General features: G+C 34.0%; 10 protein-coding genes and 1 pseudogene across 23 annotated transcripts; 6 read left to right on the top strand and 5 right to left on the bottom strand.

Annotated features, from left to right (window-relative positions):
- Positions 1–3445: 3445 nt before the first annotated feature.
- LOC18041462 lies at positions 3446–7076 on the bottom strand (annotated as a pseudogene).
- A 5222-nt stretch (positions 7077–12298) lies between these two features.
- Positions 12299–14304, top strand: LOC18042235 (purine permease 1). The gene is made up of 2 exons (XM_006433835.2): positions 12299–13221; positions 13864–14304. The coding sequence occupies exons 1-2, from the start codon at positions 12451–12453 to the stop codon at positions 14206–14208; spliced, it is 1116 nt and encodes a 371-aa protein (XP_006433898.1). The 5' UTR covers positions 12299–12450; the 3' UTR covers positions 14209–14304.
- Positions 14305–22082: 7778 nt separating this feature from the next.
- Positions 22083–30182, bottom strand: LOC18042234 (chaperone protein dnaJ 1, mitochondrial). Of its 11 annotated transcripts, none has more exons than XM_024183051.1 (19): positions 29839–30179; positions 29645–29750; positions 29463–29552; positions 29268–29359; positions 28956–29039; positions 28729–28767; positions 28342–28479; positions 28206–28247; positions 28023–28110; positions 27786–27850; positions 27575–27637; positions 27403–27475; positions 26302–26393; positions 25921–25992; positions 25624–25680; positions 24885–24936; positions 24737–24806; positions 24170–24259; positions 22083–22501 (listed from the first exon to the last, which is right to left on the bottom strand). In XM_024183051.1, the coding sequence occupies exons 1-19, from the start codon at positions 29863–29865 to the stop codon at positions 22402–22404; spliced, it is 1440 nt and encodes a 479-aa protein (XP_024038819.1). In that variant the 5' UTR covers positions 29866–30179; the 3' UTR covers positions 22083–22401. The 11 variants fall into 11 exon arrangements, 10 of the variants coding, with proteins under 10 accessions (XP_024038819.1, XP_006433896.1, XP_024038825.1 ...); XM_006433833.2 differs by having other exon boundaries at positions 24885–24933; XM_024183057.1 differs by having other exon boundaries at positions 30105–30179.
- Positions 30183–30307: 125 nt separating this feature from the next.
- On the top strand, positions 30308–32322 carry LOC18042233 (pentatricopeptide repeat-containing protein At5g27460). The gene is made up of 3 exons (XM_024183050.1): positions 30308–30426; positions 30497–30767; positions 30947–32322. The coding sequence occupies exons 1-3, from the start codon at positions 30392–30394 to the stop codon at positions 32180–32182; spliced, it is 1542 nt and encodes a 513-aa protein (XP_024038818.1). The 5' UTR covers positions 30308–30391; the 3' UTR covers positions 32183–32322.
- A 104-nt stretch (positions 32323–32426) lies between these two features.
- LOC18041028 (glutathione transferase GST 23) lies at positions 32427–33623 on the bottom strand. The gene is made up of 2 exons (XM_006433831.2): positions 33147–33623; positions 32427–32950 (listed from the first exon to the last, which is right to left on the bottom strand). Exons 1-2 carry the CDS (start codon positions 33459–33461, stop codon positions 32597–32599), a joined length of 669 nt encoding a protein of 222 aa, XP_006433894.1. The 5' UTR covers positions 33462–33623; the 3' UTR covers positions 32427–32596.
- A 1223-nt stretch (positions 33624–34846) lies between these two features.
- Positions 34847–39348, bottom strand: LOC18041027 (phosphoribosylaminoimidazole-succinocarboxamide synthase, chloroplastic). 4 transcript variants are annotated; one of them, XM_006433829.2, is made up of 12 exons: positions 38805–39348; positions 38587–38688; positions 38288–38417; positions 37392–37484; positions 37225–37313; positions 37001–37081; positions 36583–36672; positions 36378–36467; positions 36099–36149; positions 35964–36010; positions 35351–35424; positions 34847–35234 (listed from the first exon to the last, which is right to left on the bottom strand). In XM_006433829.2, exons 1-12 carry the CDS (start codon positions 39165–39167, stop codon positions 35221–35223), a joined length of 1224 nt encoding a protein of 407 aa, XP_006433892.1. In that variant the 5' UTR covers positions 39168–39348; the 3' UTR covers positions 34847–35220. The 4 variants fall into 4 exon arrangements, 3 of the variants coding, with proteins under 3 accessions (XP_006433892.1, XP_006433891.1, XP_024040663.1); XM_006433828.2 differs by having other exon boundaries at positions 35367–35424; XR_002905572.1 differs by having other exon boundaries at positions 35194–35234; positions 35367–35573.
- Positions 39349–44571: 5223 nt separating this feature from the next.
- On the top strand, positions 44572–48361 carry LOC18043178 (serine/threonine-protein kinase PEPKR2). The gene is made up of 4 exons (XM_006433827.2): positions 44572–44944; positions 45268–46162; positions 46996–47292; positions 47685–48361. Exons 2-4 carry the CDS (start codon positions 45415–45417, stop codon positions 48047–48049), a joined length of 1410 nt encoding a protein of 469 aa, XP_006433890.1. The 5' UTR covers positions 44572–44944; positions 45268–45414; the 3' UTR covers positions 48050–48361.
- Positions 48362–48932: 571 nt separating this feature from the next.
- On the top strand, positions 48933–50672 carry LOC18041026. The gene is made up of 2 exons (XM_024184813.1): positions 48933–50057; positions 50186–50672. Exons 1-2 carry the CDS (start codon positions 48993–48995, stop codon positions 50573–50575), a joined length of 1455 nt encoding a protein of 484 aa, XP_024040581.1. The 5' UTR covers positions 48933–48992; the 3' UTR covers positions 50576–50672.
- Positions 50556–53320, bottom strand: LOC18042903 (bet1-like protein At4g14600). The gene is made up of 4 exons (XM_006433826.2): positions 53079–53320; positions 52851–52974; positions 51779–51835; positions 50556–51076 (listed from the first exon to the last, which is right to left on the bottom strand). The coding sequence occupies exons 1-4, from the start codon at positions 53147–53149 to the stop codon at positions 50915–50917; spliced, it is 414 nt and encodes a 137-aa protein (XP_006433889.1). The 5' UTR covers positions 53150–53320; the 3' UTR covers positions 50556–50914.
- Positions 53321–54713: 1393 nt separating this feature from the next.
- LOC18042039 (pyridoxine/pyridoxamine 5'-phosphate oxidase 1, chloroplastic) lies at positions 54714–60506 on the top strand. Its single transcript, XM_006433823.2, has 13 exons — positions 54714–54902; positions 54978–55016; positions 55125–55292; positions 55373–55478; positions 56248–56414; positions 56552–56794; positions 56980–57068; positions 57619–57669; positions 57768–57858; positions 58586–58690; positions 58780–58850; positions 59652–59747; positions 60083–60506. The coding sequence occupies exons 1-13, from the start codon at positions 54792–54794 to the stop codon at positions 60147–60149; spliced, it is 1404 nt and encodes a 467-aa protein (XP_006433886.1). The 5' UTR covers positions 54714–54791; the 3' UTR covers positions 60150–60506.
- A 4458-nt stretch (positions 60507–64964) lies between these two features.
- On the top strand, positions 64965–67251 carry LOC18040683 (dihydrofolate reductase). Its single transcript, XM_006433821.2, has 6 exons — positions 64965–65347; positions 65451–65549; positions 65622–65663; positions 65775–65904; positions 66783–66884; positions 66988–67251. The coding sequence occupies exons 1-6, from the start codon at positions 65126–65128 to the stop codon at positions 67062–67064; spliced, it is 672 nt and encodes a 223-aa protein (XP_006433884.1). The 5' UTR covers positions 64965–65125; the 3' UTR covers positions 67065–67251.
- The last annotated feature ends 1243 nt before the right edge of the window (positions 67252–68494 follow it).

Genomic DNA, 68494 nt, shown 5'->3' with positions numbered 1-68494 from the left:
TTTGTACAAAATAAATTTGTACAATAGTTTGTGGTTGTATCATTACTTTAAAAATTAACATCAATCATAATTCATTATATTAGTTAGATTAAATATCTCTTGGATCACATGATTTATTTTTATTATTTTGTATTTCCATTCAATCAATGAGTTAATTACAAATTAGTTTGTACAAAATAAATTTGTACAATAGTTTGTGGTTGTATCATTACTTTAAAAATTAACATCAATCATAATTCATAAACTATTTACTATCTATGTGATGTTTAGCTCGATTTATACATATCACATCATGAGAAAATGAAGGAAATTTGTCTTTAAAAAATCTCTCATTAAATAATTGTGCAGACCATAAGTGTTTAGTTTTTAAAGAATTAATTTTTAGATTTTAATCCATCATTATTGGATCCTTAATCCAATGTTGAGTTTAAATGTGAATAATTATGTGTTGCAATCTGTCAATACAAGGTTAAGCCCAATTAAAAGTGATTTATTAAGGTTTTCAGTAATATAAACTTTAATGTATCTGATAGGGTGTGGACCTTTAATATGTAAAGAATTAAGGGTAATTTCTATTTCTATGATTAGCCGAAATAAAAATATCTAAAGATAATAGAAAAAGTTATCTATATAAGTAGTCATGGTCCTCAGATCATACATATCATTTTATTCTTTTTGATATTCCATCAAAAAAAGAACACAGAGAAACTTAAAGAATTCTATAGAAAAATGTTTTGATTTGGAAGGCCAACTACACGACTTCAGGGGCAATTACGCATTATGCATTCAAATACGCTTTTGCATATTTTGTTATTAATTCTTGGTAATATAACATGAATATTCCTGAATTATAAGTGATGATTTTCACCAAAGGATTTCTTGTTCTAACATCAATATTTTTCTTCTTGTGGTTTCCATCTTGAAATTAAGTTTTAATTAACTTAAATAATTATTAAATAATAATATATAAATTATATTATATTGCATTACAGTATTGTGAAAGCATATTAGCTAAATTGGTTTAATTGATTAAATTAAAAATAAGCTTTTAGATTTAATATGAAGGTAGGACAAATACAAATATAATAAAAAGTAATCTTATTCGTTCAGGATACCCGTTCAAATCGAATACCCACATATAAAATTAACATCCCTAATTATCAAAAATCTATTAAAATTTATAATTATGTTGGTGTTATGATTCGTGCAATGTATCTTTTAATATTCTATATATCTCATGCCTATTTTATACACACACACACCCGTTTTATTTTATTTTATTTTTTTACATTTAGATAGATTCACCAAATGTTGAATACAAAGTGGAAGCCACTCAAAGTTTGAAGCATTTTCCATGCAAGAAAAATTGGCAATCGGCGGAGGTCACGCTTTTCAACTTTGTTTTTATTAAAAAAAAAAGAAAAAAAGATTACACAGTGTATTGAAGCTTTTTATTTAAAAAAAAAAAAGCATGAGATTTTATACTGAATTGGATTATAACATGGATAGTTCAATAATGTGACACGTTTTTTTTTTTTATAAAAAAAAATTGTAACATAGATGTATAAGATAATGATATTAAGAAAGTACGAAATCTCTCTTTATATGCTAGCTGAAGTCCAAATTTTACGAAAATTGATTAGAATATATTTATCCTCTCAATTGTTCGGCAACCAGGACAAGATATATACCTGTCCCCGCAGTATACTCCCACGTTTGAACACTCGTAATCAAGACAGCTGCACTGCCCAATCAAATAAAAATCAGATTCCCGTTGAAGTGATGATCATGCCGAAATTGATCGATCAGGCAAAAAAATTCCGTATTGTTATTCAATCTAGAATCAATATCTTTCACCATCCCCCGACACGTTTGAAACGGCACTTCTCTTTTGTAACTGTTAGCATTACTCGAATGATAATCTCACAAAAAAGATCTAATGAGATGTATAAATATGTCAATTTGAAAGAACGAAAGGTGATTAAATTATTTTTGTTTTTTGTTTTTTTTTTGTAAAAATAATAATTTAAACCCATGGAGAAACAAAACTAAAGTTGTTGTGCTGCGTTCTGGCATTGTTTCTCAAACAATTAAAAAGTTTGGCAGATTGATTTAAAGACATTAATTAGAAGTTAAAATAAACTTGAGAATGCATGTGGTAATAAATGCATTGGAAGTCAATTAAGAGTTGGTTCTATATGTCTTATTCGAAGTCCAGTCTAAGAATAAAATCCCTAGACATATAATTTTTACTTCTTGAAAAATAATAACTATTTGTATTTTTTTTTTTAATATTCGAAGGGTGTCTACTCTACTTACATTTTGAAAAAGAGAAGACTGTTTTTATTTAATAATTAAAGAATAAAATAAACTCCTACATATGTTGCGGGGACTCAAACCGTTGCGCTCACAGTTGTAAGTACAGAATCCTGGCCACTATACCAAGGCCCAGTTAGTTTATTCGTACACTTATTTATTTTAATTTCATAAACAAAAAAAAAAATGCCAAACGCACAGAGCGAATTGCTTAGCAAACTAGATCTAAATTATCTCAACTTATAAAATCGCTAGAATTTTGCCTATTGCATGCGATTGAAAATACCTTGCTCGCGAAAGCCAAGACGTCTTTAAAAACATAAAAACAAAAACGATCATGACTGCGACATCGATGGAAACCGTGGGACCCATTATTAAATATAAACACATGGCACGATCAGATTGCGAGAACACGATTTCAGTGTTGGTCATACTTACCCCTTTAAATGTTGGCAATCTCTATCTTACATGCATATAAGATAAAAGGACCTTTTAATGTTTATTGTGGAGATTCGATTAAAGCTGCTCCAGCAGTTTTAGGTGAATGAGGTTTCTTTCTGATAAAGCTATCGCTGTGTTGGCATAGATTTATGATAGAATACGAATTTTAAGTACATAGTGATAAATATTATAAAATTTATTATAACTTTAATTGTGTATAGTTAAGAGAGAATACTCTACCTTACGTGGGATACAGATTTTTCGTCCGCTATAACACATTGCCATGTGTCTAAGAAGAGATGAAGTCATCAATTTGGTTGTACGATAACATTCTTTCTGTCGGTTTTACCGTTTTATTATACACTGCCATTTCACCTGAACCAAACAAGACTTAAAATTTAAAAACGTCGGAATGTTTCTAGAACATTTTATGCATGTCGACCAAAATAATATTCCTTCCTTTAAATCATTTATTTATAATTAGGGCATTTTTATACCGTTTCCATAATCTTATTTATTGTCATTATTTTTTTTTCTTACCTTTTTTCTTTTTACTTAATTAATTTTAGTATCATTACGGCAGTACTATTGATTATTGAAACAGCGAAAATGGATAAAATTAAATATGGCTGCATAGTCTTGAACAAATTTAAGAATAAAATTAGAGAAAGTAAATCAGTCTCCCGGAGATAACTTTTGCAAATTAATTGAATAATAATCTTGGTATGGGCCTGCCTGGCAGGCTAATGAAATGGAATTTGAGTATTCGTTCTGAACAAGCATAGTTCTTTCAAAACTCGGGAAATCATGATGACCTCTCGCTTATGACAAAATTAAGATTATCAATCGGATGCAACCTCATCCAATATGTGAAGCCGAGCCTTCTGAGCCTGTGAATGTGTTTTTGAAACACAAGAAATTTTAACATCCTTCGCGCTTCAAAAGTTCATGAATATGTTCAAAGAGTAGTTCTGTAAATTACCTCTTTCTGCCATTCGCACTTTATGGTGATCACACACAGTATTACAGTTTGAACAACAGTTCCGCTGATCATTCCTGTCCAGATACCCTGCATAAACCATAAACCAGGGGAAACAAAAGCACAAAAATACGATTAATTGCCAGACTCAACATCCGGAAAAGCACATCTTACATTCTAAAGACAAATACCAATATGGTAGGTTTGAGAACTCTAATAGTGTAAAAAACTTTCATCATTCTCAAACTATGTAGAAAATCCTATTGTGCCCTTATGACAAAGCAATCATTCATACCCTTATATCAAAATGGAGCAGCCATCCCAAGAAAACCCCAAGAGGCACTCCAACTATGTAGTAGCTGCCAATGTTTACAAATGCCACCAATGCTTGCCATCCACATCCAACTGCAACACCTGGAAAAACAAGACACAATCATCGAACCATATCAGAAGAACAACATTTGACACTGCAAAGAACAAAGTCATTTTGAGCTTCTAACCTGTGAGAACTGGTTGAATGCAGTTGAGAAGAATGGTGAGTGCAAGCAAAATTGCTAATTCATTAACCATTGTAATAACAGCAGAGCTTGAGGTAAAGATCATAGCAAGCTTCTCAGGGGTGGCTATTATAATTGACAGAAAGCAAAGTCCAACCAATAGGGAGTTCAGCACTGACACAATGGCTGCAAATTTGGCGCCATTTGCATTGCCAGCACCAAGTTCATTTGCTACACGAACTCTGTATAAAGATGTATTATCACATGGTAAGAAAGAGAGCACAGGAAAAGCTAGATGAGGCTAGTTACTTCAGAGGCATATTTAAGAGTAACAGTCTCAGTTTTGCTCTTGGGATCCTATTCCCTGATAATCTAATCAAAATTCACAAGTCAAAAGTTTATAGTAACAGAATTTGAATGGATGAGTGAATAGGGGGAAAAAAAAACTCCAACAACCAGAAAATGGTCGACCAAAGACAAGATATTCAAGTCAGTCAACTGGTCAGAAAAGTATCCTGCCACAAAAGTTACAAAACGTAGAAAATTGCAAACAAATGTTGGATTTGATTAGATAAAAGTATACCCATGTTCATTGGAATGGAACAGCTGTAGGTCTAATCCAAACCCAATTGTTGGTAGGCGAAGGTTCATACCTTATCATTTTGACAACCGTATTAAAGTTATGTCCATATTCTAAACCATATATGAGGTTCTAATCCATCACCAGAGGTTGATGATATGATATAAATAATGGGAAAATCACCTAATAAGAGGAGTAAATTTCTTTACATTTCCTAAATATTTTTGAAACAGTAACCGTAAACAAAGCCTGTAGAAAAGAATTGCACTATCAACACTCCCAAAAACAAATAAAATAAATAAATACAAAACTAAATATATGAGATTGAGAGATGGAAACAATGTTTAACATGATTCAATTCAAGCCAACTAAAGTTACTTCCTAGTCACCTAGAAGTATACGATACTCAATTTTTGCTGAATTGTCGGCTGAATAGACTATATTCCTTATCTAATAAAAATTCTATGTCATGAGATAACGAGATATTACACTGTTTAATACGCCCTATTTGGAAAAGCTACTTAATACTATTTGTTAGGAATGTAGTGGACGATTAGGAATGATAACCATGGGGATGTAGTGGACAATTAAGAATGATAACCATGGGGCCAACATTGGGGACCCTGATGCTTTATATTATAGAACCTAGCTCAGTACCATCTCTTGGTTCAAATAGTAATCTTTCTTCTGTATTCGCAGTTGATTATTACAATTAATTCTGGATTTAAGAGAGGGAAGGCAAGGGAAAATAATGAATAAAAACATACCCGGTGGCAGCCAAAAATCCAAGAGGAATCATGGATTCCCAGCCAAATACAGTTACACTGAAGATTAATTTTTAAAAAAAAGTGAAAATTCAATGGAACTGAAATGTGTACAAACAAACAAATAAATGTAGGTTGCAGTAACAAAGTCAGGGATCAGGAGCCTACCAGATGGAAAGGGCATCAACAGCAACCTCAGTGTTATGCATATAGCCAGACACTATTATCAATGCCCTGTAGTAAATGTTCTCCAACCTAAACAGTCGTCACAAAACACAAACTCAGTTGCTCAATTCCTCTATCTAATAAATCTAAAAATTCGGTAAATCAACAAATCAAGAGAGAGCAAACCATACAAGAGCATAACCCCGGAAGCCACAGAGAGTTTAAAGAATTCCCAAAGTCCAACAAAGGTCTGAGCAGAGAAACCGGTCCATGTGAGAGGACACCCGCCGCAAACAGTGTACAAGAAAAGACCCAAAACCGAGAGCCACCATGAAAAATCAAGAGTAATAGCAGTCCCAACAAGTCCAACTCTCAGCTTATAAACAAAAACCCAACTCACGATCACATGAACCAGAAGAGCACAACCAGAGACCCAAGCAATGACTGCAGTCTTTAACTGGCTCTGCAAGAACCTTTGCAAAGTGAATTGAAATGGTAAACACAAGTGAAATGGTATCAGCCATACAGCAAAAATACCAGTCTGCTCTGCCACTGATGTTGGCTGTCCAATGAGCTTCAATAAAGGAGATGCAAAACAAACATGGGTATCAACAGAAATGAACATATGAACAAAACAATCCACGATCTTTGCATGTAAATGCCTAGCATGTGGTACTGCTTTGCCCCGTAGGCTTGGCCACATAATGTTTCTAGCGCACTAGCCATGCCTAACTAAAAGAAGGGAAACAAAAAAAAAGAATTAGGACATGGTAGAGGGCAGTAAATTAAGTGAAATAAAATAGTTTTTCAGAGTTTAGATTAGGGTTACCAAGAAGCCAAAGCTGATGGAAATAATGACAGTGGTGGCAATGGAGATGGCAGCAAGATTGAGGTCACCGAGATGGCCAGCGAATGCCTGAGTAACGACAGTCATAGAGAACATAGCAGGGCGACTGAAGATGGAGGGACCTGCAATTTGCCATAATTTCTTTGATTCTTTCCATGTTTTACTAACCAGTGAATCATCGTTTGATATTTCTTGGAGGTGAGGTGGTGTTTCGTTTTCATAAATGCTTGAGAGTAAGAGAGGGTTCTCTTCTTCTCCGATGCCCATAACTCGCTTATGGCTGATATGATGTAAAGATCGGGGGAAATCAATTTTTTGTTGTTGCTATTTCTAGGACGTCGACATCAACTCAACTGATCACTGATTCACTGCATTGTTGTGCCTATTGTAATTTTATACATAATAGTTAATAAAGATTCTCCGCCGCCGCTGACCCCTGAATTGTGGGGCTGGCGTCACAAATCACAAAACACTGCCCGCGTAAGAAGAGGGAGTGATCACTGAAAAGAATAATGAAACTTTTTTTAACTTTCTCAATTTATTTCATTAGCCTCACTTTAAGTTACTATTTTTGATCAATTTACAGAAGTAACAACAAAAACAATACTAGTCGTGTGTATTGTAGTAATTTTCATTTCTAAACGACGTGCTGTTAGTATCTATATTTTTTTGGCGGTTTCTTTTTTTTTTTTAAAAAAAAAAAAATTATTATTATTTCTTCACAGATTCTGACGTTCCTAATTGGGCAAATCCAATTTAACGGCCGCCTTCACTCGCACTACAGGTGAAAATGGGACAGATCTCTACAGAGTGGTTATTTTCGTAATTATGCTGAATCCTGAATCTGTTAATTTTTTTTTTTATTTAATTTCTCATCAGTTGGATACAAATATTATGGATATTTATCATGGAGGATTGGATAAGTCTACTTCCCGACACAATTCTTTATTGCAATTATCCAGTCCATTAAGTAACAAAATAAGGAAGAAAATGTTTTTATTTGAAAATATGAGAAAAATTGACATCATTACTTTGATAAGAGTTGACTTGCGTTGGACTAAATTCGGGCAGTTCAAAAGAGATATAAATTCAGGCCTCGTATCACCTCCAATTGAATCAAAGAAAATGGACAGCAAGCAACCCAATTCAAAATGAGGGACAACGAAAATTCGAATTTAAAGCAAAAAATATGGCTTTCTTGACCCATTATTTCAATAATTGGGCCGGACCTATTAGGATTCGCTCACATCGGATTGTATGCAAGCAGTCGAATAGGCATGTAAGCGCCCTCTGAAATCCTCAAAAACCTTCATAAACGGTATTTTCGGATATGCACTTTAATTTATGTAATAATAATGCTGTCGTTTTGCTATTCGGTGCACGTGTCACGCTTTAATTACATGTAATCAAATTGGAAATCTAGTCCGCAGGACGGTTGCCTTTTTTGCAATGATCCAACGACTCTGATTTGTTAACTCTACTCCAACTTGGCCTGTACTCCAATAATAATAATATTTGGGAGTCCTTATGTTACATTTAATGTAACATACACAATCCACAAGAACCACACAAATTGTGAGACCCACATAATTATGTGGTTCTTGTGGGTTGTGTATATTACATTAAATATAACATAACAAAATCCATAATATTTTGCTCCGCAACACTTGACCCCGAAACTCCGACAAATCTTGGAGAATAAATAAATAAATAAATAATAATAATGGAGTTTTGTTGTGAAAGTCCCGTAACGTAGGAGACTTGGGGGGTGAGAGAGATACCTTGGATAGAACTTAGAAGAAATTCAAATTGGATTTGGGGAAAGAAAATGACTGTAAGTTATATAAAATGTAATTTAATATTTGTCTTACTATAAAATTCATATGGTACTAATTTTTTTTTTTTCAGTTACATATATTTACAAAATAGAAATATGAGAAAACGTAAATATATTATTCCACTCAATTATATTTAATTAAAAGAGAATTTGAGTTTATAAAAACTTAAATTATTGCTGTCACAAATATGAAAATAAACGGCAATGACAACACTCTCTCCTCCATAAAATGTAAAGATGTTACGGCCTGCAAATTTAAAATAGGGCAATAATCAAAGAGTCAGAGATCCTGTCGCAACTAGATATATTGCGGACGACATCTCTTTTAACCCAAAATCATCAACTACGACTTCAAGTCCAAGTGCCAAACACAACAAACGTTAGCCAGCCAAGAACGGAAGTTCGGCGAAAAAATAAATGACTTGGTCGCGCTTGGGACCGACACCTATACCGGCATATATACTTACTGGTATAAAGAGGAGTCAACAAATAAGCAAATTTGCCACTACTAGCTTTATCAAAGCTGCTAACTGCCACTTGCTATACGCATTGAGTATTGACTACCTCGATTTTGATGCCACATTTACAGCTCTAGCAGGCGCTCCTAGAGCAAGTAATATATATTGCCACGTCACATCAATGTTTCTTCGATCAGCGAGGTTTTAATTTGAGTTCATTCCCGTGTTTGTTTAAAAGTTGATGTTTCGGGTCACATCTGCTCCCGCGTGAAATGACGTACGAATCTAACGAAGATGATTGAATTTCTTTCTAGCCAGAACCGCAGAAATTTGCTTTCAATATTCAAATCAAATAAAATCCAATCTTATCCAAGGCTTTTTTGTGCAGACGGTGAAGGAATGGGGGACGTTACATGCAGAGACCGAGAGATCAGCATCTGTAATAACTAATCATTTCAAAGTGATATTGTTGTTGGCATCATATTAAAAAAAGATGCGGGTATTTTTCTTTAAGATGGCTTTTATCTGGAGTCACTAGTTTGCTTTTTTAAAGTTTATATGATCGATTTCTAATGCGACTGTGACTCTCAACCGGCCTCCATATGTATAGTGCCTGCGACAGGTTGACCCGCCAATTATTAACGTGGTCATGGTTTGAGAATTTTGGTATTTATAGCTTTTCATTTCCGCACGCCTCTTTGTATTTTCACAATCCAAAACGATATAATAATTAATTATTTCAAAGTGCTATTGACCGGCATTGTCTTAAAAAATTCTCTCAAAAGTTATGGTGTGAATCAAAAGTAGAGGAGTGCTAAACATCTAGAGGCTGAGAGAAACGGCAACTTCTGCTGCCGTTTTGCCTCTCTCCTCCTCTCAGCCATAAACTACTTTTTTTATTATTTAAAAAAAAAAAGGCTTGATGGGATAAAAAGTTAAAAACATCTCTCTCTCTCTCTCTCTCTCTCTCTCAGTTCGCGTGACATCATCACTCTGCTAGTGCTCTGTCCTTCTCTCGACTAGTGCTCTCTCTCTCAGTGTGAGTGGATCTAGAGAGATCGCGATCCTCCCTCACTCATGACTACTGCACAACTCAAACTTGTCCCACCTCACTCACTTCTTTACTCATTCTCGACTTTATCCTCCTCTCCGAACTGTCGCTACCCCCCACCGGTTCTTCCCTCTCTCCGGCTGCCAAATACAGAAGATGCTTAGTGAAAGAAAATGACTTTTTTTTTTTTGTGTGTGCATTCTTGGATTAATTTCGTAAATTTTGGTGGTAATTATTTCATGATAAAGATGAATTTTTGGTTTGGAATATTAATTGTATGAAAATTACTAGTTGCCAGAAGAGAGAAAGTCAGATAGAGTCGAGTGAATGAGGTCGGAGAGTTATGCAGGAAGGTGAGGGAGATGCAAGTTATAATAATTCTTCCGGGGGATTGTCACTTTACCGTACAGTAATGAACGCATATTATTTACTCTTTTTTATTTTGATAATGGTTAAAAAATTTTTGATAACATAAGTTTATAATATTATTCATATTTTTAATTATTTTTTATTTATATTTATTATAAATTAAATAAATTACATGAATATAAATTAAATAAAAAAATATATATTTTAATATTAAAAAATTAATAATAAATTTTATTTTTTGTAATTATTTATTTTGTGAATATTTTTTATAATAAATATTTTGTAATATTTTAAAATTAAATGTAAAAAGTATAGGAAAATATTTTATTATTTATCTTATAATAAATTTTTATTTGTCATTTAAATTTTTTTATAATAATTTTTTATCATTTTATAATAATTTTCTTATATATTTATTATAAAAAAATTTCACAAAATAAAATAAGTACAAGAAAAAAATTTTAATATTAATTTTTTTACTCATATCAAAATATATATTTCTTATTTTAAATACTTAATTTTTATTTAATTTTTATTCATGTGATTTATTTAATTTATAATAAATATAAATAAAAAAATATTTAAAAATAAGAGTAATATTAAATTTTTTAGTTATTATAAAAGTAATAAAAAAATGATATATATTAATTATTGTAGGAGAAAAATTGATAATCTCTTTAATTTTTTTATATTTTTAATTAAAAAATAAAAAGAAAAAAAGTGAGACAAATAGAAAGCACGTGAACTGCTTGCTTTTGTTTGTCCCCATAATGCTTGAATGATTAAATTTTTGTTTATCCCCATCAATCATGCTATAATTTTTTTTTTTAATTTTTAATAATAAAAAATTATTATGAGGCTGAGAGGAGGGGAGAGGCGAAAAAACAGCACATGTTAAAGCATTTTCCTTAAAGGTAAGTAGATATTTAAGTTGGTCAACATATCTTTTCTTTATCTATAGTTAGATTCGTTCAAGTCTTTCATAATTATAGGACTTGGATGAGCACAAAATATGTGTCAAAATTCAAGAAAAAGTAATTAAACTTTTATTTTGTTGAGGACAAATATAAGATTCCAATATGACAACTTGCCTTTACCCTTAAAATATCCAACGAATTTTGTCGATCCTAGTTAATTAGAACTTTAAAACATAGGATAGATCATAGATGTACATCATCTAAGGGATCAACTCAAGTAGATACGTCTTGAATTGGATATAAACAATTCATCCAATGAAATAGAAATAGTATCCCGATAGGCTTTTTCTTTTCCCAAATATGAACCTTGTAAGAGTGAGGGATGTTATTAAAATAAAAATAATTAGTCATACAACGAGTCAGAATGACATCCTTCATATATTTCCTTGCCTTTTAAATGATCCCCTTTCTTTTCTTTTTTCTTTTTTTTTTTTTTTGAAGGTTTCGAAGTTAATTTTTAATATTTCTACATTACGTACTTTATCCAAGTAAGCTCATGAAAATAGGGAGATCAGTAAGAGAGTCTTGAGTACTCCTTGCGGTATTGTTCTTTCCTCTTTATGTTTCTATTAACTTCTTTATGAACATTGGTAGAGTAGGAACCAAGAGTACCAAGACCTTTTAGCAATTATTACTTTTGTTCATATTAAAAAGACAATTCCTAATTAATTGTTAATTCAAACAACGCAGACTCTTTTGTTTTCTTCAAAAAAAAAAAAAAAAAAAAACCTAAAACTCTAATTTTTCAAACGCATAGTGACAAAAATGGGCATACTCTCAATTTTAGTCATGTTCATTTAATAATTATCATACAAAATATATGCAAATCTACAGTGTTCTCCCCTCCCAGGGGCCAGGCCCCAGCCACGTTATGTTGAATTGTTGATTCTCCATATTTTTGCCACTCCTTATGCGTACATAATTGAGAAAAGTCACTAATTTACCGTAACACATAAGAATTAATCATATGATGACACTTAATTTGTCTTATATAAAACAGTGAAAACAGAGAGAGTAGTTGTGAGTTGTAGGTGCCTAATTTGACATTTGTTTTCATAAAAAACAGGAAAACTCTTGCGGAAATTAAGCTATAAATTCAACTTCACTGCCCCCCAAACATAACATCCAGCGCAGTTTCACACTTTCATGTGTTTACCGACTAATTAAACATGGCGGAGATGATGGAAACTACTAAAGCGAAAAAAACCACCATGAAAATAGCTCTGCTAATCCTGAACATCATCCTCTTGGCTATAGGCAATTGCGCTGGCCCTTTGATCATGCGCTTATATTTCCTCCATGGAGGCAAAAGGATTTGGTTCTCAAGCTGGCTCGAAGCCGCCGGCTGCCCTGTCATTCTCATTCCCATCACAGTATCCTACCTGCAGCGGCGCCGCAGTAGCACTACTACTGATCACGAATCATCGACATCATCGCAGCCGTCCAATAATGATAATAATAAGTTGATCTTGATGAGACCTCCCGTGTTCTTCGCCTCAGCGATCATTGGAATCCTGACAGGATTGGACAATTACCTCTACGCTTACGGAGTTGCTCGTTTGCCCGTCTCAACTTCTTCCTTGATCATCGCCTCGCAGCTGGCTTTCACCGCCGCTTTCGCCTTCTTGTTGGTCAAGCAAAAGCTTACATCTTATTCACTCAACGCTGTCTTCTTGTTAACGCTTGGGGCAGTCGTATTGGGTTTGCACACCAACGGTGACCGGCCGCATAACGAGTCAGCAAGACAGTATCTAGTAGGGTTTCTGATGACGGTCGGAGCTGCGGTCTTGTATGGGTTTGTTTTGCCGTTGATGGAGTTGACTTACAAGAGGGCCAGGCAAGAAATCACCTACGCTCTTGTTTTGGAGATTCAGATGGTCATGTGTCTTTTTGCAACTCTTGTCTGTACCGTGGGAATGGTCGTCAACAAAGATTTCCAGGTTTCATTTCTCTTTAATTAATTATCACTTTATTTTCTCTCCTTCTTTTGCCGGCCAGTCCATTTTTTTCGTACAATTATCATCGGATTCTTCTGTTATTATAATATTATGCATGCGCAGATCAACATATGAAAATTAATAACATTATAACGTGACTGAGCTGATCAAACAAGTCAATTAAAACTCATGTAATCATATACAATAAGTTACTCTAATATATACGGTCAAATGTATGGAGAAAAAAAATAAAAAATTGACCAAGTATTCTTTATTTTCTTCTCTAGCATCATGCGCTAGCTTGAAATTTATCTTCTTCTTTTTTTTTTTGTTAATGATTAATGAATCAGCTTTGCTGGATAAACGACAATGTGGTGATGAAAGGGACCTAGTAGTGGGCGAACTCATCATAATTCATAGGTTTCAATTCTGTCACGACACATGTACAGCACACTTAGTAGATAAAAAGGGAGAAACAAAAATCATTATCTTGCTATATATGTTTTCTCCAAATATATGTCTTTAACAACCTATTGTTTTAAAATATTAGTGGATATCTTGTCATTAATTATGAAAAACGAGATAAAGTGATGAAAGGTTAAAGCAAAAAATGAAACAGTTAATGGAACAAGTTAATTGGTGCAGGCAATTGGAAAAGAAGCAAGAGCGTACACGCTAGGCGAAGGCAAGTACTATGCGGTGGTGGTGGCGAGTGCATTAATTTGGCAGTGCTTCTTCTTAGGGGCTATTGGAGTCATTTACTGTGGCTCGTCTTTGCTCTCCGCAATCATAATCGCAGTTCTGCTACCAGTTACCGAGATTCTAGCAGTCATTTTCTACAAAGAAAAATTTCAAGCTGAAAAGGGAGTCTCTCTTGCACTTTCGCTTTGGGGATTTGCTTCGTATTTCTATGGTGAGATTAAAAACAATAAGAAGATGAAGAAGCGGGAGCAACTTCCAGAAACAGAAATGCCAATTCCTAATCCATGATAACTAGTTTAACCATTGGAATGCCGTTAATTGGCTAGCTACCATAGTAAGTTTTATTTCGATATGAATTATTTATGATTACTATATTTCAATCTCGACTTGTTCAAGATAAACACCCAAATATATATATATATATATATATATATATATATATATATTCTGATCAAATTATAAATAGATAGATAGAGACCAAAATAAATTTTGTAGGGTTTTTATTATTTGGGACCGTTAATTTCGCGTCTCATGTGCTTCACGTTATAATCAACCTGCCCACCGGCATATTATAAATTTATTAAAGCATGCAAAAGCAAATGAGTTAATCCCCACTTCACTTTGTTTATTTATTTATCTTCGGATTATTGCGGGCACACGCATTCATTCATGATTCACGCCAATCACCATCAGATGCTGTTCATTGCAACTTGCTCTCCTAAATTAAATAGATACGGATATATGTGCGGGTATATTTATTTAGTCCGAATAACAATCTGAACGTAACTTAAGACAAATTTTAGATGATAATAATTGAATTGCATATAAATATGAACATAGATATGAAGATTGTTCGAGATCCTTGATGCTGATTCTGCTCAGAGGCTCATCTTTTGTTAGTCGTTCCGATTCTGCTAAGATACCTGCCGCGAATAATATTTACGAAGATGTGGCTGATTAACGGTGGGCTGTAAATATGACAACAACCGGTTATGAGTGTGTTTAGAGCCAAGGAAACGTCTCCGGTGATAGAGGAATTCTAAAATATATCAAAGTAATATAACTAATTGATAATTAATGCATGTATGATATATATAGTTGAATTTTAAATTATTATTAATTATATGCAGGTTTTTTAAAATAAATATACACATATTATAATATTATCTACTTATTGTATGAATATTTTAAAGGTATCCTCCAATTGTTCTATTATTTTTCAAGTGCACGATGAATTTTTTTTTTTAATTTTAAGGTAACTCATGTGCGCTTTTGTCCTTATTCTTGGTATAGCTAGTCCGCCCATTTCGTCTAGATAAGCAAAACGTATTCTATCATAACTCGTTCCTGCCAAGAAAAAAAGTGCAGCACTAATCAACCCATGAGAAATTATTTGTAAAACGGCTCCATTGAGACCTATATCGGTTATCGAGCCTATTCCTAGAATTATGAAACCCATATGAGATTAAGAGGAATAGGCTATTCTTTTTTTTAAATTCCGTTGGCCGGGAGATGTTGAAGCTGCATAAATTATTTGCGCGGTACCTACTATCATAAATTGAGTGATTGTGTTTAATATTGGTGTATAATTTTGTATGTAAGTCAAGTCCACGTGGATTAACTATTAACTATATTGATATATTGCTAGTAATAAAATCCCTATTTGTTAAAAAAAAATGTTGGGTCACACTATATTTTTCCTATTTTCTTCTAAATTATAAAAAAGTGATTTTGAGAAATTAAAATAATTTTAGTTTTGATAAATTTATTTAAAAATTACTTATAGTAAAATCACTTCATTCTTTAACGTATTTTTTAAAGTAGTTTTATCTTTTATATATTTAATATTATATTTCTTTTAGTCAATTATAATATTATATTACTTTAATTTTTAATATATCATACACACACACACACATATATATATATATATAGGGCACTGTTTTAATAGTGTTCGAGAATTATTTGAGAGTTCGTTGGATTGAAATCTAAAGACTCCTAAATTTTTTTTTTTTTAACTGCACATGGTGGGTTGGCTGCACATGATCAAACAAACCATGTGCAGCCAATGTTGGCCTTTGAATTTACATCCAAAGGCTATCTTAATAGGGTATATACAATGTCATAATATTTCTAAAAATAAAATTTATTAAATGTTTAACTCATGGTCAATTGATCATTTTAACAGCACATTTATCGATAAATTGACTCTACGGGTGGGAGAATGAGAACCATATGAATTTAATGTAGTCGGTCCGCTTGGTCCAATAATCAATGATGTTGGGTGAGAATCCAGAGATCATTAATGTCATTGGCTGTTACAGCCGCATGGGTGGTTAGATTTTGATATTCTTAATTTAATGGATGAAAATAATTTTAACCTAAAATGAGGTATAGATGTAATAACTTTTTACAAAAAAAATTATTTTGAATCACATATTTATTTATTTTTTAAATAAATTTTTATTAATTTTGTATAACTAAATAATTTTGTTAACCATCTCTTCAACATTTATTCTTAAAATTTTTAAAAGTTTTTACTATATTTTTATAAAGATATAAATAATTATAATATTCATAAAGGTTTATAAATTCTGAATATATATTTGCACATGCATTTATAATTTCTTATCTCTCCTAAGAATAAATTAGATTTTTTTTCTTATATATATATATATTCTCTAAATTTAGCATCTTGAATTATAAGAGAGATTAAATGTCATAAAAATATTATGACTCTAATAAATTACTAGAAAGATGTTACAATGAATAAATCATTAGAACCTCTAATAATTTTACAAAATATATAAACTAATAAGTTACCACATTCTAACTATATACAAAGAGGATTTTCTTATGAAAAATTTTAATTATTTGATCCGATCAATAATTCAGACATGCGGAAAAATAATCAATTAAATTGAATTTCACTATATTTATAAATAAATTAAGAAACTCAAATTTATTTATAAATGAAATAGAAAAAGCAAACGATACCACATTCTAGCTATATACAAAGAGAATTTTCTTATGAAATATTTGGGTAAAAGCTTGTTTGGTCCCTATATTATGAGGTTAGTGCCCATTTAATCTCTATATTTTTAAGAATTCCTCAAAACGTCATTGCTGTTAAATATTAACACTTGCACCATTATTTTTTTATTCTTTTTAGCATGCTTTTACAATATTACACTCTTACAGTAATGTTTCTTTTTTGGATATTAATAAAAAATTGGATTATCAAATTAAACCCAAAATTAAAATAAAAAAAGATATATATTAATTTTTGTTGAAGCTCATGTGTGTCCAAAAAAATTAATTTTGTGAAAAATTAAATTATCAAATTTTTTAGAAAATTAATATTTTAACTACTCAGCAGAGTGTTCCACAAAAATTATATATATATATATATATTATTTTTATTTTATTTTTTGGTGTTAAATTGGTAAATTAATTTTTCTTTTTAATAATGTCTAAAAAAATAAACATTATTATAATATGGTAATATTATAAAAATAAGTCAAAAGGAATAAAAGGTAATGGCAAATGTGTCAATAATTTAATGATAAGGATGCTTTAGGGTATTTTAAAAAATATAGGGACTAAACGGACACTAACATCAAAATATAGGGACTAAATAAGCTTTTACCCGAAATATTTTAATCCTCTAATCCGATCAATGATTCAAACAAGAAGGAAAATAATCAATTAAATTGAATTTTGCTATATTTATTAAATAAATTAGGAAACCCAAATTTATTTATAAATGATACAGAAAAAGAAAAAGAAATGTTAGAAATTCTTAATTTAATAAAGAAAATATAAAACAAATTAAAAAGTTAGGAGATCAAATGAGTAAAAAATTTAATAAAGTTAAACAATTAATAAAAGACTTCAACATTGAAGATCATGATATATTAAAGTAAGAAATCATTAATATAATGAATAAAAACTCAATAAATATAAGATTAAACAAGTTAGAAATTCAATTAGATAGAATAAAAACTTGCCACAGAATTTGCTATAAATATAAATGAAAAACTTAAAAAAATTGAAGTACAATTGCTGTGCAGCTTGGTTGTAGCTTGGAGTTTAAAATAAAACTTTAAAAGTTATTAACTTTTATGTGGATTCAAAAATTTATAGTTGTAGTCATCCATGTTGTTTAGTGGAAACGTTTCAGCTGGGCAAAGAAATGAAATAAAAGACATCTTTCAGCTAAAGGTGGTTTCGAAACATGAAAAGTATTTGGGGTTGCCATCCATGGTCGGAAGAAAGAAAGTCAGCCTTTTCAAGGAAATAAAGTTGAGAATCTTAAGCAAAATCTCGGGATGGCAAAGCAAATTTTTCTCAAGCGGAGGAAGGGAGGTTCTAATAAAAGCAGTGGCCCAGGCTGTCCCAGCCTATGCAATGAGTGTGTTTAGACTTCCTTCAACTTTATGTGATGATATACAACGAGCAGTTGCTGGTTTTTGGTGGGGAGCAAAAAAAGATCGGAAAAGTATCCACTGGACAAAGTGGGAGAGTCTTTGTCACGCAAAGGGTAGGGGAGGGCTTGGATTTAGAGACTTTGCATGCTTTAATCAAGCCCTGATAGCCAAGCAAAGCTGGAGAATAATCCAAAACCCTGAATCTTTGCTGACGAAAATTCTGCAGGCAAGATACTTCAAGAGCTGTGAATTCTTACAAGCCAAGTTGGGATCAAAACCATCCTTCATTTGGAGGAGCATACTTTGGGGGAGACAAATAATCCAAAAAGGAATGAGATGGAGAATTGGATCAGGGGACTCGGTTCAGGTATACAAGAGCCAATGGATACCAAGACCACAAAATTTTAAACCTATAGCTCCGGCAACTCTAAGTGAGGATGCCAATGTAGCAGGCTTGATAGATGCCAATCATCAGTGGAAAGAAACACTCATTCATCAGCATTTCAGCAAAGAAGATGCTGAAAAAATTCTAAAAATCCAGCTCCCAATCAGCCCCCAACCAGACCAAATCTTATGGCATTATGATAAAAAAGGCCAGTATTCGGTTAAGAGCGGATACCAGATAGCTAGGAAGATCAAGCACTCTGAAGAATCATCTTGCTCTGAAAATAACAGTGGGCAATGGAATGTGATTTGGGCAATGGAGCTGCCGGAGAAAATAAAAATTTTTATGTGGAGGGCTGTAAAAAATCGGCTCCCAACAGCAGAAAATCTATGGAAAAGGAGAGTGGTGCAGGATCCAATATGTTCGAGGTGTAAAATGAAGGCTGAGAGTATCGTCCATGCACTATGGGAATGTAAACCAGCAAGGCAGATGTGGAAGCTAACTCCCTATTATGCAGAAATGAAGGTGCTTATAAACCAGGATTTGTTATCTATGATGAAGGAAATAGAAAAAAGAAGAAGCAAAGAGGAGTTGCGGAGGATAGTTGCGTTGTGCTGGGCAGCATGGTATTCAAGAAACGGGTCTATCTTTGAAAATACAGAGCAAGATCCTCATATCACAGTAGCCAAAGCTGATGCCACAGTTGAGGCTTATGCAAGAGTAAAAATGGGGAAGATTTTAGCAGCAGCAAGCAACACACCAGAAAAGAGATTAAGCTGGTTGCCTCCTCCGCAAGGTTTTTTTAAAGCAAATGTCGATGCGGCCATAAATGAAGAGAAAAGGGAAGCAGGTCTGGGAGTGGTGGTCAGAGATAGCAATGGAGAAGTGATAGCTGCAGCTGTCAACCGAACATCCTTCTATGGGAATGTAGCTCAAGCTGAAGCAGCAGCAGTAAACATTGGGATCCAGACTGCAATGGAAGCTGATTTGCTTCCTCTAATTGTCGAGACGGATTGCAAAGAAGTCTTGGATTTAGTCCTCCATAAGCAGAGCAGCAGAACGGAAATATTCTGGAATATAGCTGAAATTCAAAAAAAGATGAGCTCACTTAACAGCAGGGCAAAAATTCAACATATCTCTAGAGACTGTAATGCAATTGCTCATGCACTTGCTAAGATAGCCTTAGGTAGTGACAGATCTTGTGTTTGGAAGGGATCTTTCCCTCCTCAAATCATGTGCTTGTTTTCAAAGCTTTGTTAATGAAAGTAAATCTTTCTATCAAAAAAAAAAAAAAAATTATAGCTGTAACGAACTGTACGTTGGAGTTGTTGAGTCATCATTGAATTACATCAATAGACTTGACTAGCTTACAGAATCTGTGAGCTACAGATTGCAGCATCAGCCGTTGGATGTGGTTACGTGTGAAGTGAAAAACTAAACAATAGAAAATGGGACGGTGGGAGATGTTTGTTACAGAATCTGTACCATAGGCAGGTCCACATCAATAATAAACTTACAAATGCTAAACTGTAGGCGGCAACAAAGTCGTTTCGAGTTGAATCATCACAAGCCAACAACGAGAAATTTACTCACTACTGATTCACTTTTGGTCTTGTACTCCTGTTGGGGTTCTACGTTCACCCTACAATATAAATAATGTTTGTATATATCGAAAGTAAAACAAAATCTAACACAAAACCCACAAGAGATAAAAAAGAAAGAGTGGTGATACAGTCATAAATTTTTATATAAATTTATCTTGTATAAATTGACGTGACATTAATTCATTAGTTGAATAAAAATATAAAATAATAAAAATAAATCATGTGGGCCAAGTGATATTTAATTCAACTAATCTTATCATGCCACATCAGTTTGTACAAAATAAATTTGTACAAGAGTTTGTGGCTATATCATTACTCAAAAAAAAATTGTCTTAATAATTAAATTTTTTTTATATTCTAATCATGATTTTTTTTTATATACATATTACTATTGAATATGAATATTTTTTTTTTCTCTTAATACTAAAATTCTCTTATACTGTGGGAATGCTGGAAAGCAATTGCTTCTAAGTTCGTGGCCACATCTTTTCTAAATCACAAGTACTTTCGTACCTTTTAGCTCAAAGATCACATAGAGTTAACATATTTGTACAAAAGAGCTGCCCACACCTTTAAAACCTTAAAGGTGTGTTTGAAGTATTATATTAGTTGTATTGCATTATAGTATAATATAAGTAGTTTTGTCCATGATATAATATTATGTTAGTGTACTATGAATTGCTTTATATAAAATAACATTATTTTATAGTAATATTAATATGATTTAAATATATTATTAATTTTTGAAATTAAGTATTAACTATTTATTTTTTATATATTAATTTTTTAATAAAAATAATTTAAAAATATACAATTATTAAATAATAAAATATTACAATATAATGTTATATTATTAATAGCATTACATTATAATATAATTTATTTCTATATGTCACTTATTATAATATAGTATAATTTAATATTTTATTCTTAAAAATATAATGCTATATAATTATATAATATTAAATTATAGAATTTATTTTTATTTATGAATATCGAATATAATTGTTTAGTTTAAATTTATGATTTTAGTAATAAAATTAAAAATTTCTCACATATTTAAAGTAAAATAATTAAAATAATTTTATGTAATTCATTTATTAAATATTTAGGTTTATTACTATCTTATATTACTATTTAATTACATTTTTATTTAAATATAAATATAGATTAACATTTAATAAATTTAAATTTATTATAATTTATTAAATAATAAAAGTTAAATGATCATATCTAAGATATGAATAATATTTTATTGCAATCTAGCCTAAATCACTCCTATGAATTTATTTTATACACCTTTCATTCTATTAACCACCTCTTTAATGCAGCATGATGTAATAAAAAATTACAGTCGAATATAGATTAGCAAAAAGACAATATTCTAATGCAATGCCATATAATATAATGCAAAGTGCCAAATGCACCTAATATATGGTACACTTTCACAACACTGGGAAGTGCTCTCCCCCCAACTGCAGGAAATGTAACTCGAGTTGCGTACTCTGGAAACACCTTCTCAAGAAGCTGCCAATGAAGACGAATACAAAGAATACTAATGTTGTAGCCCAACATGAATTCACCATGATAAGTTGACAACAGCCGAAATGCCCACAGTTCTTCAACATAATTTTTATTCCACAAACACTCCGCCACCCCCACCCCCCAACAGACAAAAAAAAATAAAGGGACCTTGAAAACTATGTAGCCAACGATGTATTCGATGAATTTTTGCTTTACTGCTAAATATTTGATTAAAAAAGCCACAGTTCAAAGTGGGGGAAAAAAGATAGAGACATTTATTGGTATTTACCATTACAACTCTGAAACTGTTTTCTATACAACAATTACAATTGGTAAAAAGGAAGAAAACTCTATGGAAACCAAAACTGATCAATGAATTGCTGCAAAAGAATGGGGTTGCATCAAGATGGTGATTGTGTTAATTAACTGCTAACTTCCGTCTATAGAAATCCTTCAGTGCAGAGGAGGCAGCACTTCCAATATCACTGAGAGTCGGCTCTTGTATCTCTATCAAAGTAATCTGGATTCTTGTCTTATATCAGCTCATGGTTTTACTCAAGAACAACAAGATTAGTAAGAACAGAGATAACTCAAGCATGAACTTAGGAGCCCTCACACGTTCAACAATTCGCTGCCACCTGAAAGTTCAACCAGTAGATAGCTGCTGATAAAGCCTGTTGTCCATTTCAGGATCTTCATTACAAACATAAGAATGACTAAAGGACCAATCATTATCAAGTTGGTATTAAATCGCATCAAACTAATGACATTATGCAAGCTAATTGCTTCCGAAAAATACTAATTTGTTTTGCTAGTTTCAGTGCAAATAAAGTAAACAGAATATTTATTTCACGATCACAAGGTTCGGGATCAGTTTAGAACTTGTTGATTTAATATACAAGAGACTTTTCTGTAGGGATGGCAAAAATCCCCACGGGGACGGGTACCCTCGGGGATTTTCCCCATTCGGGGAGGGTACGGGGATAATTTTATACCCAATTTTTTTTTCGGGGAGGGGACGGGGAAAATTTTTTACCCAATTTTTTATTCGGGGAGGGGACGGGGATGAGGTGGAATCCCCATCCCCTACCCATTTCCCCATTTTAATTTTTAATTTTATTTTTATTTTTAAAATTACTAATAAATAAATAACAAAATTATAAATATTGTTAAAAATAATAAATATCAAAATAGTTGTATGTTGGGAAAGTGGTCACCTTTTGCCGGGAATTAGTTGAAGAGTATTAATTGAAGTTTTCACCAACTGTTTATTGCTTTGATTATACTGGTAGTAGTTCTTCTACTAGATCTACAGGGGATTCTTATAAGAAAGCAACCAAATGGATGATAGGTTTTGATGATTATGTAAACAATGGAGATTGTGCAGTTGTTGCAGATGAATTAGATTCATATTTGGATGAGAAAGTTATACCTCGGATGGAAGATTTTAATATTTTGAGTTGGTGGAAGACAAATGCTAATAGGTATCCTACATTAGCTCGAATTGCTAGAGATATTTTGGCAATTCCAATTACAACAGTTGCTTATGAATCAGCTTTTAACACTAGTGGTAGAGTTGTGAGCCCATACCATAACAGACTTCATCCAAGCACATTGGAGGCCTTAATGTGCTGTCAAAGTTGGTTACGAGCTTACAATAGCGGTATGAGTTTATTTTAATATGATTAATTTAAAATCGAAAATAAAAAAAATGTATTAGACTATTAGTTATTCGGGGACCGGGGACCCTCGGGGATCCCCTGTTATTATTCGGGGAGGGGATGGGGATTCTCTCAAGCAATTCTGACGGGGACGGGGAGGGGACGGGGACATATGTAAAATATCGGGGATGGGTATGGGGAGATTGGTCCCCTCCCCTCCCCTCCCCATTGCCATCCCTACTTTTCTGGCACATGGAAAGACCAACTGAACAAATTCCATAAATCAAACACCAGGATGAAAGTCAGGAAACGTGGTAATCCTGTAGAGTATATATTAATGTCGATCAACATGCATGGTTTTGAAGCAGGTAATTTATTGAACCAATCTATTATCTAAGAAGGTAGAAAAACCTGGAAAAACTTTCCTCAATTAATTTTACATTGAAACGTATAATTCAGGAGACACTTATCCATTTGCATAACACCATATGAAAAAGCTCCAAAAAAGAATCATGCATACAACTTATCTTATGCCTAGACTTAGTTTAAACTAAAACAAAGGATTAATTAATCAAGCAGGAATCAACATGTGGAAGAATGAGAAGTTCTAGGAAGGGCATGCATTATGAAAGAAGACGCACTTACCAATTTTCTTCAGCGGAGGTGTTGTTTTCATTATTAATTTCTTCCTCTGCAAATTCTTCTAAAATAGCACGTTGGCGTTCATTTAATGCACTAGCCAAAATTCAGACAAAGAGATACAAAAACAAATGAGTTGGTGCATGTGTTTTCACAAACCCCAGTCAATTGGATCCAAGCACTAAAGGTAATCATAGCAAGAAATCCATTTCCACATTTATTTCATGATCCTGGAAGCAAAAACACAATGCACTTTTGCCAAATAGCCCATTATGCAACAGTTGATCCCTCAGTTCTTGTATCTCTGAAAATTAAGCTCAGTTTTCTTATGTAAAGGTCCAAACACACCACATTTGAAAGGAATCAACAAACACACCAACAAACAGATAAGCATTCCAAACACCACACACTCATCCTTGTTCAACAGATGTAATCTCCTCCGTGAACACCTTCAGCCATAATTGTTCTTAGCAATATAATTGGACATACAACCAAATAGACGTAAGAAAATTTCAGTTATGCAAGCATTCTTTAAGGATCAATTATGCTGTAATGCAGCATGAGAAAGCTTACGTGGGGAAGTTGACTCGGAAGCGCACATATTGATCTCCATGGTCCAAAAAGAGACCATTCTTTGCAAGTCCTACAGGAACTTAACGGTTAAGTGTACTTCAAAGGATGGGAGTAACTTCAAAGCATGAAAATATAAGATTCGACATACCTTTCCCTCTTAGCACCAGAAGTTGTCCAGGTTGAACCCCCTTTGGTATCTGCTAGGGCCACAATTGCCACCAAAGCATAGTTAGCATCACAGCAGTAAGAAGCAGGCCAAAACTTAACAGAAACAGATATATGTATGAGGTTCAATTCCGAACTGTGGGTCTGAACGACGTGGATATTGAAAAATATGACATGCAAATCATTCACTAGGAATTTTGTTCCCTCTTTACCTTCCAAAATAGAACTCGTAAAGTTTTGAGTGAAATGCTGGCAGGAAATTCTAACAAATGAAAAATAGGATTTAAAGTCGGAATTTTTCCTTTACTCCAACAGTTGATGATCTCTCCCTATTGAATTTTCACCATGTCAATACGATGTTACCAAGAATTTTGTCAAATCAATTTGAGTATCGTGTAAGGAATGTGGCCCCCAAGCCCAGGTTCACAATATAAATCAGCCATTTCTGAAAATTGCAGCGTTTGTGAGCCTAACTAAACATGCTCCTCACACGCCAATAAACTAACTTCACTTGATACTTTTTGTTCCTGACTTCTAGTTTCTTTAGTCTGCCACTGTTTCTGATTGGGTTTGGAACAACGATCAAGTTCAAACATAATAGATCACTTGACTCTGAGACAACATACAAGCAGCTTCCTTCAGTTAAAATGAGATGTAACACTATGTTCATGACTATATATCAAGGAATAAAACAATAATAATAATAAAGACAGAACTATTACTTTTACTTGCACCTTCCCTGACAAAGTTGGAACATCAACCTTTCCACCAAGAATGGCCTGTAAGAAAATTAAAACTTTAGTTGATAGTAAGGGCTTAGAAGCTATGAATCTGTAAATGGATTAAGAAGATAAAGATAAATTAACAAAATTAAGCAAAAATTTGATTTAAAAAAATGGCTAAAAATGGTGATACATCATCATGTTGAGTGGAGAACTTGATCGTGTACTACATAGATCAGACCAGATGGAAAACTAGACAAATGACACAAAGATTTTACATAATGATTCAGTTCTCACTTGAGTAAAGCTGATATTAGAGTCCACATATACATCTGCACCATCTCTAGAAAAAATAGGATCATCAGCAACCTACATTGACAAAAGAAATGAATCTTTAGAAGTAAAGGGAATAAGCATCTCAACCGAAGACTCCATTCAATGAAGAGAATTACTCTTTAAGAAAGAGAAGATTCAATTTCGTTCCAGTGAAGAGAACACTGGTTCCTCTTCATTCCAACAACTAGCATTAGCTTTTTTAATGACAAGTCTTTGAATGCACAAACCTTCTTTGAATCGCATTAAAATATTTTGATAATCAAATTTTCACGCAAAGGTGAATGAAAGATCTCATGATAAATACAGCCACTCTAGTCAAGGAATAAATAGAGTAAACCATGCCTTTAATTTAATAAATAAGTTCCCATGTTGACGTCCTCGTCCCCCGGCATTGCCAGCCTCCGGTACACGTATTGTATCTCCAGAGTCCACACCTAATTTTATCATCAAAGATAGATCAGAGATATGATTATGGATACAGATTTAAATATTAAGTATAGGCATTCACTATACCAGTCAAAGAAGACACTATTTCAGTTTTTTTCCAGTGGGCTCATAAGCCCTTTGTTTTACAGGCTCAAGTCAAACTTCCTAGGAAGCAATATATCAATCGATCAGTTTAGTAGGCCTTCAACTACTGTATACCACATTTTTTGCAATCCCACATCTGAAAGCTCAGAGGGACATATCTCAATCTTAATCTCCCACCCTTCATGGAAAGATCCCAGTAAAACCCATGTCAATACCTACTGCAAAGTCGACTGCCAAAGCTCAACAGATTTTAGTTGAGTTAAAAATGAAAAATAGCAATTGCTATACATTATCCGACTGAGATTTGAGTTTCCAGCCTAAGTTGGCTGTAAATTTGGTGAATGTCCAGCAAGCCATGAACTTCTATTGAGCTCTTCTTACTACACATTTAGCCAAGCTCAAATGAAAGTTTAAGAAGCTTGTACAAGCTCAAGTTATCAGATTCCTGTTCATCCAAGCTTGGTGCTCAATTCATTTGCATCCCTAATCAAGAAGATTTTCTCAGTACAGCAGACCAGAGTTATGTATTACTCAACACCCATCAAAATAACTCCGTAAGTCACGTAACCTTTCCTACCCATCAAAATAACTCTGCAGGTCATAAACCCTTTTTGTATGATACTCACATTTTTATGAAGTTAGCACTGATTATGGTTGGAAATAGTCCTTCTTTTGAGACATTATATAGTTCAAATAGCCAAGGCATCCCCATGTACAGAATTTGACTTATTAACATGAACCAAGATACATGACAAAATCAAACCCATCAATTTGAGGTCTCATCTTTCTCCTTCAAACATTAATTAATTTTCTTTAGATGCAAAAAGTTCAAACCTAGAACCTTCCGTAACCATGATCTGATCACCTGAGGAAAAGCTAAGCGGTGTCATCAGAAAGCATTATAAATCAAACCTGCTGGAATTGTAACTTTAACTTCCTTAACGCCATCAACCACCCCGGATCCTTTACAAGTCATACAGTGATCCTGGACAACAAGGACAAAAAGAAAATGACTTACATCAGTTACCAAAATTGCACAACATATAACGTTCCATGCAACTTTTTACTTGAATTCACACTGCACCTTAATGATCCTTCCCAACCCCTTACAAGTGCTGCAAGTTGATGTAAATGGAGGAATAGTGACCTGGTTAATAGTTGAACAATATTAAAAGAATGTATAATTTGATAACCAGTACTAAAATAACAAGCAAAAGATTTATCCTCAGAAAGTGAGCCCATTCAGAACAATTTATCCACTACTCATCATAAGTATAGATCTTCAAATCACTTACTCTCCCTATGCCTCTGCATGTTGAACAGATTTTTGTTTTGGCATCAGCTGGAAAGCCACGCCCATCTGCATCAATAGCCAAGGGACAAGAGAGAACTCAAGCATTAATGACAGTGAAATGAATGAATTTGTACACAACTGAAGGAAAAGAATGAAAAGGCTCGTATAAGAAACTAAGGCTTTGTTCTTCTTGATTTCCTAAATATGCATGATTCCAAGAGATATCAGTTTTACTCACGGCAAGAATCGCACGGCACAAATGCATCAAAAGACACATGTTTTGTACATCCTTTAGCAGCTTCAGCAAAAGAGAGAACCAGCTCCACCTGTAAAATTTGAAAGAAAACGTAGCTCAATTATTTAGCTTAGAATTAGTCGCGTTTTGATATACATACTGGTGATCAGAAGCAAACAAGTTCACCTGAATGTCAGGTGCAAAATGACTGGTCTCATCTTCAAAAATCTGTAAGCCATCAATGACTTTTAAATTCAATACTAAAAGGACACAACAATAGACCACATTAAAATAGAAAATGAAAAGGGTACAGTAAAGATACCTCGGAGAATATTTTATGGAAAGAATCAGAGAAGTGAGTTTGATAAGCATATCTGAACCCCTCTGCATCACCAGCATATCTAAATCCCTCTGCATCACCAGCGCTATATTTCTCATTTTCTGAGCCTCTACTTCGCCTCTTCAATTAACAAAAGTATAACAAGAACAACAAAGTTAGTTTGAAAAACCTTCTACAGGGACCATGGGAAATAAAAGAACATATTTTGAAATCTTTAACTGTCTATAAGTTTGCACTGTTGTACCGTCAAAGGACCAAACAGTTATACATACAGACCAAACACACACCTATTGGCCGCAGAATCACAAGAAGCGGCAAAGTAAGTAGCTAAAAAGAAAAAAGAAGGACTAAGAAGAAAATAGTTGTTACCCTGTCATATTGCGCCCTCTTCTCTGAATCCCGCAAAGTCTACAATATGCCAGGATAAGCAAAATTATCATACATAATCGAGGCAAGTTGGGAACCATTATGAAACATGATAATTTTTATTCTTTAATTGGAAGAATAAGATGGTTGTCGAAAAAGAAAACACTTGAGACGTGAGAAAATTCTTTACAAGAAAATGTATACTCCACAAGCTAACCAGATTTACAAACCTCATAGGCATCTCTTATCTCTTGAAATTTTCTCTTTGCAGAAGGATTATTCTTATTTGCATCAGGATGATACTGCTTCGCAAGCTGCACCAATTAACAGAAACTTGGCAACTTAAACATCAAACAGAGAACAACAACATATCTGTCTAAGTGGCAACACGAATCAAAGGCTCACATGACGGCGCAGAACAGAAAAAGACAGCTAAAAGCGAATAAATGATGGTACCGATTAGGAAAAAAAAATGCATCACTAACTAGTCTACAATCTAACATGGACTGATACCAAATGCCTAATGTCTAAAATATACGCACCATATGAAATGCCTTTTTTATCTCATCCTGGCTGGCATTTTCAGGAACACCAAGTAATTCGTAGGGGTCTCGCTTATTGGAGTAGCATGATCCTGAACAAGTATACTAAGATATAATAACAAAAACTAAACAGCTATAGCTTGCTCAATTTTAGAAAATAAAGAATAAAAAGTTTGTGAAGGATCAAATCAAAACCTGTAGCATGAATACACCTCCTAGCCAAAAACATTCCAGTGGTACCAAAATCAGCAAGTGTCCCAGTAACCGAACTACAATAGTGCAAACCTTATCCAAACCAAAAGAGAATAAAGGAAAAATAAATAAATAATATTCCATAGATCACTTAGCATCTCCAAACAAAACAAAAAACAGCTTACCTCGTTTATGAAGTATCGATTGAGGCAATGTAGCAGCTTTTTTAAGGCAATGAGCTTTATTAATCGGCGATTCCACAGCCGTAGATGAAAGCAATTGCCGTCGAGACTGCAAAGCATTAGCAATTGATTAAAATTGACATCCAATAATAGGAAAGAAAAGTAACTACTGATTAATTAGCGGTTCATGAACTGACCAGCCGTAGCCAGCTAAATCTGCTCATTTTCCGTAGATAAAAGAGCTGGCAATTCTCTTCAGTTTATTATGCGCCAAATTGAAGGAATTTGATAGGTCATAGCAAAAGTTTGTCGTGATAAGCAAGAAATGAATAATCAAAGAAATAAATAAATAAATCAAGATGAAATTTTTGCACCGGCGGCTTGGGCCTTATTTGGGGCTTAACGTATATCGTTTTGGAGAAAGTGATGAATAAAAATGGAAAGTACGAAACCAGAGATGAACCTTTGGCGCTGGGAGGTTCTGGCTTCTGGGGGTTTATATGGGGCTTAACGAATATTTTGATACGGTACCGTTCGTTTGACCTACATACAATGTTTAAATTGTCAATTGAATGCATCTGGACCATTGCCCCTGGGGGACCCACCCGAACGAACGGTCTAGGCGCGCCCGGTTCACCTTTTAAGAAAACTATGAGTTTTGATTTTTGGATAGTTTTCATTTTTGGAACGCTCTCTTCTGCCAAGTGTGGTCTGTGAATCTGTGATGCTTCCCTATCATCATCGTCTATTATGGCCATCCGCTCGCTTTTTGCAAATCTAAAACGGTGAGTTTCAAAACTTTGTCTGTTTATGCTTCGTAATCTTTTCTTCTTATTAGTTCCCACTGGATTACAGCGACAAGGTTCAGTTGGAACCATTAACTACATCTGCATGGAGGTTCATAACCTCAAGCGTTTCAGAGATGAAACCGCTGTCAAAATCATATATCAATATTATCAAGGACGAGGACATTGGAAGTTACATTTTGAGAATGAAATCTCCGAGGCGCAGCGCAGCCACGTTGATTGAAAATTGGGTCAATTCGGGCCACAGGGTCAACGTTTCGGAGCTCCGATCCATCTCCAGGCGGCTTCTCAAGTTCAAGCGTTACAAACACGCACTCGAGGTTTCATTCCCCCCCCCCCCCCCTCCTCCCCTTCTTTCTTTATTCCTCCTTTTTCTCAGCTGCCTACATTTTGTTCACTCGAGATTTCGCTTTCCATATTGTCAATTATATTTTTACGAATAATTTATCCCAATTATGTTTGTTTAATTGCATTGGATATCTTTATGTTAATTATACAGATATTAACCTGGATGGAAACTCAAAACGGAACCCGAATGTCAGCCACTGATCACGCCATCAGATTGGAGTTAATAATCAAAGTCCGCAATATAACGGAGGCTGAAGAGTATTTGGACAGCATAAGCAACAGTGCATCACGGAAAGCGGCCTGTTTGCCTCTTGTTCACGGTTATGTGAAAGAAAGGGCCATAGACAAAGCTGAGGCTCTCATGAAAAGGTTAAGTGGCTTCGGGCTGATTGTGAGCCCGCATCCATTTAACGAGATGATGAAGCTTTATATGGCCACATCTCAGTATGATAAAGTACCCCTTGTTATTATGCAAATGAAACTAAATAAAATACCCAGGAATGTTCTCTCCTACAACCTTTGGATGGATGCTTGTGCCAAGAGTACTGGGGTCTCTTCAGTGGAAATGGTTTATCAAGAAATGCTGAGTGATAAAAATGTCGAAGTGGGCTGGAGTTCCCTTTGTAGCTTAGCCAATGCTTATATAAAAGCAGGCCTGGGTAGTAAAGCTCTTCTGGCACTGAAACATGCAGAGAAGAAGCTCTCTACCTGTAACCGCCTAGGTTATTTCTTCCTTATTACACTCTATGCTTCTTTGAATGATAAGAAGGGAGTTCTTCGGCTTTGGGAGGCTAGTAAAGCAATAGGTGGGAGAATCCCCTGTGCCAGTTACATCTGTGTACTGTCGTGCTTGGTGAAGCTGGGTGATCTCATTGAAGCAAAGAGGATTTTTTTAGAATGGGAATCCAATTGTCGGAATTATGACATTAGAGTTTCTAATGTTCTTTTAGGTGCTTACATGCGGCTTGGGCTGATAAAAGAAGCTGAGACATTACACACCCACACATTGTCAAGAGGTGGTTGCCCAAATTATAAGACATGGGAGATTCTCATGGAGGGATGGGTTAAAAGCAAGAATATGGACAAAGCTTTGGATGCCATGGAGAAAGGGTTTTCTATGTTGAATCATTGTGATTGGAGGCCGCCACATGTTACTTTATTAGCCATTGCTGAGTACTTAGAAAAGCATGGAAATATAGAAGATGCAAACCAATATCTTAGAGTTATCCATCGTTTTAGTCTTTCAAGTTTACCATTATATAAATCATTGCTTAGAATGCACCTAAATGCCCAGAAACCTGCTTTTGACATCCTTAAAATGATGGAGAAGGATAAAATTGAGATGGATGATGAGACTTCTACCCTTGTCCAAGCCTTTAACTTGTAAGAAAACTATGGACTCAAACCTACTGGCTTCCTGCAGAGACTGGAGGAAAGCAGTTAAAATCTTTACTGGGTTTGTTTTCCAAAACCAGGTGAGCAAAGGAGCTGTGAAATCTACCCCATGACCAGAGGTCTGAGGAAATTTTATTGGTTGTTTGAAACTTCAGTTACAGTATTTAAATGGAAGCAAAGCATTTTGCCACATTTGTGCAGCTTCTAGTTTTATGGATGTTGCTTGAGCAGTGGCGACAGTTAACAATAATGTACCATATATGATATATATATAGTCTAGAAGACATTCATACAAACCTATGAAGGATCATGCCTTATTTATGATAATATTTAGTCTAAAAGCAGTATTTATAAATCATATTAAGAAACCTTCATGCATGGGCAACCGCTGATGATGGTAGAGACTTCAAGTTGATGAACCTGTCAAGATCTTGCGGAAGCCTTTATTGTGCTCAAGCAATTCGTGCCAAGATGGTATGCATGCTTTGATAACAGGAACTTCAAGAAAATTGTTCAACCAAGCAGTAAGCAAAGGCATCGTCTCTGCATCAATCAGGCTGACACCTGCAATTTCCTCAACAATTCGACCCCAGATTCCAATCCACCCCACAGCAATGTCCAGAAAGCCTATCTTGTCACCACCAAAAAAGGGCTTCCCCTCCAGAGCCCTTTCCAGCATCTTCAGATTCTCTCGAGCTTTTGCAGCTTTCTCTTGTTCCTCCCCTTTTGAGGCAAATGCTCCCATGACTTCAGGTACACACTGAAGAAAATATTGATTAATGTATTAGTAAGAAGTGAATGGACAAGAGATGCTGTCTATGTGCTTGATAAGTTTAATAACAATTTTTTTGTCAAGGCAACTCAAGCCATATCATCTCTACAACTGGAAATTAAAAAAAGGGTAGTATTCAAATAAATAATTAAGCTTCAAGCTTTACGGGAGCTTCTTAGCTTACCTTCTCATCAAAGAATTTTGCCCAGAAACGTGCATTGGCCCGTTCGTAAGGATCTTCTGGGAGGAGAGGATTTTGTTTCCACGCTTCATCAATGTATTCGATGATCAGTAGTGATTCTGCCAATGGTTTCCCATTGTGTACAAGAACTGGAATCTTCTTATAAACCGGATTGTATCGCAACAGCAAGGGACTCTTGTTGGGGAGATTCTCTTCAACATATTCGTAGTGAACTCCCTTCAGTTTGAGCGCCCACTTAACTCTAAGAGCAAAGGGGCTTGCCCAGTAACCCAGCAACTTCACACTTTCTTCAGCCATTATTGCTCGCCAAGCAAAAGCAGCGCGTGATAATATCTAAATGAATGGTTTTTGTTGTTATCTTGCATTTCGTGACCACATATATTTATTGGTTTTTGATTTGATGAATATGCTAGAGAAAAAGTCAAGCAGTCTTAAATAATTGGTATTACTTGTTGCGTTTGTATTTTGCAACCTCATCCAGAAAGACTTTTAGCATCAGGTTTAGTGGAAGCATCTATAAGGTTCCATTTTTTGTATCTTTAGATTGACCCGTTGGTTTTTCTTTTCACTTCTTTGGGTTTAGATTTTTCTTTCAATTTCTCGTGGTCAAAGAATGACAGTTGTAATGACGGGCCTGCTTGTGATGTTTGGTAAATCTAAATCACCAGTTGTAGGGTAAAAATATTATAACATTTTTTAACATATTTATTGCAATTCAATAAACTTATGTTAACAAAAAAAATTGAAAAAAAAAAAAGAATTTCTCATCTGGGCTTCAAAAGATCCTCTTTTAATTTTTCGATTTCTTTTTTATTAAATAAAATAAAATAATGTTTCAATTTTTTCCACTCAACTCCAATTACAATTGATTAAAAAAAAACAATTACATTTTTTTTACTATTTTTTGAAATATATATGTGCGTGTATATGAATTAAGTAAAATTACAAATGCACTCAAATAGTTAATATGTAATTTTTTTAAATAAAAAACTAATAAGGGAGAAAATTATAAGAAAAAAATTAGAATGCAAAGTATTTATGAGGAAATAAAAAATGCAAAAGACTTTGTTATAGCGTGTGGATGCAAAGAGTTAGAGAATAAAACTTATAGAGAGAGAAATATAAGAGTTTAAATAAATTTACTTTTTCCTTCAATATAATTATAATAGAAGAAGATTTTTATAAAAAATATAGAAGGATATGCAAATTGAAATGAACCGGTTGGGGTTCAAAAGCGTAGCCCAACGGCTGAGCACCAGTCACAAACGGAGCCTATATAGTAATTGTATTATTATTGTTGTTGTTGTTGTTATTATTATTATGAATTAAAATATTCCCATGATCTGAACTTCTTTCTAGCAAAAATTTATGTGTTAATTGATGGTTAATAAATTTAAAATATAAAGAAATTAAACCTTATTTATACACTATTACTACATGATACATGGCATAAGATCGTAAAAAATTTAAGAATAATCAGATCAAGAGAAAATTCTAACGTTATTAATTCGTGTGTGTGACATGAAAATGACGAATCTCGGCGACTTGAACATCCAGAAACATTACCACATAACACGTCATCTCATCCAATTTCCAAACTAAATATTTTTTGCGCCGGTAGATTGAAAAGAGTAGCGAACCCAGAGTTAGCTGGTTCTCCCCAAAACGTCGACTGAGAAAAGTTAAAAATTATCTGAGAGCATTGCATTTGGGCATCCTACAAAGGGTTTATAGCAACAGCACCGACACCACTAAAAAATAAATAGACCAATTTGTAATTTTGTAATGCACATTGGTAGTATCCGACTTGGATTCCAAAAACTCGGCATGTCCTGCCCACTCGGCATGTGTCATGCGAAAATTCCGCATACTGAAAAATCATTACTTCGTACAAAATCCACAATTGAATACCGATTCATCGTGTATCAAGAGAATGAATGTCTCGACTTTGGTATTAATTTCTCACTGTAATTTTCCTCACAGAAACATTTAAGTGATATAGATTTATTGCTACTGTAAAGCTGATAGTGCCGACAAGACATTCCTTGAAATACGGTCATGTATTGGCTCCTGCCAGATCAAACCAAATTTGTCACTTGATGTCACCAAAAAGAAAAAAAAAAGCATTATAACGAGATAGGAAACAGAGCACTGTTAATCTATCACGCAGCTGGCAAAGAGTGTACCTGAATTTAATCTTACCTTAGTCGATGGCACATCAAATCTTGATTTTGTTATTGCCTCATACAAAAAAATGTATCTGTCATTGGAAGCTAACATTAGAGCCAACTAAATAATTGATGCTTGCACTGTCAAAATGACAAACAATGCCCGAAGCCTTATTTAGAGAAAATCTAATAGCAATTCCATCGCTCAGCATCAAAAATCTTGTCCTTAAATGTAGCTTCTCTATGATATAGCAAGTCTCAGAAACAGAAAAAGGAAGCTACATGAGAACAACAACGAGCATCTCAATATAAAATATAAATCTAATACCAAAAACTTCTAGGACAAAATGTCGAAATCAATTAGTAATTTTCAAACAACTATGAGGACGAACATGAAGCTTATCCAGCTAGAGAGACCATGCAATTGGATGTGGTGCCTTTAAGTTCACATGTGATTCATACAAATTATTTTAGAACCATGAGAAACAACATAAAGGTCACGGATATTCAGTAGTTACCATTGCAAAATTGTTAACATTAGCTTAGAATGCATCAAAAAAGGCATTCTTTGCTGGTTTAATTCCTGTTAATTCTAATAATGAAACACCATTGCTTGGCAGGAAACACTTACCGCCATGCTAACTCACAAATAAGTTCTTCAGGAGCATCAGGGAGGACCTAAAATTGCATCATCTATGAGATTTATCTATAGCCTATAAACACAACTCTAAAGCAAATGTAGCTGGAAGATTTCATGTGAATTTACCTCATCTTCATATGGATTGCAGTGATCTTTGAACCACAACCTCAAAAACTCCTAAAAATGTCAAAATTTTCGAGGTTAGGAAACTGTTTACATCCGGCATAGCGTCAGTTGCTCGAAACTATTAAAAACCAAAAAACACTTAAACATGAAACATTTATGCAACTGGTAAAAGATAACAGTACAGAAACACAGAATTGCAGACATAACCTTGTCTACATCAGCAGGATCATACACCTAAGTAAATGAGAACAACAAGCAAGCATCGAATGAGCAACTGACCTTGTCTACATTTTCAGGTTCAAGACCACTCTGAAAGCGCTCTTCATAAGAATGGGCAATCCAATACCTGCTTGAGTCAGGTGTATGCACCTAGAATTGCAATAATTTATCATTATATATCAGTGCGCCACGTGAGCAATGTGTGTCTGTGCAGTGAAGAGAGAGAGAGAGAGTAATGAATGTTTTCCTGACAATGATTACTAACCTCATCAATTAAAAGAATTGAATCATCAGAGCTCTTTCCAAATTCATATTTTGTGTCTACTAATATTAGGCCATGCTCTGAAGCTACACGCTGCAATTTCAAAGACAATAATGTCAGTTACAGACAGTATGAAAAGGCTTATTGAGCAATCCTACAATTTTTAAGCGAGAAAGTTCAAAAGAAACATCAGCATAGATAGGACCCAAGATCCAATTATTAACTTTCAGAACTTTTCATAGTTGGATCTAAAGCCAATGTATTCTTTCTTGCTTCATTGATACTCTCTCCAAATGCATTATTAAGAATGGACTCTATTTTAAGAAACTTCTACGTAAACTAATGTGGTAAAAGATGTTTCTGCACCATCAAACTTCAACAAACTCATGATGACAAGAAGTTTAAGCAGCAATTTTATCACCTGTCCATATTCAAACAGTCTTAATGCTTTCCTACTTGCTTCATCAAATTCAGATTCAGTCATTAGTCCAAGTTTAACTATCTGCAAGGAAAACACATCATATGAACCAGCTTGTTGAGTAGATGAAAGAAGACCAAACAAGTCCAACCATTTTGCTAGAAAAGGAGTTCTGATACAGCTATTTTCACAATTGTTATAAGTCTGTCAGAAACATAAGATCAAACCTCATCTGGAGTTACAGGAACATCATGATCTTCGGCCTTTGTAGTTGGAGTGAGTATGTTTGCAGGAAGTTTTTGATTTTTCACCAAGCCTATAACACATAAATGGGGCATCAAATAGTAAAAATTTTCACAGGAACAAATGGTCAATGATCAAATGGAAAACACACCATCTGGAAGAGCATTGCCACAATAATTTCGGATGCCTTTATTGTAAACCGTCCACAGAGAGGTATCAGTACTTCCAGTCACAAAACCTCTGACTTTTAAAACACCAACGTAATTAAGATCAATTTCAGAATTTCAGAATTAGTAAATTGACACCAGGTGGCTGCAAAAACTTCATAAATTAACAGAATGAAAATTATATACATGACGATTCACACTAGAAAATGAAGATTTCACCATCACTTGTCTGCTTAAAAACACTATAATCCTCCCATTAGAAACTGAAAACCCAGTCAACGAACATGGAAGAACAATTCTAACCACAAGTTTTGAGCTGTTAACATTTGCACAGCAAGTTGATGTCTAGAAAATCATTAGCTTTGACAGTTGGCCAACCAAATTTTTATCTCACAGGCCATCAATAAAATATCTTCCCAAGTTCATTTAATTAAAAATAATAAGACGGAAAAGAAGAAACAGACATGCATTGAGTTTTCAATAACCCCAAATAAATGCAATGGAGGCTATATCACTCAAAGAGAATTCACCTAAGCATCCCTGCATTATTATATAACAAGTCAAAACACTCAATACATGATTCTTTTTTAGCGCACTGAATACAGCCTCTAACTACACACACACACACACACACACACACACACACACGCAGATAAGATTGCATTCACTAAGATACTCGTGAACTTTGAATACAGCTGCCACATGACATGCCTCATCAGTTTCAGCACAAATGGTCCACGGTGTTTACAAGACAATAGAATTCCAGGAACATCATACTGTGTTCATCCAGCACTGAACAATATTTATATAATTTGACAACAGAAACCACAGGTGAGAAACTGTCGGTGCTCAAGTGAAAATGAGAAGCAATGCCACTCACCTACAAATTCAACAGGGATAACAGAACACTTCTTCGCAATTGTAACATTTTTATCTGGAGATGAAATGACTGCATTTGGAGTTATGTGCCTAGTTTGATCAAACCACCACAAACTCGTTTCATTAAGAACCTAAAATTCAGAAAACCATACATTTTCAGTCATGATCTTAATTCACGTCACCTTCAAATATCCAAAATTTCACAGAGGAACAACAGTTTCAACCAGCTTCTTTCTTTGACATAGTAATCAGATAAGCCCATTTAGTTAAAAACGACAAACAAGAAACAGCTACACTAACCTGGCCTTTGAAGGGAATAGAAGCAAGAATTCTATCGAACGCACTTTGGCGGTCCGTTGTCACCAGAACAAGATAATCCCCGCCATCATAAATATCTCTCACCTACAAAGTACAATTTTAATTTCATCCCATTTACCATCCTCCAAAAAGAAAAAAAAAAATCTATTTTATCCATATGAACAAAGAAACAACTTTAGAGATGAGTAATCGCAAAGTACCTTGCCCCTGGTTTTGGATTTGAGACCGGGAACAGTCAAGTGAAGATTTGTCTCGGAGAGACGGTTCGAAAGCGAGCCTTTGATGTCACCAAGAAGCTCTGCTTTGCGATTGCTGCTAATCACAGCATCAAGAGACAAGTGTTGTTGGTGGTGGTGGTGGTGGTTTTGGTTCTGGTTCTGGTTCTGGCTCTTGTTGGACATGACAGATAGAGAGATTCTTGGATAATTGTTTGAATTAGAAGAATTGGGTTTTGTTCCAAATGAAGAGAAAGAAGATGAGAATGAGAGTTTTGGAGCTGAGATTTTGTTGCTGTGAAGTGGGGTTTTTGGAGGGTTTAAGGTTGTACGCATACACTCAGCCATTGTTGCTTTGAAATTTTGTCTCTACAGTGAGTCTAAGTGGCTGAATAAATGGACATAGCGTCAGGTTTCCGAGGCTTCGTGCGTTGTTGCTCTTCGGCTTCTAAAGGCGCTGTTTGGCTGCGTTGTATCGAAGCTTAACTCCATTTTTCTTCTTTTTTTTGGTTTTATTTTCCATGGCGGGTTGTTTTTTCCCATTTTGAGACAAATTTCTTTTAATTCTGTCCATAATTTGTATTTCATCTGTTAAGCAATATCTCAAATTAATGTTTAAATTTATTAAATTATTTAAAACTGTTAAATTGAAAATTATAATAAAAATATGAGACTATAATAATGAGAGAAACTTGAAAATTTGTCAAGTAGACTATTAGTGGTCCAAAAGTCAAATGATATATCAATTGAATTAAAAGATAAGAATGTTATTTTTAAGAGTTCTGCAATTTAGATTAAGGGAAGACAAAAGGAAGATAAAAACGGTAGCACATGCTGCCGTTTCCTGTCCTCTCTCTCTTTAGTTTCATGCATGCGTGAATTCAGTCATGGGTCCGTAATTAATTTTTAAAAAAATAAATTTAACATATGCATTTAACAATTAGTTTTTTTTTGTTTTTTTTTCTGCATTTAACAATCAGTTTCTTATCCTCTATCTCTCTCTCTCCATCTCTTGTATCTCTTCTAGTTGTGCATTTAACGTGAGCCAATATCTGCATTTAACAATCAGTTTCATGTCTTCTCTCTCTCTCTCTCTGCATCTCGCATCTCTTTTAGCTGTTTATCACACAGCCAATATATGCATTTCCAACCTTGCATTTGCTCGATTTCAACAACAACAAAAAAAACGGCCATGAGGAAAAATGCAAAAATTCGGTGCATTTCAAAGCCAAAATTTTGGTGCATTTCAAAGTCAAAAATTATCACAAATACAATATTTCCCAAATCAACTTATCACACAAAAATTATCACAAATCACATAATTAATTTTTTTTTTACAGAATTATCATTATTCCTATCACAAAATATATTTTTTAATTATTTGACAACATTTGATATAAAATATTGATTATGTACGAATGAGAGATAGAGAGAGTTAAACGGGACTTTAACGATGACTCAAACGAAGGGGACGTTTGTTCGTTTTCGGTTGTTCTGCTAGTGGCAGCTTCGTTGTAGATCAATCATCAGCAAGCATTGGGGACGAGTTCTGTTACTGCCTGCAGTGTTGGATGGTGATGGGGATGAGTGGAGAAAGGAACGCGTGAAGAATGGAGGGGACAGAGTAAGGAACGTGTGAAGAACGGAGGGGCCGAAGTTCTGAGAACGAGAACAAGTGGAGGGGATTAGACAAATCTAGAGAACAAGTGGTTTGGGAGGGAGGAGAATAAGTGGATGACGTTTCAAATAAGGAAAATGATAAACGAAGATATTTGAGATGTTTTTTTTTTCTATTTTTTATTCTTTATTTTATAATTTATTGTCGGTCCCACAAATAAAAAAATTGGACTAAAGAAACGTGTTAAACGGCAGCCCACGCTGCCGTTTCTGTCGTCCTTTAGTATTGTTTTCATTCGTTTATCATTTTCTTATTTTTAATATTAAAAAATAACTATAATTTTAAAATTAAATCTATTAAATTGAATGTGGAAAAAAATTTCTTTGATTTAAATTTTCTCTTGTCCCAAAGGTTTTAGATATTACATTAAAGGCGAATACTGTAATATAAAAACATTCACAATTTTTAACGCAAAATTAATTTTATGGAAATTATGATTTTAATTAGCCATTGTTATATTTGCTTTTATAAATTGAGATGATAGGGAGAAAAAAAAAACAGAAAATATGTGTGTGAATTACCATTTTTTTTTTTTGAAAGAAGAATATATCGATGTTGGACTAATAATTATTTATGTAACCTTATAAAGTGTGGGTCCAAAAACTAAAAGTGTGTGCCAAACAAAAAACCTCGAGGAATTTTGCATGTACCAAAAGATGTACCATGTACTAAACGTGCCCAACAGAATTAAGAAGTTAAAATGTCAAATGTTTATGTTCAATAAGATATCATATTTATGGTAAAAGTAAAAGAAATTTCACTTAAAAAATCACATTAATCAGATATGAAAATGTTGAGGGACGTATCTAACATCGGACCAGCTGGGGCATGCATGGGCCATAGTTAATTTCAAAGTGCTCCAGTTAAATTATAAAATTATGAAAGTGCCATATTATTAATTTTTTTTTCCAAAAAAAACTAATATTTCATTAATTCACCACAAGCGAAAATTAGTACATCGTCACATCTAGTACATATATAGAGTTATACAAACAATCTCAACAGATATATATTACAAGTACACAATTGGTTGAACCGTTGTATTTCTATATTGAAGAACTAGAGGAAAAAAACTGGTGCATTAAAGATACTTGAGTGACTTATATCTTCCAGCAAAGAATAAGCACCCAACCGAGAGTTATTCACCAGATAAAACTCTTTCATAATACCTTCCATCTTTAAACTCGATTATTCCAATTTATACTAGAATAGATTTTATGTCTTGACCCATTTGTTATAACAATAATTCCTCTAGCTCTGAAGACATGAATCTACAAAACTAGAAGACAAATATACCGTAACATACAGAAATGGTAAATAAAACCATACACACACCAAATCACAATCTAGGTGTGAAGTATATACATACTACACTAGATCAAAATTTGGATATGAAAGATAAACTGGTAAAAGCTCAGTTAGTTCATGTATTTTAAGATTAGTATTCATTTAGTCCTTGTATTTTTAAAAATACCTCGAAACATACCTGCCGTTAAAGTATTGATACCCATACCGTTACTTTTTTTTTTTTGGCTTATGTTTACAATATTACCCTTTTATAATAATTTTTTTATTTTGACATTAATAAAAAGAAAATAATTAACTTACCAATTTAACCCTAGAAAATAAAAAATATATATTAATGTTTTTGCAAACACCATTTGCACACTTGGTAGTTTGCATATAGTTTTTGACAATTAAAAATTAATATAATTTTTTTATATTTTTAGAGTTAAATTGGTAATTTAATTATTTTCTTTTTATTAATGTCCAAATAAAAAAATTATTATAAAAGGATAATATTGTAAAAATAAGCCAAAATAAATAAAAAGTAACAGTATGGATATCAATACTTTAACGGTAGAGATGTTTCGAGGTATTGTTAAAAATATAGGGACTAAATAGATACTAATGTTAAAATACAGAGACTAAATAGACATTTATCCAAAGATAAACACACGTCAGATCAAGATTTGAGTGTATCGATATTTTGGTGTGAATACCTACCCTTACACATAGTGAAGGAATAAAAATCGAAAATAAATAACATACAGGATTTGCGCTGAATGAAGAGCCAACCACGACTCTTTTCTGGTGAAACAGAGGAGCAGTTGAAGATGGAGCAAAGAGAAGACTAAAGAAGAGGAGATTATTGAAAGTGCCAGAGTTAATTCTAAAAGATTTTATGTTGGCCCTATTTTAAAAGTCCAATCCTAAATAATTTGATTAATTATTAAAACATTATAAAACTTAAACAAAGACAAAAGACGAAAGATTACTGAGATAAAATTAAAAAAAGATTTACTTACTCTTATGATCTTTGTCGTCTCTTCCTGATGCTTTGAACCAGAAGTACACTAGTTTATTTGTTTGTCACGGAGTTGGTGTTTGGATTTCATTCTACTTCCTGAAGCCGAAAGTAATTTTGTGCAATCCAATAGATCTTTCATCTAGTTTCAAAATTCCTAATTTTATCATGTATTTAAGTTTGTTATTTGTGTTGCATTATATGAATATTTTTATTATTATTAACAAATTTTAATCAAGTGATGAATTATTTATGTATAGTGGGAAAGATGTTTTTAATTATGTTAATAATGAAACTATTACACTATTTTCAACATATGAAATAATGTCGAGAGTCTTTGATGAGGATGATTTGTAATAATAAATTTATTATCAATGTATATTATAATTGTAATGTTTTATACTACCATTTAAAATTTTTAAATGGTATTAAAATTTAAATGGGGTGCTAATTAAATGTCCCCAATCGCACTCCATTAATACTGAGTTTACATTTTGGATTGGAGTGAGAATCTTGAGGAGTGAGAATCCTAGGATTAGGAGTGTGTAGTGGGAGTGAGAGTAGGTTGTTTACTTAAACTGGAATAAGAGTATGGAATTGGGAGTAAATGATTTTAAATTACATTTTTATCCTTATTTAAAGAATTATAGTTTTTAATTACAAAATTAATAAAAAAATAGATTTGAAAAATAAAATATTCATTTTATTATATTTCTAAATTAATAATAATTATTAATATTCTTAATTATGTAAATAAATTTTTTATTAATTTTAATTTTAATTATGTAAATAAAAAATTATTATTAAGAGCAACACAAATGAAACATTATTATTAATATTATAATATAAAATTAATATTTTCTTAGAATAAAATATTGATTATTATTAATTACTAATATTAAATAAATATAATACTATTATTTTTAAATAAATATAATAATATTATATTTTTAAATAAAAAGAGTATATAGTAATATTATTAATTCTCTATGAGTATAATAATATTATTTTTAAGTAATTTTAACTTAGAATCAATATAAATTATTATTTTTAATAAGTATAATTTATAAAATAATATTATTTTATTTTATTTGATTAAATATAAGGATAAAAATAAAAGAGGGGGGAGTGAATTCTCACTCTCACCTCCCCTAATCTCACTCCCATCTTAAAATTAATAAATAAACATTAAAATAGGATAAATTCAAACTCCTCACTTTCACCTCGGCAGATAAACACTACTTAAAGAACGTAATTGTGCGCACGACAAGTTCTCATTTTGAGACTGCGGGATCCACAACACATCACCCCAATAAAAACTTACCGCACACGCAGTCACTTACCTTAATCATGTTTAATGTTAAATGTGTCCCAATTGAACGCAAATGCTGGCTACGTCCTGCAAATTTTCATCAAAATTGTAGAATTGGAAGAGAACGAAAGTCCGTGCAAGCAGTGAATCAGCCATAACAGAACCGTATATCAATCAAAATCTACTCTCTACTTAAAACGATGCAGATCTCCAATCCCACGTGCACATTTTTGACGCGTGTATTGATGTATGACTCAAAGCATACCATCAAATCAATCACATCACGACTTAAATTGGTCCCATGTCAGTGTCGTATCTTGGCACCAATCTCAAGACGGCGAAACTCAAGCCTTCTCGTGATATCACAGGAACTCAACGTATTACAGTCCTAGACCTTATTAAATTTTATAATGCGGTTTCACACACGGGATAATCTCCCTAGTTAAAGGTTCCGGGTTTCACCCGTATTCGGAAACCGAGTGTTTATGAACTGAACACGTCGGTTAGGTGAAAAGGGCAAAAGGTAACAACAATGAAAAAAAAAAATTAAAAAGCACTAAAACCTCAAACCTCTTTTCCTCTGCACTTATAAAATAAATATAGATATTCCTTTGATACGTTAAAAGTATAATTTAATCCCCAAATCGTATGATCGGAGATTGCTAGGGTTTCTAGTTCGATTCGATCCTATGCATTTGGGTTCTGGATTCGTCAATATTCCGTTCTGGTTTTTCTCAACTGCTAGTATTCGTCCGCGTTTAATGTTGGTTCGGGTTTTTGTTTGGTGAAGTTTGCTAATTCACGACGAAAATGGATTCAGTTTCAAGGTGATTTTTTAGTCTAATTTTGTCGTTTTTTAATTTTTTGATCTTTAAACAGTAACAAATCTATAAAGTTTTTGTGTTAATGTATATAAAGCATATATATATATATATAATTTTTTTTTCCTGGAAAGGTATCTAAAGAATGGATTAGTTTAGTTAAGATTGTATTATGTTTTGGTAGTTCGGTCAGGGTGAAATTTTCTTACTTTTAACTTTCAAATAGAACGGTTTTGTTTTATTTAATATTTATTATGGGATGACCGATCAGCGAGCATATTAAGATATTGTGGGTTTTGAATTGACCGATCGCTTAATTTTTGTTACAGATAGCAGTCTCGGATGTGAATTTTGCAGCAAATGGGATTATTTTTTGTCCAATTTACTTGAATGTAGTCCAATCATTGTTTCGGATTAAAGTTTTGATGTACTGTAGGCATTATTTTAGATAAAGTTGTTATCTTTGATTTGATGTGATGAGGAAGAAGAGGAAAGGAAGTGAAACTGATGCGACTGAGGATGAATTGAAACAAGGCCATGATTCGCGGACATCAATTATTAGGTCTCATTATTCATTAGAGGATTACAGTAGGCTAAAAAAGAGGTGCAAAGAAGATGCGGGCACCCAACCTATTGGTTCATTTAAGAGTAGGCTTGCAGGTATTGCGACTGCCCCACCTTGTGGCGCCTCATCGTCTTTGGTGCCAGCCGGGCGAGGACTCAAGAGGAAGATAGGGTGCATAGACGTGCATACTCAAATGGGTAGGAAGAATAAGATAGAGGATGACCATACTAAAGTAGAGGTAATTGGGCATGGGAAGTTTGGGTCTGTTTGGTTGTGTAGGTCTAAGGCTAGTGGGGCAGAGTTTGCATGTAAGACTTTGCGTAAGGGAGAGGAGACCGTTCACAGGGAGGTGGAGATAATGCAGCACTTATCTGGTCATACTGGGGTTGTGACATTGCACTCAGTGTATGAGGAAGCAGATTGTTTTCATCTTGTGATGGAGTTGTGCTCTGGGGGGCGGTTGATTGATCAAATGGTGGAGGTGGGTCAGTACTCAGAACAACGTGCTGCCAATATATTCAAGGATGTGATGTGGGTTATAAAGTATTGTCATGACATGGGGGTTGTGCACAGAGATATAAAGCCTGAGAATATTCTTCTAACTACCTCAGGGAAAATAAAGCTTGCAGATTTTGGCTTGGCCATGAGAATTTCAAATGGTAAATGATTCAATACCTGCTTACCAGAATTCACTTTTCTGTTGTAGTTACTATCATTACATGTTCGCTTCATTCTATGGTATATTCTTTTAAAGTTTGAGGAATTGGAGTTAAAGTTCATGTGGTCCAAACAAATATTCAGGAAAGGAAGACATCCAGATTAGCAATACAGTGATAAAGAATGCTTGTATATATTTAAGTGGAGATGATACGGTTGTCCATATGCAAGATTATGTTGACAAACCTGCTTCAAAAGATATTTTTTTGTCTCTATTAAGGAGTATTAGAGGCTTCAGTACGTGAAATTTTGTTATATGAATTATGATATCAATTTCTTTGTTTAGTTGGGACTAGGCAGGTATTACCTTACATAACAAATACTTCAGCCTGTATGTGCATCCGGCTTTGATAATGTTGATATGACAAGGAAAAGATGAATACTTTCGAACTTATAAAAATGTGCATGTTTTGATCTTTTATGAATGAGTTCCAAATTCTACCTCACACTTACGAATATGAATATTTTTACAATAAAGTTTGGAACTTTTAATGCTTTCATGGATTGCTTAAATCTGCCTGGGTATATAACAAACAATGTCCTAACCACAGATTTTTTATGATATGTCTGAAATATAAAAGTTCAGAGTGCTTTTCTTCATGTTGCTTAACTGTTGATTAGAACTTGGCAGAACATATGAATAAACATGTGAATTAATGGCTTATTGTGTTGGAATTTTTAGTTGAAAGTCATTTTCTCTCTCCCTAGGTCAGTAGCCTATAAGCTGAAAATTTTGGCCCATGGTTATGAATTGACACATTTACTATTTCTGCAGGTCAGACTTTGTCTGGTTTGGCTGGAAGTCCTGCTTATGTTGCTCCTGAAGTTCTGTCTGGAAATTACTCTGAGAAGGTTGATATATGGAGTGCTGGTGTTCTCCTACATGCTCTCTTGGTTGCTGCTCTACCTTTTAAAGGAGATTCCTTAGAAGCAGTTTTTGACGCTATCAAGAATGTAAAGCTAGATTTCCACTCAGGGGTATGGGAGACAGTATCAAAACCTGCAAGGGACCTGATGGCGAGAATGCTGACACGGGATGTATCAGCTAGGATAACAGCTGATGAAGTGCTAAGTAAGCCCCTGATGCTGTTTAATTTCCAGAACAGTTAAAAATTTTTTGACTCTCTCTACTGGCAATACTTGAACTGATTTATCTTCTATACTTCAGTGATCCAATTAATGTCTGCTGATCTCAAGTGCTCTCCCTGCCAACAAATATATTGAAGGCATTTGCTTTTCTTCATTTTATTGTCATATGCTCTGTTTGTCTTATCATTCCAGATATTTATTGAATTTTCTGTCCTCGCAAGTTTATGCCAACTTATTATTGCAACTTCTCTCATTTACCACTTACTTTGTTTCATCATTATATTCATAAACAATTCCTAATTCTGAGTGATAGCTGAATTCTGGATTAGTAAGTTTGTCGCTTATTCACTTGATTGACAACAATACTCTTTTCAGGGCATCCGTGGATATTGTTCTACACAGAACGCACGTTAAGAACATTAACCATCAAGTCAAAGTTGAAGAACCAAGTTGGAGCATCTCACCATCACCCAGCCATTCTTTCTGGAGTGGAGTCAGATGAAAATAAGATAGATCGTGGCTCTCGTAATGACGAATCGCATGCACTTTCATCATCCGAAAGTTTGAATAGTGAGTCAGAGGTGCAAGATGAAGGTGGTTTCGTGGATGCACTAGCAGTGGCCATCTCCAATGTGAGAATTTCGGAGCCAAAGAGGAGCAGACTTTGTGGTCCCTCTGGCCCAATAGAGCAGCAGTGTTCATCTAATTTGACGGCTAACGCTCTGTGTAGAGCATTTTGATCCTGCTGACAAACTGACACTGATAACATCTTCATCTCCACTGTTTTTTGAGCTGGGGTTTTGAGATTTTAACCTGCACTGGTACAATCTTCAGTGGCAGACGATGCTTACAGGTCAACATAACCACTCTGGTAACTACAGTGTCATCTCTTATCAATGGCAATAGATATGACTAATGTTTACATTTTTTTCGTTTCTGTATTTACTTTGCTTACCTAATAATCATTTTAGCCTGGTTAACAGAGATTCCTGTACAGAGTATGTAAATAGATTGTTTGTTAGTATATTACTGGATTTTTCTGGTTCTAGTTCTGTTCTTCTCCGAGGGATTGCTAAGTTTTTGAAGCATTGAGGTATCTGAATCCTAAGATCAGTGAGTAGTTATACTTCTCTTGTCTTCACAAGAAATGTATTCCTCTCGGGACTGAATCCTGATTAGATTTGCCATATTCAGATATTGCCATGCTTTAATTTCACAATATCGTTCCAGATGAAACACCGACGATGGTGGATCTAAACACGACTCATTGTTTGTGAGTCCAAATTGTGAGTCCAATAAATCTAAAGATAAGTCGACATGTCTTCCACGCAATCAATGCAGTTTCACAATAATATTGGCTTGTCAAAATGGTGAAGGGTGCTTCCACATTAACCCGTGGACGCCGGTATCATTCATTATGACTTAATCCCGACTCCCAAGTGCAAATGTCAAAAGCTGAGTCCATTCAATTAAAAATCCAACCGAATACATACATAAAAATCAAAACAAATCAACGTATAAACTAACCAGCACATTTTCTATTTGCGTTCGCATTGACTTTGCTATTTATTAAATATTCCGTTTTGTTTAATATCAAAGGTGTCTCAATCTCGAGGTCGGTTCGTTAAATCCTCTAAAACTAAAAAGGTTCTTGGTAGCTTTCATTTTCATCTCAAGAAGCCTATGGAGACTCAGAGCAGTCCCAAAGCATTAACCAAACTTAAGAGTTCATGTCGATCCACAGAACTCGTGATATGCTGCACCTCACTGTTAGTCATGATCCTCCTCCTTTTCCATTTACGAACTTCTTTCAATTCTTCATATTCATATTCTCGAACTTCTTCTGCTTCTCGGGCTTTTTTAATCAAATGGAAAGGATTAGCAATCGATTCCAGCAGCAGCAGTGCTCAAGATCACTCCAAAAACACTGAAGCTTTAATATCAAAGCTCAGAGACTCTGTCACTTTCCTCCCTATCAAGGATCTACGCTTTGTTGAAACAGCCATGTTAGGACATACTTGGTTTATAAGCTCCATGAATGACACCCACGAAGAAAACGAAGCTGAACATCTGTACTTCCCTTCAGAAGCATCAAAAGGGCGGCTTCTATGCATGAAGGGTCGCAACAAAGAAGATGGCACCAAGAATTCATATGCCTTTGCGTGGCCTGAAAGTCTTCCAGAATCAGCAACACTCTTAAAAGGCTTAACCTTTGTGTCAGACACTTACTATGACTACAAAAATTTGTGGCATGGATTGACTGCTATGGTTCCTTTTGTCAGCTGGTCTATTAAGAACAGGTGCCTAAGGCCAAATAGATGGCTACTGTTTCACTGGGGTGAGCTCAGGGATCAAATGGGATCGTGGCTATATCATCTCATGCAAGCCAACTTTGGAGAAGTTGAAATCGTAGGTTTTGAAGGAGGAGCAAACGGGCCTTACTGTTTCGAAAAGGCTGCAGTGATGCGGCATAATGAAGGGAGCATGGGCAAGGCAAGGAAGCTTCAGGTTTTTGACTTGTTGAGATGCAAAGCAAGAGGTTTCTGCGGTATAAACCCTGCGGGTAAAGGACAAGAATTCAACGAAAAAGGGCAGCCGATTATAAGGCTAACTTTGCTAATGAGAAGAGGTTCAAGATCGTTCAAGAATGCCACAGCCGTGACCGAGATATTTGCCGAGGAGTGTGCGATGGTGGACGGCTGCGTACTGAAGGTAGAACAGTCGGAAGATTTAAGCTTCTGCGACCAGGTTCGTGTGATTCTTTTAATCCACCAATTTCAGAGAATCTTCATACAACTGACATTCACTATTAAGCAATTTCTAACTCCTAGAAGCTATACTCGATCGGTTCATAACTTTCGGTGCCTTTCTTTAAGGTGAAAGTAATGACTGGAACAGATGTTGTTGCATCTCCACATGGAGCTCAATTGACAAACATGCTCTTCATGGATAGAAACAGCAGTGTAATGGAATTCTTCCCCAAAGGATGGTTGGAGCTCGCAGGTGTTGGCCAGTATGCACATCACTGGATGGCAGACCAATCTGGAATGAGACATCGCGGTGCCTGGTGGGACCCACTCGGCCAGAAAGAGTGTCCGACTCCTCATAACGATCTTGAGTGTTTCAAGTTCTATAAGAACGGTCAGGTTGGCCACAATGAAACCTACTTTGCAGAGTGGGCAAGATCCATCCTCAACCAAGTGAGAATCAGTAAATTAGAACAAGCCACAAGAAGTCGCTCAAATTTAGGAGCATGCGTATGCTAGTACGTCATTCAATTCACTCAATAACCATTTCACAAAGATAGTAAGTGCAAAAATTTACAAGCTTAAATGGAAATAAGATTTAGTTCTCTCTATTATAGAGATAATTCTTCGAAACCTAGCGAATACTTTTACCCACTGATATCCCATCATTCACACAGAAGCTAACTTGTAATGATACATGAAAGACCTAAAACAAACAATTTCAGAAAGTCATTACATCTGCAACATCATCAGGAAATGAAGTGCTAGCACTTCAGTCTAGAAACCTTGTGCAGAACCAGGGAGCTTTCACCTTCAGTCATCGAATTCTTAGCATGGTGCGCACCAGCCATTCTAACTTCATCGTCTGAACATTTTGGACCACATGTAGAGAATGAAGAAAAGAAATAGAGCAAAAAGAACCACATGCATTATATGGTTAGAACCATGTTTGACAATGCTCTTGTTTAATCTCCTCATGTTGTTCTTCACACCTGCTTGAGCTTTGATCAGAGTCATTTGCTGTAATGATATGATACTGAGCTTTTAGTAGGCAGTCATAATCTTTTGCAACTTTGTTAGCAGGAAAGACTAGGAAAGACTCATACTAACATGAAATAATGAGTAATCTTACTTTGTCAATTGGAACTGAAAATACAGCAGAAATAGAAGAAACAGGGATTCCCTTTCTCATTCAGTTTAAGTGTCTGAAAAATGTCTTAAATGGTGCCATCTTTGTTTTTCCTGATATTAGCTTAAGGCATCAATTTTCTGATCATTTTCTACCATACATACCACATGAAAATGTAAAACACAACCTAAAATGATGACATGATAATAATATTCTATATGGGAGAACATTAAGGGCAATTCAGGGACGGTGCTCAGAAAGTAAATCTGTTTTACTACCTCCAAAATTTCAGGATACAAACCAGCGGGAAATATTATCATTATTCGGAATAACTAAAATTGTAAACACTCATTTGGATCACATCAATTGTATATTTTTCATCTCTACATTTTTGCATTATGACTTCATTTTATAGGTTTAATTCATAACTTTCATTTAGTCATTTCTCTTTTCCATTGGATCACATTTAAGCTTGAAATTTAAAGTAGTTGAGCCACAGAAGCCACCATATCATAAGAACAAGATTCACCAAACCAGCAATCAAATTTTAAATGCTTCGTGAAGCAAGGATGTATCGAGGTTTAATAGCATACCAATTGATCTAAAAAATCCTTCTGAAATGATGCTTCTGAATGTATCTCTTGAGCAACCTGCACCATCATCCTCCAGTAAGGTATAAAACAAGAGAAACATAAAACGAAATAAAAATTTAAATCTACTACAGACTGGCAATTAAGTTGACAATATATGAAAAGTCCAATTACGCATACAAAATATATTCCCAACTGAATATACAACAAGCTCATTAGGCAACAGCTCTATTATGCACAATAAAATTTAGAGAGCAAGTCCTTCCACATCTGAGTTTTTTGGAAGTTTCAAGTAATCATGACCATGGCTGTCTCAGTACAAAACTACACAAATTTTATTGTTCTGTCTATATCATTCTCTTCCATTCCCAAAGCCTTCTTCAACCATATAAGCAAGTTAAACAGACATAATAACTGAAGACTGATAAAGAAAGAGAAGGTCTGTGGAAGAGCTTTTTCTTTACAGTTTCTTTGGTGATGGGAAGAATTGCTCTTAAGAAATGCGAATTGCAAAAAAAAAAAATGACAATTTTGTTTCCTGAGATCTATTTGCATTTGTAATAATCTTCAAATTTCATTTTGCTAATCCCAAGAAAGAGGAGTCTTCCAGATTCAACTCTTGCCTTGGTTGTCTCATGCATGAAATCGCATGGCTCTCACTCAGAAATTTCCAAATTTAATTGCAATAAATAAATCTATAACATCAAAAGATTCATTATAAACTTTAATAAGCTGAGAGCCCAAGACAGATGCTCGTACAGAGAATTTCAGCAGGCAAACCTTAGTGTTATTTGAAAATACGACATTCAATGTATATAGCTCAAATTAAGCTACCAATAAAGGAGTTGCTAACAACATTCAAAGCGCTTTATACTCCCAAATCGCACCCTAATCATCAATAAACCATGTTAAAACAAGAATTGATCAGCTATATTTTATGCAAAACCTAGACGATATTCCCAATAATCATCAATAAAAATCCAAATTCATGTGAAAAAAGATTGATAAATTTTCAAAAAGGTTACGTCATACAATTGTCCATAAGAATTTAGTTTGCGAATTTCAAAAAACTTACATTTCTCAACTGCTTAACTTGGCTACGGAGACCAGTGATCTCATCGTCCAGGTCAGCATTCACAGGATCGATCCGCAACTGTATTTCATCTGAACCGGCGACCGGTCTAGTGCTGAGGCCCTCTCTATATGCACCAACAACAATCAAACAAGTAAAACTTATATAATTCTTTTCTTTTTTCTTTTCGAAAAATTTGGTTCTAGCAATTGTTTGCATAATTTATCTTACCTTGATCTGTAAGGAGCGGCGCCCCCGTAAAATGGCCCGCCGGCACCGCCTCTGTGAGAACTGGAAGCCATTATGAAATTGACCAAGCCGAATAAGACTTTATCGATCGAAAATTTGACAAGGGAAATCAGCGAGCCAAAATATGATATGACCAAATTGCTTCCAGTTAGGAAATTTCTCAAGGTATGTGATATGACGTGTTCGAGTGAGGGATCACGGTTGGTTTTTTTAAATCGGATGGTGCTGAAAGGTTCTACGTTTTTGTTGTCAAGTCGTTTTGGGTTGAGCGCTCACTTTAGGCAGCTTGGTTTCTTATGCGGCATTTAGATATAGATATTGGTGCCGTTAGTTATTCTCCTTAAAAGATTGCGTTGACTTGTGTGTATGAATTTAATCCTTGTGTAGCTCTTGGGCCCTTGCTTGATATGATGCGTGGGTCAGGCCTGTTGGAGCCAAAGAGAGATCTGAAGTCCATTTGTTTTTCTTCCCGTTTTCGTGCTGGGCTCAGTTGGCTCTAACAGTCCATTACTGTTTAGTTTTTATGCAGTGTTGGGCTCTAGGCTTTTGTAAATAATTTTGATTTGATTTATTAAATGTATTCTTGACTATTGGCCGCCTCTTGAAAATCCTTTTAAAACACCTTTCCAATATTTACCATTTTAACCTTCACTGGAATTACATTTAAGGACTATATCTAACTAAAATGAAAAAAAAAAAAATTACCGGAAGTTATTTTTCCATTTACACCCAGATTAATAGTTTCATATTAATTTGTAAATCTCTTTCTCTATTTTTTTGAACGTCATCAAGATTTTCATCATTTGATTTAGCGACGCCAGGCGTGGTGCCAATAAAAAAGTGGAAATTTTACAAATTCTCTAATTAAATTTGGAACCTATGAAAAATAAACGTTATGGGCCTCTTTTAAAAAAAACAAAAGAACTTTGATAAACACATAGAAATAATATTTTGTTCAAAATCTTTAAATTCTTGTATTATTGGAAGTTGAGAAGTAGAGAAGAAAAAATATTTATTTTATACAGAATCTAAGAGGAAGTGGAACAAAAGTTCACGTCAGTATGGGGCTTCAGAAAATAAAAATGAAAATTGAAAGGTTGGGCGAATATTGTTATTAATGTAGTACGAGGTTAATAATGTCATTCAGAGGGGCGTTGAGAGCTCTTTGAATATTTGACTGGATTAAAAAAAGGAAAGGGGTTTTAAGAGTTTTTGGTAGTGTACCAATAGTCCAACCGCTTTTGCTAGAATAATAATTAATTAATTATTGTATTGATGCTTTGTATGAGTTTTCTGAATCTAATTTGATTTGTAGATTGATAGATTTGATTGGATTAAAAAATTTAATCATATGTAATTGGTGAATTGAATTTGAATCTATTTTTATAAATTTTTAAAAACCTACGAATTTAAAAATAATAATTATTTAATTAAAAAATAAAATTTATAAATATAATATTGGTATGTATTAATAAATAAATAAATTAAAATATAATTATATTAATTTAAAATATAGTTATATTAATATAACTTTCTACGTACTTATCTAAATCTAATAATATTTTGTTCTATTTTAATTTAATTATTTATATGATTTGAATTATAGCGAACTAATGACATAACTCGTTCTATAAGGTTTTTCTCCGCCCAGTTTCAGCTCCCGCAATTCGTGCGTTTTGCTCAAAATCAGACGCAATGTCGTCGGCACAAAATTCCGATTCTGTATCTCATCTCACTCAGCGCGAAGCTGCCGAAATTGATGAGACTCTCATGGGACCTCTCGGCTTCAGCGTCGATCAGCTTATGGTATTTCTTAGCTTATCTTCTTAATCTTACCAGTTTTCCTTTTCTCTCGCTCATTCAAATTTCTCTCTCTTGCAGGAATTGGCTGGTTTGAGTGTAGCAACATCCATAGCAGAGGTAATTATGTTAGGTTTTGACGTGTAGTAACATGTTGTTAGGTTTTGTTTCTAGTGCTGAAATTGGATTATATAATGAATTTTGATGTTGAAAATATATAATTGACAGGTTTACAAACCAAGTGAATATGATCGTGTGCTTGCGATATGCGGTCCGGGGAGCAATGGAGGTGATGGTTTGGTAGCTGCTCGACATCTGTATCATTTTGGATACAAGCCGTCTGTTTGTTATCCAAAGCGTACTCAAAAGCCACTTTATACTGGTCTGGTTACACAGGTATAAATGATGTAAATTGTTTTTCAAGTGTTAGCAGATAGAGTTTGTGTGGAGTCTCATTTGATGTGATAAATTTACAGCTTGAATCGCTATCGATCCCTTTCCTGTCGGTGGAAGATCTACCGTTGGACTTTTCAAAGGACTTCGATATCATCGTAGATGCAATGTTTGGGTTCTCTTTTCATGGTAATTTCTTTGTGTATGTCTATTAAACACTGAAGAGCAAAAGGAAATTGCATGTGTCATGTATTGAATCAATTGATCACACAATAATAATTTGCTGTTTCTGTTAATGTAATGTGGTTTGGATATATATTTTAATGAAATGAGTTCGTTATTTATGTAGTCCCACTTGTAGTAATTGGATGCAAGTACTGTTATGCTATTCTCTCCCATGAAATTCATGTCTTCATTGCAGTACCAAATCTTGTTTGTTTCACTAGCATAAGAAACCATAATTTATGTTGCTTGCTTAGAAATTTAATATTTATGTATTTTTGTTGTATTATAACAAAAAGAAAGAATAAACAATCTACACTGCTTTTAGTCTTTCTCTTTTTACATATATTTAGCCTTCACTCTTCATCTTTTTACTGTTTGATTCTCCAGTGTTTTTAACTTATAGGGCTTAATAATTTGGTTGTAATGCAAGTTCCAAAACTCCTGGCTGGAAATTATTGAAGGTTCCTTCATTAGTACAGGCTAACAGCTCTATATTTGTACAACTAGAAAAAATATGAAACCATATAAAATTATCTCCCGGATGCAACTCAATGGGTCATGGCTACTTGAATCCTTCTAATAATTTTTACTCATTGTGCCTAAGCAATATATAAATTAAAAAAAAAATTCAGAAAGATTACAGAACCTAAATAGATTGTGATCCTACAACTTCTTCGGGAATGCCTTGTCAAATCCTCAGTGTAATCTGATTTATCTCCTCAAAATCCTTCAGGAACCCCAAGGCCACCGTTTGATGATCTGATTAAGAGACTGCTTTGTCTACATGGTTATGATCAAACACGCCAAAAACGCCCAGTTATTGTCTCTGTAGATATTCCATCTGGTTGGCACGTTGAAGAAGGGGATATTGGGGATGAAGGCATAAAACCAGACATGCTGGTGAGTTTTTAATGGGGCCTTTAATGTTGCCTTTTCCTGCCAAAAACTTTTGAGGGTGTACCTTTTGAATTGCATGTCTTCTCTCTCTCTCTCTCTCTCTGTAAATTTTCCAATCATGCAACTTTGGTGTTTTCTAGGTTTCTTTAACTGCTCCCAAACTGTGTGCAAAGAAATCCAGTGGTCCTCACCACTTTCTAGGTGGTAGATTTGTCCCACCAGTCATTGCGGATAAATATAAGCTTCGTCTTCCACCTTATCCTGGTACTTCAATGTGTGTACGAATTGGAAAGGCACCAAACGTTGATATATCAGCTCTACGAGAGAATTATATTTCTCCAGAATTCCTTGAGGAGCAAGTTGAATCTGACCCCATTAATCAGGTATGAATCAAGTAAAGCAGTGCGGCTGGTCGTTCATTTAATATCCATATCTTTATCATTGATGCATGAGTTCAATTCTTGTTGCTGGCTTATAGTAGAGAATGGAATTTTAGCCATGTTTTTGTCCCAATAAATAAAGAAACCTGTCCTCTGCATCTGAAGTGAGCAATTTGGTTATGATGCAGTTTCGGAAATGGGTTGACGATGCAATTGCTGCAGGATTGAGGGAACCAAATGCAATGGCTTTATCAACTGTTGGCAAGGATGGAAAACCGTACTTTCTATTCTTTTGATTTCTTTTTCATTCATCAATAATATTATGTTCGGTAGATTCATCTGAATTTGCATCTTGTCATTTTAGACACGGCCCTTAATAAAGTCCATTACAAGAAACTTAGGCATTCATAACAAAGGTTCAACATGAGGCATGGACTATGTGCAATGTCATTTACACACATAATAATAATAATAATAAACTTTGAATTTCAAACATCACCATATCCTTTTATCACTTGTTTTTGAGAGAAAACTAAGAAAGATCCATTAAATGTGAAAAAAAAAGGAGAACCGCAGAGGTTGAGCAGGTATCCTCAAAATTGACACATAATATAGTAAGATGTGATGTCATAGTTAAATTATTCTTTATTTTCACTGCACCAATTGCATAAAATATGTAGTTAATTGAAGTTGTAAATTTTTTTAAATTGGGTCTACAATTTGCAATGTACTAGCATAGATACTAATTGATGATCTTTGTAGTTGAAATGTGTGTGGTTATAATTATCCTTTTCTAATCCCCTCAACCTCATGTCACTTTGCTACAGCTCATCACGAATGGTATTGCTCAAGGGAGTTGATAGGGGTGGATTTGTCTGGTCAGTAATGTTCTTTTACTATAATGGCAATGCTGCAATCAAAAGTGTTTTTGGGCAAATGTTTTCATCCCCTATGCTGCAATCTTTTCTGAATGCAGGTGCACCAATTATGAAAGTAGAAAGGCATGTGAATTATGTGATAATCCTCACGCATCTCTTCTTTTCTACTGGGATGGTCTAAATCGGCAGGTATCAATATTTCTCCGATTAGCTTTGTTCCATCTGTCAACATTACCCGCAGGTTCTTTGAAAATGGTTCCTCTATTTTCACCTTCCTTGTCTAAGCTGGAATCTTATTTGCTGGATGTCAAAAACCAAACCGAGCAGTTTTTCTGATACATGAAGTAATCTTGTTTGCTGAACTTTTTAGCCACTAAGCAATAAGAGTGTAAAATTTTCTATCTATAAGAAGACAGTGATTTAATGACAACCTGGTTTTTACTCCCTGTGCCCCATGGTTGGGGGTTAAAGGGATTGCGGTTTCTCTCCATTTGGCAGCTGGTACAGGTAGGTTGTATTCTTGCTTGTGGGGCACATTTTGTGTTAGGTTATCCCAATTCCCTGCTGAGTAAAAAATAAAATTAAATGAAAATTAAAAAAGAAGACGTTGACAGAATAGAAGTACCTTATACATTATGATGGTAAGTCTAGGATTGTGAATACTGACCTGAGATATGCTATCAAAATAGTTTTTGGTATTTTACCAGTACTGGACAAGTTAAGAGTTGGAGCTAACGCTGGTTGCCTGTAGCTGTAGAAACTTCAATTTTTACTTACCAATCTACTACAGTTAGACAGAAATTGAAAATTCATAACTAGCAATAATATAATTTGATGAGCTGATGTGCTGCAAAAGCATTGCTTGTGGGCAATCTTCCTGTCTTAAGGCCATGTTATTGTGAACTGTGATGAGTAGGTAAGAGTGGAAGGCTCTGTTGAAAAAGTTTCTGATGAGGAATCTGAGCAGTACTTTCATAGCCGTCCCAGAGGAAGTCAGATTGGAGCAATAGTTAGCAAACGGGTTTGTTTGACCAAATGTTGTATAATTCACAGATGTGCGTAATAATGATGTTTGCAAATACTATAGCTACCACTTTTTGGTTCATTCAGAGGTCTGTGATTCCTGGAAGGCATGTTCTGCACCAGCAATACAAAGAATTAGAGGAAAAATTCTCTGATGGGTATGGAGTTGGAATTTCAGATATTTAATATTTTACTTTCAGTTTTCGCCATTCTTGATATCTATTTTTCTACCTTGATGATTTGATTTGTGTATTAATATTTAATATCCTTTAGATGGTTATCAGCCTTTTGCCAGTTCATCATAAATGCATTTGTCCTAATTCAACATTATTTGCGAAGTTGCATATATTCAAAAGGGAAAATATCCACCGTCCGCCCGTTTTTTCTAACTTTTTCAAAAAAACACAATTCTTTTTTTTTTTGCTGGAATCTATCTAAAGTTACATTTTGTTTTACTTTTCCACTTTTGTTTGGAATCCGTTAAGAAAACTAACAGAAACTTTAAAAAATGATCATTTTACCCACAAAAAAAAAAATCCTGCATTTGATGGTTGTGGAATTAATTTCTTTATTGACCGATGGGGTTGATAATTTTTAAGGTGAAATTATAATTTTTGTTTTGGGGGGTAAAATGGTCATTTTCTTAAGTTTCCGTTAGTTTTCTTAACGGATTCCAAACGGAAGTGGAAAAGTGAAACAAAATGTAACTTTTGGTGGATTCTAGCTAAAAAAAAAAAAGAATTGTGTATTTTTAAAAAAGTTAGAAAAAACGGGTGGACGGTGGATATTTTTCCTATTCAAAATTAAGGTTAGATTAGTATACTATTTCACTGATGACTGTAAATTCTCCCTAATCCTATTCCCTAATTAAAAAAAAAAGAAAAGAAATGAAGAGAAAGAAAAGACTCCGGAGAGAAATTTGCTTTTAAATCCCTTGTCAATTTCTTATGTTTTAACAGGAGTTTGATTCCAAAACCAGAATACTGGGGAGGATACAGGCTTAAACCAGAGCGTTTCGAATTCTGGCAAGGACAGACGTCTCGTTTGCATGATAGGTGATTTTTATTTCTTTTCTCTGCAGAATAGTGTGGTTTTTTATCTAAATTTACATTGGATAACTTCTTATGAAATGGACACTCTTCCCTAAGTTGTTTTGAAGAATTTAGAAACCTTATTCAATTTAAAGTTTAAAATGAACTCTTATAAATAAAATGTTGCCTTTCACATATTCTTAGGCATTTCTGAAATGTTTTCTTCAAAATCAAAAAGAGGATTTCCATTGTTTTTGGCAAATGAATGAATTTAAGTGGGTGCATGGCCTTAAGAGTTGGATAAATGTGGTTAACCAAAGACTTGTAAGCCTCATTGGTAATGTACGTTTTCATGACAGGTTGCAATATTCTCCTCAGGAAATCAACGGAAAACGGGTATGGAAAATCAACCGCTTGTGTCCCTGACTAGTATTCTCTGCTTCCTCATTGTGAATTCATCATCCATGGTATTCTGCAACTTGTTGCAGTGAATTCATATAATATGTTTTGAGTGGCAATATGCATGTAACGAAATGATAAATTACGTATAGGGGTTCAGCGAAATATGTTGGTGCCACTCTTAAGTATGTTAGAAACCTATGGCGAATAATTATGAGTCAAAGAATACCATTTATTACCACAAACACACTAAATAGGGATGTAAAACTGGCTTCCCCCTCCCCCACTCCAAAGTGGTTTAAAGTCCCATACAACTGTTTCATTCTTTAACATATGTACAAGACTAGTTATTAAGATATATTCAACTGGCAATTATCTATTAAATATATTCTTGACTATTGGCCGCCTCTTGAAAATCCTTTTAAAACACCTTTCCTATATTTACCATTTTAACCTTCACTGGAATTACATTTAAGGACTATATCTAATTAAAATGAAAAAAAAAATTACCGGAAGTTATTTTTCCATTTACACCCAGATTAATAGTTTCATATTAATTTGTAAATCTCTCTCTATTTTATTGAACGTCATCGAAATTTTCATCACTAGACATCATTAGCACTTCATCATTTGATATGGCGGCGCCAAGAGGTGCCAATAAAACAGTGAAAATTTTATAAATTTCCTAATTAAATTTGGAATCTATGAAAAATAAATGCTATGGGTCTCTTTTTTTGAAAAAAAAAAAAAGAACTTTGATAAACACATAGAAACAATATTTTGTTCAAATTTTTTAAATTCTTGTATTATTGGAAGTTGAGAAGTAGAGAAGAAACAATCTTTATTTTATACAGAAATCTAAGAGGAAGTGGAACAAAAGTTCACGTCAGTATGGGGCTTCAGAAAATAAAAATGAAAATTGAAAGGTTGGGCGAATATTTTTATTAATGTAGTGCGAGGTTAATAATGTCATTAAGAAGGTTGTTGCGAGATCTTTGAATATTTGACTGGATTGAAAAAAGGGAAGGGGTTTTAAGAGCTTTTGGCAGTGTGTCAATAGTCCAACTCTTTTTGCTATAGTAATAATTAATTAATTGAGTAATGATATAGCCATAAATTCTTGTATAAATTTATTTTGTACTGATGTGGCATGATAAGATTGGTTGAATTAAATATCACTTGGCCCACATGATTTATTTTTATTATTTTATATTTTCATTCAACCAATAAACTAATGCCGCATCAATTTATACAAAATAAATTTATATAAGAATTTATGACTGTATTATTACTCTAATTAATTATCGTATCGGTGCTTTGTACTTAACTTTTTTCCTACTTAAAATGGAGCCCCAACAGATTACATACGAAACGAGAGCCTTGGCATCCAAGGGCAGAGCTCGTAGCCTAAGGGCCCTTTAGGCCCAAAAAAAAGAATTATTTTTAGATAACGTATTTATCAAGCCGGGGTTGAGTAGGCGTGGCTCACCATAAGTCTGTATGAGCATCACTTCTATTTAACGGGTAAACTTTCTAATGATTTGCCCTTGTAACTTAAACAATTCGGCAACTTACTCCTAAATTTAAAATTTGAAATGCACTTTTTAAATTCTGGCACCCTATTAGTTTACTCTTTTGCTAGATAAAATTCCTATTAACAATAAATTACAAGACACCATTTTTACAGCAGTTGTATCAAGTGTCAAACCGGAAACACAGTAAACAATACACATGTTAGCAATCCTAACAACATTTTTAATCAAATCAAGAATTGAATCAGACTACCACCATTCACGGGCAATTTTGAAGCAACACAACAATTAAAAATAGCCATAACCCACAACCCACACACATCCCACCGAATTAAGATAACAAGTCAATGATAATTGCTCTCACAAGCTGGAATTAATTATTCAATAAATTAATTATGTAATGAATCGTAACGCTGTTGATAAATTGATTCCTGTTGACGTTATGGCATGAACAATTGCAATAGCCATGTTCCAAGTCTACAAAATGCACAACATCATAAGCTCATTAAAGCTCACCAAAACAATTACAACAACCAACAATAAGAAGTCAACAAGAGCATCCAAACAACCGAAATGACAAAATATAATAGGTTGAGGAGATGAGAAACTGCATCTAAGGTGAGGAATCATAAAGCTAAAATATCGGATATTGCTAAGGTAATAGTGAAGGCAGTTGTCAATAGCCGATCGAGAATCGATGAAGCTCGCCGACGAAAGTCTTATGGTTCAAACTCTAAACAATTTCATGAAAGTAAGATAGATAAGACATTGTTGAAATTTTAAATATTCTCTTATTCTCAAATGCTATCGCCGATGCTCTTATTACTTATGAAAGTGGCCAAAAGTTTAAAAGATTTACCGATTTTTTGTAAAGGACTTTGACATTAAAAAAAAAACTAATTCTCATTTTGTTAGATTTTTTAAAGATTTTTTCAGCGGTAAAATTGTAAATCAACAATTAAATGAGGTAAAATAGAAAAATGTAACTTTTTAATTGAGTGGAATCCAAATTTCCTTACTTCTCAATAAAGAAACTAATAAATTTCTCAAATAATAGAAATTAGAGTTGAAACGGAATTTGATTTCCGGTCAATTTTCGCTCCGAACGATGGAAAGCCAAGAGAAAACAAAAAAAAACAGCTCACCTCTCACCTCGTTTACGCCCAACCGAGCATAGGTTTAGACTTTCGGCCCATCGCATTTCCAATTTTGGTTTTAGCTCTGGTGCTTGACATAGCGTTGCGGTGACAGTGCAACATGAATCAATGTAAAATGAGAAAACAAAACAAAATCATGAAAATCGACGGCTTATCTTTCATATTAAGTTATCAACTAAATAATTGCGCCTCCCATACTCTTATTTTACTAGTCAGTAGCGTGGCACGTCCAGATCTTGGAGAGTTTGCATGGAAAATTAAATAAACTATTCTGTCATAGTTGCTTTTTATAGTCATCATGAAATTTTCATTATTTATTTTACTATAATTATTAACATATGCCTTATCTTAAAACGTGTATTTGTAAAATTAAAGAAGTGTATCGAATAGATTAAGAAATTTAACAAACAAACAAAGAAATTGTGGCTGAGTGAGACGTTCTTGAAGGAATAAAATGTTAATTTTGTATTGCTTCTCGTGAAATGATAATTTTCAAAATACCCATGAAATTGTTGTAAACCTTAATATAACTCTCATTTTTGTGAAGAAGATTAAAAAAAAAAAAATCTTCATCAATTCACCCCTATTTTTTTCCTTATCTTTTGAATAAAAATGGAATAAGTTGAAGTTTACAATAATTTAAAGTGTATTTGAAAATTGTCATTTAACGGGAATGATAATTCAAAATTTATCTCTCATGGAATAATGATCTTCAAAATACTTTCTAAATTATTGTAACCTCAGCTCATCTATCATTTTTATTAGGAATATAATAAAATTTTCATCAACGTGCCATAAATTTTTCTTTGTTATTTGAATAAAAAAAATTAAAATTTACAATAACTAAAAGATATGTTAAAAAGGATAAAACTATTATTTCACGAGGAATAATCTAAAAAGAATAAAATGAACTTCCCATTAAAGCAGCGGATTATCAAGAGGCAGAGGGCGCAGTTTAACGTAATTGATGAACACATCAAGGTGCCTGATCATCTTTTTACCCAATTTCTTATTCGGGGAGGGGACGGGGATGAGGTGGAATCCCCATCCTCTACCCATTTCTCCATTTTAATTTTTAATTTAATTTTTATTTTTAAAATTACTAGTAAATAAATTATAAAATTTGAATTATAAAATTATAAGTATTGGTAAAAATAAAAAATATCAAAATATTTATATTATTAAACTTTTAGGCCTAATTAACTAATTAAAGTCCTAAATTTTTATTTATGACATTAAAAAGACCGGACATATTCTATTAGCCCAAAACTTTTGTTTTAATTTTAATATTCATTAAATATTTTAAACTTAAATCTATTTTTTATTTATCTTAAATCTATTTTTTATTTATTTTTAGATCTTATAATTGCCCACAGAAAATCACAATTTTAATATCTAATCTAATATAATATTTGCTCTTGATTTGCTTCGACTTAACTATTATGTTGTAAAGGGAATAATCCACATTTATAAAGTGCCCACGCCACCATTGAAAAGTTAATTTTGAATCTAAATTTGATTTTATTTGTAACAATTTTGTATTGGGCTATTAATTTATTCATGATAGTTTGTATCCCTCGCATGCTGCGTTACTTACTAATTTAATGTATGTGACTTTTGTAATGGATATTAATGTAAGATATATTTCGAACTTTACTTTTATTTGAATTTTTTATTTTAATATGATTAACTCAAAATCGAAAAAAAAATGTATTAGTTATTCGGGGATCGGGGACCATCAGGGATCCCCTGTTATTATTCGGAGAGGGGATGAAGATTCTCTTAAATAATTTTGACAGGGATGGGAAGGAGACAGAGACATACGCAAAATATCATAGATAAATACGGAGAGATTGGTCCCCTCCCCTCCCCTCTACATTGCCATCCCTAAGCAGCGGATTATCAAAGAGGCAGAGGGCGCAGTTTAACGTAATTGATGAACACATCAAACCCTTGAACGAGTTCTCTACCTACTGCCCACAAGTCAATGCATGAACCACAGGACACATTGCACGAGATTCACATAGCAGATCACAGCCGTTGAGAAAACAATCTGTGCCATCTTCAGCGTCCATTACGTACCAATCATTCTAGAACTAGGAGAGCACGTGTAACTATTATACTCAGCGCGGCATATGCCCCGCGGGAGGCATCCTTACAAACGCGCAGAATCTGAGACGAGTAAATTTCACTATTTCAGGTCCCCACATAAAAAGAGGGGCTCTTAACATTTAAAAACCTCCAAACATAGCGGAACAGAAAAAGCCTCAAAGTATAAAGCGTTCATAATTTTTTTTCAGAAAATTGAGAAAAGATGGGAAGTGAAGCTGGGATTGTGAGGAAACCAAGAGTTCTTTGTCTGCATGGATTCAGAACAAGCGGAGAAATTCTCAAGAAACAGATAGGAAAATGGCCTCAACAAGTACTCGACAATCTCGATCTTGTTTTCCCCAACGGGGCGCACCCTGCCCAAGGTAAATCTGACGTGGAAGGCATCTTTGATCCTCCTTATTACGAGTGGTTCCAGTTCAACAAGGTCTGAAGTCCGAATTCTGTTTCTTTCACTTTCACTTTCGCCTTCTTTGATTACCAAGTTCATAATTTCTGATTTTTTTTAAAAAAATTATTGTTAATTATAGGAATTTACAGAGTACACAAACTTTGACAAGTGCCTTGCATACATTGAAGATTACATGATCAAACATGGCCCGTTTGATGGGCTTCTGGGATTCTCACAGGTTCGTCGACTATTAATCTTTGACTAGTTATTTCTCATGATTAATTCACGTATCGTTAAATGGCAATAACAGGGGGCGATACTCTCGGCGGGGCTGGCGGGTATGCAAGCGAAGGTGCGTTTAGGCTGTTAACTTTTGTTTGTATTCTTCGAGTTCGAGAACCGGCAGAAAATAAAAATATCAATTAATTAAGTAATTGGTGTCGCGGTGTTGTTTTGCTTGCAGGGCGTGGCTCTTACAAAAGTTCCAAAAATAAAGTTCCTGATTATCGTTGGAGGTGCCATGTTCAAGGCGCCATCTGTGGCTGAGAACGCATATTCGTCGCCCATTCGATGCCCAACACTCCACTTCTTAGGTACCATCTCCTTCGCCGTTCCTTATTTTAAAACATTTAATAGCTTTGCTGCTTTGACTCATGTGAAAGTGATGGAATTTTGTCATCCCATGAATTATTTTCTAAATTGTACTGCTCGTCAACTTACATGCAAGTTGTATTGCAACATTTTTTTCAATAATTTTTAGTTTTGGAATCTTTAGTATTAATTAATGTGAAATAGGTGGAGTCAAACATAAAAAAATAAAGCATTAGGTGTTGGACTAAAGCTCCCCATCATTCAAAGTAGGTGTGCGCAGCACAAGGATTCCCTTGACTCGGTGACAAAGGTTACTTTCAAGACATCTATCGCGCAATAAAATTCATTTTATCTCCAGTTTCGTTTGGCTAGTAATTTGTTACAATATGATCGCATCTTGAATATGTATGCCAATTGCATAGGTGTTACGTCTTGAATATGGGTTGGTGTTAAAATTAATTGAAACAAGTTCACTGTAAATTTGCAATCCGGCTGCTGTAGAGTTGCACCACCGTATAGCACTGTTAATAACCATATGATCTAACAATAACTTTATTTTTACTATTTATCACTTTGACCATGTGATTTTTAGGCAGTGCTCTACGGTGGAGCCTCTCCACCATAGACACTGCCTTTTGCAAATTGTATCATATCATGATCTAAGTTGTTCCCGTGTCTGGACTATTAGAGAGCAAATCTTGTTCTAGAATATTGAACTGGTTTTTTGGCATCATTTGTAGATATAGAAACTTGTTCAGTTTTATAAAGTAATTAACTAAGTGTCTGTCATGTTGTGATATAAAAGTTGAATGTGTTTGACGAATATATAACTTATAAATAATTTATACATATGCAACTGTTGATTCTTGTTTGGTTGCAGGTGAGACGGATTTCTTAAAGCCTTATGGTTTGGAACTATTGGAAAAATGTGTAGATCCTTTTGTAATTCATCATCCCAAGGGGCACACAATACCGAGGCTTGGTAATTAACTTACTGAATCATTGCTTCCTGTCTCTCTATCGACTTTGTTTTCAATTTATGATTTATTCATAGGATCTCTCCCTATATATATATTTGTTTGCAGATGAAAAGGGTTTAGAAACAATGTTGAGCTTCATTGAGAGGATTCAAAAGACTTTGCTTGATGAAGAAGAAAAGTAACTACACGCTTGGAGAAGCGCAAGAAAAGAATATGATGTGAAATTGAAATTTTATTCGTTTTAACTTTTCAAATGTAGAATCAATAGCAAGTGGGATAAATTATATGCCAGTGGTTTGTGTAACTGCTCATTAATTTATTTTATGATGTAATCAACTTTTTAATATATTCTCAGAGCTCTGGCATTCAGCAATGGCTGGTCAACTGCGACCTGAACGTATAAGAGGCACAATGATTCGATGTAGCCAGAGCTAGCGAACCTTGTCTTTGCATTCCATTAATTGTCGACATTTGGTGATCTCAAAATTTATGTCAAAATTTTCATCACAAGTTATAAGGCGGCATTAATCTTCTCAAAAGACATAATATTGAGAAATTAATAGAAAATTGTGTTTTAAATCCTGTTTAACATTAAGGTTTAGCAACTTAAAAACAATTAGACTGAAGTCTTTTATAAACACTAATTATTATGATAGTAGCTTAGAAACTTACTTCAATCCACCATTTGTATAATAAAAAATTTATAATATTTTTATTATTTTTTTTCAAAATTATTACTTAAAATTCATATTTATTGTAGTATATTAATTTGTGTGTATATATATATATATATAGTATCTTTGACCCAGTTCCGGCTGAGGTCACCCATCGAGACACTACCGCTAATAGAAGACTTCTAACAGACAAATATTCACAAGGCTAACTGCAGGCCTGGATGGCATAGTGGAATCCTTCTTTGCTATATTTGCACATTTTGTGAAGTTGGGCGCTTTGCATCCTTTTTTTATTTTTCAATTGAACCTGGTATCAATCCAGAGAGGTGAACCAGCAAATAGAGATTCTTTCTAGCCCTAGGCCCTATTTGCCATTATTGAATAACACGCAACATGGAACCTGGTGCTCTCATTCTTCCTAGGAGGGTATAGATTGGTAGGAATATGGTAAATTCAATAAGTAGGAGGGTTTGGGTACTATTTCTCAGTAGAATCACTTGAACTATGTGTATATATACATATATATATATTTGCACATTTTGTGAAGCTGGGCGCTCTCCTTTGATTTATGCCTTGATGGAAAGCGAATAAAGAAAGAAAGACCGAACTTGGTTTTCTATTTTTGTGGAAAACTAAGAAGACCAAAAATCATCAGAAGCAAGGTTCGGTTGGTTAGAAAAGGAAGACGTGAATCCAAATTAGAAAAACCACCAAATGACGGGCACATAAGTGACACTTACCAATTTGATATAATGGCCATGTTTATTCTTGAATGGTTTTGATGGCAATGTTGAGAACCTGTGTAAGTCTGCACCATTCACATTGAAAAGCCATTCCCTTTGGTTTATATTATTTACCGTATTCTTTGATTATTTAACTTTTTTTTTTTAGTTTTCACAAATTCATCCCAAATTCTGAAATTAACGGCAATGCAAAGA

Source organism: Citrus clementina, unplaced genomic scaffold, assembly GCF_000493195.1.
Source record: "Citrus clementina cultivar Clemenules unplaced genomic scaffold, Citrus_clementina_v1.0 scaffold_5, whole genome shotgun sequence".
NCBI classification, from domain to species: Eukaryota; Viridiplantae; Streptophyta; class Magnoliopsida; order Sapindales; family Rutaceae; genus Citrus; species Citrus x clementina.
Note: the sequence above shows the minus strand (reverse complement) of the source record. Positions and strands in the feature narration are given on the sequence as shown.

What these genes read in the sequence shown, in the direction of transcription:
- LOC18042235 (XM_006433835.2), top strand. Translation starts at nt 12,451, where the DNA reads ATGGCGGAGATGATGGAAACTACTAAAGCGAAAAAAACCACCATGAAA. An exon ending in TCGTCAACAAAGATTTCCAG is followed by an intron (nt 13,222 to 13,863) that starts GTTTCATTTCTC and finishes TAATTGGTGCAG; the next exon opens with GCAATTGGAAAAGAAGCAAG.
- LOC18042234 (XM_024183051.1), bottom strand. Translation starts at nt 29,865, where the DNA reads ATGAGCAGATTTAGCTGGCTACGGCTG. An exon ending in GGTTGGGAAGGATCATTAAG is followed by an intron (nt 27,476 to 27,574) that starts GTGCAGTGTGAA and finishes CTTGTTGTCCAG; the next exon opens with GATCACTGTATGACTTGTAA. An exon ending in TAAAGTTACAATTCCAGCAG is followed by an intron (nt 26,394 to 27,402) that starts GTTTGATTTATA and finishes TGATAAAATTAG; the next exon opens with GTGTGGACTCTGGAGATACA.
- LOC18042233 (XM_024183050.1), top strand. Translation starts at nt 30,392, where the DNA reads ATGGCCATCCGCTCGCTTTTTGCAAATCTAAAACG. An exon ending in CTTTTTGCAAATCTAAAACG is followed by an intron (nt 30,427 to 30,496) that starts GTGAGTTTCAAA and finishes ACTGGATTACAG; the next exon opens with CGACAAGGTTCAGTTGGAAC. An exon ending in GTTACAAACACGCACTCGAG is followed by an intron (nt 30,768 to 30,946) that starts GTTTCATTCCCC and finishes TTAATTATACAG; the next exon opens with ATATTAACCTGGATGGAAAC.
- LOC18041028 (XM_006433831.2), bottom strand. Translation starts at nt 33,461, where the DNA reads ATGGCTGAAGAAAGTGTGAAGTTGCTGGGTTACTGGGCAAGCCCCTTT. An exon ending in CAAAATTCTTTGATGAGAAG is followed by an intron (nt 32,951 to 33,146) that starts GTAAGCTAAGAA and finishes TATTTTCTTCAG; the next exon opens with TGTGTACCTGAAGTCATGGG.
- LOC18041027 (XM_006433828.2), bottom strand. Translation starts at nt 39,167, where the DNA reads ATGGCTGAGTGTATGCGTACAACCTTAAACCCTCCAAAAACCCCACTT. An exon ending in CTATTCCCTTCAAAGGCCAG is followed by an intron (nt 38,418 to 38,586) that starts GTTAGTGTAGCT and finishes TCTGAATTTTAG; the next exon opens with GTTCTTAATGAAACGAGTTT. An exon ending in TGGCAATGCTCTTCCAGATG is followed by an intron (nt 37,314 to 37,391) that starts GTGTGTTTTCCA and finishes TATGTGTTATAG; the next exon opens with GCTTGGTGAAAAATCAAAAA.
- LOC18043178 (XM_006433827.2), top strand. Translation starts at nt 45,415, where the DNA reads ATGAGGAAGAAGAGGAAAGGAAGTGAAACTGATGCGACTGAGGATGAA. An exon ending in GGCCATGAGAATTTCAAATG is followed by an intron (nt 46,163 to 46,995) that starts GTAAATGATTCA and finishes CTATTTCTGCAG; the next exon opens with GTCAGACTTTGTCTGGTTTG. An exon ending in AACAGCTGATGAAGTGCTAA is followed by an intron (nt 47,293 to 47,684) that starts GTAAGCCCCTGA and finishes TACTCTTTTCAG; the next exon opens with GGCATCCGTGGATATTGTTC.
- LOC18041026 (XM_024184813.1), top strand. Translation starts at nt 48,993, where the DNA reads ATGGAGACTCAGAGCAGTCCCAAAGCATTAACCAAACTTAAGAGTTCA. An exon ending in ATTTAAGCTTCTGCGACCAG is followed by an intron (nt 50,058 to 50,185) that starts GTTCGTGTGATT and finishes CCTTTCTTTAAG; the next exon opens with GTGAAAGTAATGACTGGAAC.
- LOC18042903 (XM_006433826.2), bottom strand. Translation starts at nt 53,149, where the DNA reads ATGGCTTCCAGTTCTCACAGAGGCGGTGCCGGCGGGCCATTTTACGGG. An exon ending in GCCGCTCCTTACAGATCAAG is followed by an intron (nt 52,975 to 53,078) that starts GTAAGATAAATT and finishes TGGTGCATATAG; the next exon opens with AGAGGGCCTCAGCACTAGAC. An exon ending in AGGATTTTTTAGATCAATTG is followed by an intron (nt 51,077 to 51,778) that starts GTATGCTATTAA and finishes ATATCATTACAG; the next exon opens with CAAATGACTCTGATCAAAGC.
- LOC18042039 (XM_006433823.2), top strand. Translation starts at nt 54,792, where the DNA reads ATGTCGTCGGCACAAAATTCCGATTCTGTATCTCATCTCACTCAGCGC. An exon ending in AATCTGACCCCATTAATCAG is followed by an intron (nt 56,795 to 56,979) that starts GTATGAATCAAG and finishes GTTATGATGCAG; the next exon opens with TTTCGGAAATGGGTTGACGA. An exon ending in GGGATGGTCTAAATCGGCAG is followed by an intron (nt 57,859 to 58,585) that starts GTATCAATATTT and finishes TGTGATGAGTAG; the next exon opens with GTAAGAGTGGAAGGCTCTGT.
- LOC18040683 (XM_006433821.2), top strand. Translation starts at nt 65,126, where the DNA reads ATGGGAAGTGAAGCTGGGATTGTGAGGAAACCAAGAGTTCTTTGTCTG. An exon ending in AGTGGTTCCAGTTCAACAAG is followed by an intron (nt 65,348 to 65,450) that starts GTCTGAAGTCCG and finishes TGTTAATTATAG; the next exon opens with GAATTTACAGAGTACACAAA. An exon ending in CCCAACACTCCACTTCTTAG is followed by an intron (nt 65,905 to 66,782) that starts GTACCATCTCCT and finishes GTTTGGTTGCAG; the next exon opens with GTGAGACGGATTTCTTAAAG.